This window comes from Panicum virgatum, chromosome 4N, assembly GCF_016808335.1.
Source record: "Panicum virgatum strain AP13 chromosome 4N, P.virgatum_v5, whole genome shotgun sequence".
NCBI classification, from domain to species: Eukaryota; Viridiplantae; Streptophyta; class Magnoliopsida; order Poales; family Poaceae; genus Panicum; species Panicum virgatum.
The window spans coordinates 42,460,733-42,529,771 of record NC_053148.1 but is presented as its reverse complement, the minus strand read 5'-3'; the positions used below and the strand labels follow the sequence as shown (position 1 = coordinate 42,529,771).

The following is a 69,039-nucleotide window of genomic DNA, read 5'->3' as shown; positions in this document are numbered from 1 at the left end:
ATCTCGATCGCTCGCTCGCTGTTTCCTTTCCTGCGAACACTGACCGACCCGGCAGCACCTGACCGATGGCGCAGGGCCAGGTCGGCAGCAGTGGAGGCGCGGCAGCGGCACACATGCGCTGGCCCAACGGCGGCAATAATTGGGCGCCGCCGTACGCCACCGCCCGGGCCGACGACGACGACGGCGACGCCGCCGCTGCAGCATCATCAGGATTCCCACCGGGGCAGCTGGGCCGCCGCTGCAGGAGGCAGCAGCCGCTCGCGGCGTCCAGGCCCAGCCGCTGAGCCTGCCCAGCACCAGCAACAGTGGCACTGAGCGCCACTGGCGGCCTGAAAGATTCTAGCGAGAGCCGCCGTAAGCCTCGGCCGCCGGGTCGTTCCCTTTTCCGGGTCGGCAAGGGTGGCAGCGAGGCGAGCAGCATCATCCCTGCGCCCGTGGCAGGCGCGGCGGCCCACCGCCCACCGCGCCCGGCCGGCCGGGAGGAACAATTCCGACGCCGGGATGTAGCTGTAGGGAGGAAATGGGGGTCACTGTGGCGACAAGAACGCTGACGGGTAGTCAGGCTGGAAAGTTTGGAGCAGTTTTGAGCAACGAGAGCTCGAAATTTTCTGACCTGAAATAGATCAGACTTGGGTGACCGCTACGGTTCGTTTTGTTGTTGTTGTTGGCACCAGTTATTCTACTAATCTAGTACTATTCTTAGAGTATGCGTGGTGCTGCTCTAGGGCTGTTGAATGGATGAAATGGAAGTGGAACCCTACGTGACTGTGGTCCACGTTCAAAATTATTACTACAATGCATTTAGACTAGGAGCTGGGGATGAAACTCTCTCACATTCTATAAAACTCTCTTCCTCCCTCGTAAGGTCAATCTCAATTAAAGTATCGTGGGAGTGCCATGAGTATTAAATTTGCTGATATGACATAATAGAGAGAAGGGAAAGTGTCATTAGATATAAGAGGAGTGTCATTGACATGATACTCCTCCAGCTCAATTACCTAGTTTACTATCTTGGTAAAAGTGTGATGACACTTCTTACTGAGACTAGCCTAATAATCCTACTATGCCACCAAATTTGCTGATGTGGCATAACATTTAGTGCCTATAAAACTCCTTGTGAAATCCCCCATCAAGACTGGTCTTAGTCAACTTAGCTTGTTAAATCATGCTTGGATGTCGAGCTAGTTCGTCTCGGCTTGTTAAGGGCGCGTTTATTTCTACTACAGATTGTGAAAAGGAAGTTTGTAGATGACACTCTCAACAAGCAATTTCATTTCACTATTTTCAAGATTGTCATACGCACTACAATTTAAGTTTTGTTTATTGCTTCCCAGACGATCATAGTTTTTAAACTCATGCAGGCATGAAAAGCCTTTTTTTTTTTGAGAAGCCATGCTGGCAAGCAGTGGCGGAGCTACACTTTGCCACCGACCCCGATGTTTTTTGAAAAAAATCAATGGAAAGTTACTGTATCTATCATTATGACCCCAATCCTTTTATGCACAAGACCCCGGTGATCCCGTGGTCTGGCTTCGCCCCTGCTGGCAAGCTTTATTCATCAGATAATATTGTTACATCGTTTGCTAATAGAGCTGTAATAAAAGTGGGTTGTGAATCAACCCAAAAACATGAAAATTTCTCTTCTAAAGCCTGCCTAGCTAGCTCATGTGCGACTTGATTCGCCTCTCTGTCACAATGCTCAATGATGGCTAATGGAAGATCCCTCCATAAATCATAACAAACCTCCAGAATTGGCGCTGCCGCTAATGTCGTGAAGCCTCCATCCTTCATAATATCAATCACTTCTTGGCAATCCGATTGCAGTATGAAATTGGTACATCCAATTTGATTTACCAGGCACAAGCCTTCTTTCAGTGCATACGCTTCTGCCATTGGAGCGTCCAGGACAGACTGTAAGAAGCTTGTCGAGGCAGCAACAAATCCTCCACCTGAATCCCTAATGACCACTCCCGTGCTTCCCATTCCATCAGCAAAACTAGCATCCACATTTACCATGAGCTTGCCTTCCGGAGGCTTGTTCCATCCTTTACGAATTCTCACATTTTTGGCCTGAGCTCTCATGTAGTTGCATGTCAGAGCAGCAATTGACATAGCTGAACGGGATGAATTCTGTACAGACTCACCATGGACACAGCTTCTTCGTTCCCACCAAATGCACCAGCACCCGGTTAGAATTAGCTCTGCTAGGCCAACATTATTGAGTGACGGTACCTTCCTCTTATCGTTGATCACTGCTGCAATTATCTGTTGCCCCGAACTATCCCCACCAATTAATTTTTGGATCCATCGCCAAACACCCATATGGTTCCAGATTGATTTTGCTCGGTCACACATAAATAACATATGTTTTAAGTCTTCCATCCTTGATGAGCACAGTGGACAGTCAGCATCATCTGCAATATGCCGATTGAATAAAATGCCCTTACATGGGACAAATCCTTTAAGTACCCTCCAGCCGAAGATCTTAATCTTCCCCGGTACTGCTAGTATCCACAGGCCCTTCCAAACATCGCTCGTATCAATATTGTCGTCAAATTGAGCTGACCATTGGCAATGGTATGCAGACTTCACTGAAAACATTCCCGGGCGATTATAGTGCCAGGCCACCACATCCTCCCTTCCCGGGGACAGCAGAATTTGGAGAATATTTTTTACATCCACCGGGCAGAAGACTGATCTCAACAGATCGATATCCCAGTTTCCATCTATCGGATTTATCAGCTCGTCCACTGTAGTAAGCAAGCATTGACCCCTAGGAGTTTGGACTCGTAGGTCTTGACTACCTGGTACCCAATTATCAGACCATATATTTATTTGTGATCCATCACCCACTCTCCAAATATAACCCTTCTTGAAGCATTCCAATCCAGCAAGAACACTCTGCCAAGTGAACGAGCTTCCTGCCTTGGCTTTGGCTCTGAGAAGCCGACCATCAGGGTAATATTTAGCTCTCAGGACCCTTGCACAAAGCGAATTGGGTTCTAATAACAGTCGCCACACCTGCTTTGCCAACATTGCAAGGTTGAAGCTATGCATATCTCGAAATCCCATCCCTCCTTTTCCTTTTGGTTTATAGAGCTTCCACCATTCCTGTCAGTGCATTCTCTTGCCGTCATTGTCATCACCCCACCAGAACTGCGAGATCGTGTCAGTGATTCCTTTACAAATCTTTTTAGGAATTTTGAACACCATCATCGCATAAACTGGTATAGCTTGAGCAATTGACTTAATCAATACCTCCTTCCCGCCCATACTCAAAAGTTTCTCCTGCCATCCTGAGATTCTTGCTCTCACCCGGTCAATAAGATGGCGAAAACATTCGCTCCTATCCGCACCAATTAGTGCCGGTAACCCCAAATATTTGTCTGTCAAGGATTCAGTTAATATGTTCAGAATCTCACAAACCTCGGCCTTCATCTCTACTGCTGTGTTCTCTGAGAAGAAAATACTGGACTTTGCTTCGCTCAGCATCTGCCCTGAGTTGGCACAATATTTTATCCAGGATTCCTTTGACATAGTTTGCATTTTTGTCAGCTTTCATCAGCAGGAGGGAATCATCCGCAAACAATAGATGGGATACTTGAGGACATGGTTTTTAAGGCGGTAAGGCGAGGCGAGGCGAGCGACCCCCTTCCGGACGCCTAGGCGAGTAAGGCGGACGCCTAGGCGACGCCATACAAATATGTTAATATATAATGCAACTAAAATTCAGAAGCAAATTAGTCCTTAATATTGCCAATTTTCAGCATACATACAGAGTTTTAGACCATAACAAGGATGATAAGTAGTGCTATTATAGCACTAGACTACTAGAGCACAATATGAAATAGCAAAGTAGCACATCTAAGATGTCTCGATAGCCAAATTAGTCTCTAATGACACCATTTAATTAGTAGTGCTGCTAGTGCACATTATATATGGAATAGCAAAAGAAATCTGAAATCTCTCATGTCTCATCTCTCAATAAGTCAATAGCCATCGTCAAACTCTCCAAGGATGTTGCTGGCTGCCTCATCTCCTCCACCACCATTGGCATCACAAGGATCATCCTCACAATCCATCACATCTGCATCGTCATAGGGATCTTGATTATCTTCATCCTCTTCATTTTCTGAACCCAGCTCTTCTTGAACCATGATAGGTGTAGAATTTCTTGCACGCTTGTAGTGGGCTCTTCTTGGTAAATTTCTGCCACGAAGTGACTCTGATGCTCCAAGTACTTCATCAACTTGGTCCCATGTAAGGTCACACTCACAGCCACGACCACCTTGAGGGTGTACATGCAGTGAGTCAGCCCACTCATTATCCCAATCAAACTCCTCAACAACCAATGGATCAAAGCATTTTCCTTTCTTTAGCCGCAATTTTTGGAACCTGGTTTTCATCTTCCGGTTGTAGGAAACAAAGACGGTAGAATTTAACCTCTTATGCAACAATCTGTTTCTTTTCTTTGTGTGGATCTACAAAAACAAGAAATACAATACAGCAAAAAGATGAATAAAATACTTGCTGAATTGATATATTGGTAAGGACAGCAAGGAGAGGAGATGAGGGAAAACTCACAAATTCAAAGGTGCTCCAGTTGCGCTCGCAACCAAATGAAGAAGCACAAAGACTGACAACACGCCTAGCAAACCTTTGTAGCTCAATAGCACGGCCACCATATGAACGCCACCATTCAACTAGAACAACAAATGCATCATATATTAGGACTGGCACTTGATGACACTAAAAGAGAAAAATGCAGCACTTACGAGGGCTCATTGAGTCAAGGTTTTGTTTGGCCATTTTGTTTGAAAACGCATCTCCTCGAAGACATTCATAATCCATGGCTTGAGCATTGATCTTGTCACTAGTTTCTTCATCCTCCACCATTCTTGCAAGAACATCTAGGAAGCAACCTCTTAGCTGTCCAATAGTTTCATCATCATTTTTCTCTATGAGAGGATGCAGCTTCCCTGGGTTCAAATACAATGCAGCCCCATAGAGTGGATGGTCCATTTGTTTTTCCCAACGTCGCTCAATTATCTCCATGATCTTGTCAAGCAACCTTTTCTTGGATGGTATGGCAAAGCTCAGCTTGATCTTCTCCTTTGCATGGTCCATTAATGCTTGAACCTCTGGCATTGCTGGCTTTTCATCTCCATCAACCACCCTAAGCACAATAAGAAGTGGGGCTGAAGCTCTAAGACAATCTTCAATTTTATTCCAAAACTCCGTAGAGAGGACAATGTCATGCACATCTTCACCAGCTTTAGTTTTTGCCAATTTGTTTCCAGTCCATTTTTCACTCACAAATAAAGCCTTCAAGGGATCTTTGTGCTTGTACAAACTCTTCAAAGTAAGGAAGTAAGTTGCAAAACGAGTTGCTGCAGGTCTAACAAGATCAGCCCCACCTGTCTTCTCCCTCATAGCATGAAGGATCCTCCCATGCCTATAGATGAAAGTTGTCACACGCCTTGCACGAGCAATGTGTTTCTTGAATGCTTCCAAGTTCCCAATTTCCTCCAGCATTAGATCCAAACAATGAGCAGCACATGGACTCCAAAATATTGTAGGAATTCTCTCCATTAAAAGCTTGCCTGCTGCCTTGAAGATTGCACCATTATCAGTAACAACTTGGACAACCTTGTCTTTTCCAATGTCATCAACTTTTTTCTCTAGAAGATTAGCAAGCATGTTTGCGTCATGCACTTCACTTGATGCATCGACTGACTCCAAGAAGTAAGTCCCCTCCGGGCTGTTCACTAGGAAGTTAATCAAGTGCCTTCCTCTCTTATCAGACCATCCATCTGACATTAGTGTGCAGCCATACTGTTTCCATGCTCTCTCATGATCCTTCCTCATGGTACTTGTTGACTTCACAGCCTCTTTAAGCAATGGCTCCCCAAGTTGATAAGGTGTTGGAGGCTTGTACCCAGAACCAAATTGTGCTGTGGCCTCTACTGCAATATGAAACTGTCTTGCGGCTGCTGCATTGAAAGGTACACCACACTCATAGAAGAACAAAGCCCACTGCATATCCACATAATGCTTCTCCTCTGGGCTTTTTGCTGCTGCATTAATTGTGGGCTAATAAGAACCTGACAGTCTCTCATCTACCACCTCTTCTAGTGTTTTTCGAAGCATCTCAACAATGGTCTTTTTCTTTTGCTGTGCAGTCTTGTTACCGACAGCCTTGAATTGTATGGTTGATTGCCTTTGCTTGGCTGCTGTCCCTGAACTAGGATGAATCCTGGCAGCTTGGGAAGATTCATTTCCCTGCTGTGCCTCAGCTTCAGGCGCCCCATCTGCTGCCACCTCCACCACTTCCACTTCTCCATTGTCATCCTCTAGGAAAAGTGGTCTTCTTCTCTTGTTTGACTCCAAGTAAGCTGTCATCTCCCTCCTAATTTCAGTGCTCACTTGGGGACAAATTTTTGCATCTCCATAGCCACCTGCTAAATGCTGCTTAAACCTTTTTATCCCTCCACGAACCTCCCCCCCCCCCACATAAAAGGCATGCTATCTTATCTTTGTTACTAAGCTCTGGCCAATAGGCATACTTCCACCCTGGATCTGTAGACCTTTTTGGCTTCCGAGCAGGATCAGTCTTGGGATCATACTAGCTAGCGATGGAAGGTGGACTTGCCATTGTGCTACAGCTGCAAAAAAAGCCAAAGAAGTGAAGCAAATTGCAGTATAATATGACTGAAAAGTATAGGAATCAGTAATCTTATTACCCTCAAGGCCTCAAGCACAAAGCACAAGAACATAGAATAGAAAAAAGCAATATCGCTACTGCACAGTTCTATAAAGCTAGTCACTTTGGCACATAAAACAGAGTGATTAGCCTAAATAATCAGAGTCCCTAATGTTCTAATCAGAGACTATACTACCAGGGGACCACTGGAATCTGCATCTACAAGACAAAACACAAGTATACAAGCCAGAAGTGGACAACCCCATGTGACTTGCTCTGTTTTATATGCAAAGCTACCACATGCACAGCCAATCAATGCTATAAAGCAACAGAGGGAGGGGACAGGGAGGGGAGATGAGAGGACGAGATGCATACCTTGCTTCCAGGTGCCTAGCGAGAAGTCAGGTTGGAGCTGGGGGCCGGCTGAAGACAAATCAGAGCTGGGGTCGGCGGGAAGGCAGGTGGAGATGGGTCCAAGTGCTTGGCGCAGAGCAGATGGGTCGATTTGATGGCCGGCAGGCTTCAATCGAGTTGCAGACGGCAGGCTCCAGTTGCTGCTGGAGGGGGGCGACGCCCAGAGATGGGCGGAGCTGCCGGCAGTGCTGCGCTCCGCGCGAAATTGATGCGCCGCCGGCGGGAATCGCCGCCCTAGGAAGGGGCGGAGCGACGGGGATCTGGTTCCACTGTCTAATTCCTCTCCCTCTCTCTCCTCTACCTCCCGCCCTCTAGTCTATCGCTATTGATTTTGTCCCGCACAGCAAGTAGAAGGTGGGAAGCACTAGCGCGGGCGCGATTTCTTCCCGCCCGCCGTTTCTTTCCGCGCGCTCGTGATTTTCACAAGCAAAGCGTCCGCCTCGAGCGCCTCGGTGATGCGCGGACGCCTACTCGAGAAAGGCGGACGCCTAGTAAGCCAAGGCGGACGCCTTACACGCGCCGATGCAGGCGACCCCGACGCCCAGAAGTTTTCCTCGCCTGGACGCCTAGGCGTCGCCTAGGCGACGCCTTTAAAACAGAGCTTGAGGAGCACTTCGGCACACAGAAACTCCCTCTAGATCTCCTCTCCCCTCAGCACCTTTCAGCATAGTGGATAAACCTTCAGCCACCAATAAGAATAAATATGGAGACAAGGGATCGCCTTGCCTCAACCCCCGACTAGGCACAAATTCATCAGTTTCTGACCCATTGAACCAGATCTTGTATGTCACCGACGAGACACACGCCATAACCATTTCCACCCATCTCGGGTCAAAACCCAATTTCAGCATGATTTGTTCAAGAAACGACCACTCCACCCTATCATATGCTTTGTGCATATCCAGTTTGATTGCACACAAGCCTGAATTTCCTTCTTTTTTATAGCATGGATGCATTCATATGCCAACAAGACATTATCTGTTATTAGGCGGCCTGGTACGAATGCACTTTGGTGCTCACTAATAATTTCCGGGAGGATACCTCTTAATCTATTAGCCAACATTTTCGATATCACTTTATAAACTACATTACAGAGACTTATTGGGCGGAATTGTGATACCTTTTCTGGAGTCTCCACCTTTGGTATAAGAACAATAGTTGTCCTATTCCACCGTTCCGGGATTACACGCGTGTTTACAGCGTGCAGCACCTCCTTGACAAGATCATCTCCCAGTATACTCCAAAATCTTTTATAAAATATAGCATGTAGCCCATCTGGTCCTGGAGCTTTGAGATCACCTATACTGAATAAAGCTTTCTTCACTTCCTCCTGCGAGAAAGGACAAAGAAGCTGCTGGTTCATGCTCCGAGAAATCTTCCTTTGTACATCTGCAAACACCTGCAGTAAACAAATTTTCAAAATATTCTTTGACCATAGCCTTCATAGCACATATATCATCATGTCGGCCTCCCTGATCGTCCACCAATGACTTGATAGTATTTCTTCTCTTGCGACTGGTGGCAAATTTTTGGAAGAAATTAGTATTGCGATCTCCGTGTTTAAGCCAGTTCAGTCTTGCATGTTGAACCCAAATTAATTCCTCCTGATCCAGTAGCATTTCAACTCCCAATAAAAGTTCTTTTTGTGCCGCCAAATTATCATCCAACAAAGGACCCCTTCTTCGCTTCTCCAATTCACGTTTCAGCTTCTTCAGCTTGTTAACCAGGCCCTTCAACACTTCCCGGTCCCAGACATGCAGCTCTTCGTGTACCGCTTTTGCTTTACTCATCAAGGAGGATTCTTCCCTCGTAGCACAAGCGCGCGCCCATGCCGCAGAGACCATCTCCTGGACGGTCTCCTCTTTCAGCCATCTCGCCTCAAACCTTCTCGGTCTAACCTCCGCTACATTGTTCAGGGGCCCCCTGCCTCCGTATAAACAATCAGGGGTCCGTGGTCTGATTTTAACATCTCACCATTTAGCAGTCCCGCTCCTGGGAACAACACATTCCACTGGTTGTTTGTGACACCATGGTCCAACCGCTCCCTCATCTTTCCCCTTTGCCAGGTGAACCTGTCCCCCGTATATCCCATATCGGATAGCTCACAATCTGCTAAAGCGTCATGGAAAGCCTGCATAAACCGCTGGGGACGTTCGCGCCCCCTCCTTCTCATGACTAAATAAAATCTCGTTGAAATCCCCCAAGGCTAACCACGGCTTCTCCATCATGCCCTTGAGTCCACTCATCGCCATCCACGTTTTATCTTTGTGCTCCCACCTTGGCTCTCCATAAACACCCGTCAACCGCCATTCGACATCACCTTGGACCAAGACGTCAATATAATTTTCGGAGACGCCTTGTTCCACAATTCGAACCTCCTTCTTCCACAACAGCATCAAGCCTCCACTACGACCATCACTCTCAAAGATGATGAGATGGTCGCAGCCCAACTTTCTTCTCAATTTTTCTGCCTTTGATTTTCCCAAATGCGTTTCAGACAGAAAAAACACATCCGGCTTTACACACCTCTGGACTTCCAGAAGTGCACGAACTTTCCGGGCACTATTCAGCCCGCGGCAGTTCCATGCTAAGATTTTCATTGCTTCCGGTCACCCTCCTTCTCAGAGGGTGCCGATCCTGAGGGTTTTTTCACATTGTCAAATTTAGTCTCACTTGTTCTAGGCCTTTTCTTGTCTTGCTCCTTTTGCAGGCTCACCGGTGAATGAGCAGGCCTGTTCTCCAAAAGCTTGACCTTCCCCGCCACCGTGCCCGAGTTACCTGACTCGCTCACATCCCGCTTCCTTCTGGGGAGCTCTCTGTTCGAGCCATCCTCTTCCTCCTTAAAAACCTCCATATCATCAGTGTCTGCATCCTTCCCATTACTCCGGCCACTGCCACGGCCCCTTCCGCGCCATGCCATACCACCTCTTGTTCTTGTATCTCTACCTTCCCCTCTACCCCCAGCATTTTGATTGAAATTAGCCAGCAACCAATCTCCCCATTGACAATCTTCCTTCTTATGCAAACCATCCCCACACTCCATCATGTCATGGCCAATAATACCGCAAAAGTGGCAGAAAATAGGCAGCTTCTCATATTACACTAGGAACTTCCTTTTCTCCTTCAATGTAATAGGTACTACACGGACCAAAGGCTTGCGAATGTCCACGAAGACCCTTGCACGCAGGTATGTAGAAGGGTTAATCATCCCATCTGTCACAGCCACCACAATGGGTGGCTCCCCAACCTTCTGGGCTACTTTCTCTGCCAAATCTTTCCTCTTCATCAAGCCATCAGGGACACCTTGAATCCGCGCCCAGACTGGTATCCTGTCAAGTTTGTAGTCCTTCACACTAGAGAACCCGTCATACTCCGAGATCACGATCGGCGCACCTCTGAACAGCCATGGTCCTCCTTCCATCATACGATTCCAATCTCACAAGCAGTGAAACTGCACCAAGAACAGATTCGGCTCCAGTACCTTGAAAGTGACATCCTTCGCCGCCGCCCATGCAAACCTCAACGCATTGAAGAGGGCCGCATGACTAAAGGGTTTAGTAGTATGAACCCTAAACAAACCAAGCCAACGCACCTCCTTAATCAGTTCATCCATTTCCTCCGAAAGATCAAGATCTTCCTCCTCCTCCCCCACCAGATTCAATCTTTCGAACTGATCTTCAATGGAGGGCTGCTCCTCCCTCGCTCCACCTTCCGAACCATCCACCGACGTCATGAGGACACCCCCTCGCTTTCCTGGACACGCACTCCTCCTTCCTGCGATCCTGCCGGACCTACGATCTCAACGATCGGAGGTAGATTAGTGGACTCCGACGTGCGCCGCCGGAGGAGAATGAAACCCTAACTTGCGCTAGGGGAAAGATTAGCTCTTGATGATTATCTATCTGTACGTTACTTAGGCATGAAAAGCCTTTATTTAGACACGAGAATTAGATGAATAAAACTCTAGCCGAAAGGGTCTGTAGTCTGACGGTTACAAGAGCCTCGGTAGTAATTTAAGTCCTAAGTTTGACTCCTCTATGGGAGCGAAATTTCTAAGATTTAATGATATTTGTGCTTTTAGTGATAGACGTCGTTTCCGTCGACAACGAGGCGTTTATGGTGACTGGGTTAATCTTGAGGATTTGCCACCTCAGTTTTCGAAGATGCTTATAAGATAGAGTATGCGTACATGTATTTAGAGGGTGAGTGTGCATGCGGCTTGAGTGTCTAAGTTGCACCGTGTAATAGAAAAGAAAAGGATGAATAAAACTCTAAACCTCGAGAGATGTGTAGAATAGCTTCATTGTACCACAAAACTGTGTGAGCCAAGTTTCATCTATATAAAACTCATTTTCTCTCATTTTTAAAATTCTAAAGCCATGCCACTATGTTTTTCCTACGTGATGCCTCATCGGAGCCATTAGAGTTGCTCTATTTGCTACGGAGTATTTCTAATTTTCTATGCTAGAGAGTGGGAACTTACAATGTACTTCGCTATTTCTAATTTTCTATGCTAGAGAGTGGGAACTTACAATGTACTTTGCTAGCCCATGTTGACCTATTGCGGCCCATCAAACTCAGAGGGTGAAAAGCGTCGTTGTACCTAGGCCCAAGCCCAATACGAAACGCTAGACAGATCGAACCCTCCGGAGAAGTCCGGATCTCTCCTCCGATCCGACCCACACCCACCATCCAGACCCGTTAAGCCGCCCACCACCGCCTCGTCACCAGCGCGTCATAACGAGGCTCCGAAAATCTCCACGTTTTTTTCCTCGCCTTTTCCCTGCAACCTCCCCCCACCGCCTTCGCCCCCTATCCGCGTCCCCCGCGCGATCGATCGCCCGCGGCCGACCCCGCCGCCGCCGCCCCCCCAGCGAGCCAGCCATGGCGGAGATCGCCGAGCGGGCGGCCGCGGGCGAGCTGCCGGAGGAGCCGAGGCCGCCGCCCGGGGAGGAGGAGGAGGAGGAGGAGGAGGAGGAGGAGGGGGACGTGTGCCGGATCTGCCGCAACCGCGGCGACGAGGACCACCCGCTCCGGTACCCGTGCGCCTGCAGCGGCAGCATCAAGTTCGTGCACCAGGACTGCCTCCTCCAGTGGCTCGACCATAGCAACTCGCGCCAGTGCGAGGTAAAAACCGTGCCCCCCGCCCGCCCCCGTGGTTGGTGGCGCCGCCGCGTTGTTGATTTAGGGATTTGATTGGTTCGATTGCGTGGTGGAATCGGTCGATTGAATGTTGAGCTGGTGCCCCCCCCCCCCCTCCCCTTTGGCATGTAGGTTGGGGTAGAACTTGGTTAATAAGCGTCGGTAGTGGATAGAGCTAGTAATTCATGTGGTTTTTTTATGGCTTTGAGCTGCTTTAGGGGATTAGGGATGAGAACCATGTTGACCGGACGGTTATGATGGATTGTCCAGATAACAAAAGGAATTTTGCACTGCTGCTTGCTGTTGTGATAATTGAGCTTTTTATGCCTTTGAGCTGCTAGAATCAGGGGGGTTAGGGTTCAGATTTATTTTGACTGGACAGTTTTGATGGATTATTCTGCTAGCAAAGGAGTTTCATACTACCACGTTGCTGTTGTGCTTTCTGTATTTTGGAAGGCATGATGGTTCTGATAACCTGCAACCGCATGAGCCGCTTAGCAGTGAAACTATCGACACGCTATCGACAATTGTTTCTTGACTAATTTCTTGGATCTTTAAAGCGTCCCACTTTCAGGCGTTGGTTTGGTTTAGGGTAAATGAGTGAACAGGTATTAGTTGGTGGTTGTTCCAACTTCCATGGGAAACTCTAGGGCTGGGTGGTAGTTGCTTGAATTGCAAGGGAGAAAAGAGAGAGGATGGTGTGTTTTGTTTGTCTTAACTCCAGTTTCTTTAGATAATTTCTGATCCATGCATCTGTGCACTGCAGGTTTGTAAACATGCATTCTCCTTCTCACCTGTGTACGCTGACAATGCTCCGACAAGACTTCCTTTCCAAGAACTGATAGTTGGTGTTGGATTGAAAGCATGCCATGTGTTTCAATTCATTCTCCGGCTTGCTTTTGTTCTCTCAGTTTGGCTCATGATTATCCCATTCATTACCTACTGGATATGGAGGTTAACATTTGTGAGAAGTCTTGGTGAAGCGCAAAGGCTGTTCCTGAGTCACATCAGTGCTCTGTTGATCCTTAGTGATTGCCTTCATGGATTCCTTCTCTCAGCCATCATTGTCCTTATATTTCTTGGAGCCACCTCATTACGGGACTACATAAGGCATTTGCGTGAGCTTGGTGGACATGATGCTGAGAGGGATGATGGAGGCCGTGAAAGGCATGGTGCTCGGGCTGTAAGGAGGTTAGCGGGTCCTAACAATAGGGTTCCTGCAGATGGAAATATTGATGAATTAGCAGAAGCCCAAGGAATTGGTGCTGGCGAACTTCTGAGGAGAAATGCTGAAAATGTTGCTGCTCGATTGGAACGACTTGAGGCTCAGGTTGAGCAGATGCTTGATGGTCTGGATGATGCAGATGGTGCAGAGGATGTTCCTTTTGACGAACTTGTTGGTATGCAAGGCCCTGTCTTCCACTTGGTTGAGAACGCAATAACAGTAAGTACTGAAGTACTATTCTTTCCTAAAACACTTTCTTGCGAGTAAATAACATGATTTTTTTTCTGGTCCTAGATTTTCAAAACACTGACAGGAATGTGTATTTTCTCCAGGTTTTGGCCAGCAATGCTATATTCCTCATTGTTGTGATCTTTGTTCCATTCTCATTGGGAAGGATTGTCCTGTACTATCTATCATGTTTTTTCTCTTCGGCCTCTACTCCTATGCTAGCAAAAATGATGCCCTTCACAGAAACAGCTATTTCTATAGCTAATGATACAATGAAGAGTGCACTTAATGTTGTGAAGAATTTTTCTTCCGATAGTAACAATGAAGGTGTTATTGGGCATGTGATTGAGGTTGTTACTCAATCCTTGAAGATAAATGCCACTGGTCTTAGTGTAATTCAAGGCACTGGGAAGAGCAGTTTGATAAAAGGAACAACCATCGGCTCATCTTATCTTTCCGATCTGACAACTCTTGCTGTTGGATACATGTTCATCTTCTGCCTTGTATTTTTGTACATCGGATCACTGGCTTTACTTCGATATGCTAGGGGAGAACGTTTTACCATTGGTAGACTCTATGGTATAGCTACTATATTGGAGGCCATTCCATCTCTTTGCAGGCAGTTCTTTGCTGGAATGAAGCATCTCATGACTATGGTCAAAGTCGCATTCCTTCTGGTGATTGAGCTTGGTGTCTTTCCTCTTATGTGTGGTTGGTGGCTTGATGTTTGTACTCTGAAGATGCTGGGCACAACAATAGCTCAGAGAGTTGAATTCTTTACGATGTCACCCTTGGCGAGCTCTTCTATCCATTGGCTAGTTGGGATTGTGTATATGCTCCAAATAAGCATATTTGTCAGTCTTCTTCGAGGGGTATTGCTCAGTCCACTTTATATCTCCAGCAACTGCACTCAGACATTTAAATTCTCATATATCCCATTTGTCTGACATTCTTTTTTGTGTTAGGTACTGCGCAATGGAGTTCTTTATTTTCTGAGGGACCCTGCTGATCCAAATTACAATCCGTTTAGGGACTTGATTGATGATCCTGTGCATAAACATGCTCGACGGGTTCTTTTGTCTGTTGCGGTGTATGGAAGCTTGATTGTGATGTTGGTCTTCTTACCTGTAAAACTGGCCATGCAAGTAGCACCTTCAATTTTTCCTCTGGACATCACGTGAGTTAGCTTACCCAACATATTTTCTGGATTTTTTTTTGTCACTTGGAATTTCAAGTCTAAGTCTTGTTTGCCTCTGGAATTGCAGGATATTTGACCCATTCACTGAGATTCCAGTTGATGTCCTCCTGTTCCAAATATGCATCCCCTTCGCGATTGAGCACTTCAGGCCTCGTGCAACTATTAAATCTCTTTTGCACCATTGGTTTGCTGCGGTTGGTTGGGCCCTTGGATTAACTGATTTCTTACTGCCAAAACCTGAAGAAAATGGTGGGCAAGAAAATTGGAATGGCAGGGCAGAAAGAAGAGATAGGGGCCATGGTGGGCGAGAAATGATTGCTCCACAGGTTGAACAACGCATGATACAACATGTTGCTGCAGAAGATAATGGCAGGGGAAATGCAAATGAAGCCAATGATGTCGCTGAAGAACCTGATGTAGATGATCAGGGAGACTCTGAGTAAGTATTTATATCATTATATGTAATCTCTAGATTTGTGTAAAGAATAAGTATGTAGAGTCTTTCCCCCATACGTTATGCAATCCTACACAGATTACACTATTAAAAGAACTAAAGCTTTGAACATACTCCCTCCATCCTCAAATTTAAGGCATTCTGGAGTTTTTAGGACAGATTATAACTGTGTAGAAAAGACTCTCCTACCCCTAATTATTAAGCATTGGGACTCTATTTGGGTAACTAAATATGTGCTAACTAAAGTAGCATGCCCTTTTCCCATGCACCTCCCCCTACATGGCTGCATGCATGTCTTTCTGTTGGGAAAGACCCGGAAACGATGCACAATTAAGATGGTTGGGTCCACTCTCAACCCAGGATGCTTTGTATTTGTGGATAAATTTTGAATCCCAGGATGCCTTATATTTGGGGACGGAGGGAGTAACGAGTCTGTAACTTTGTATAGAAAAAAAAAAACCGAATACAACTGTGGCTCAGTTATCTGCGCGTGTTTTCTGAATCATAATTTGACAGATACTCCCTCTGTCCCAAAATACAAGTCATTCAAGAAATTTTAGGACAGATTAACAAGAAGGTAAAATGACCATATTTGCCCCTATTTATCATATTTGGCAGTAATTCATTCTTACATCCACATGCACTTTCTAAATAGTGACAAATGACTTGTTTTCTGGGACAAATTTTGAATCCTAGAATGAACTTTTTTTTGGGATGGAGTAGATCATTAACATAATTGAGTTATTTATAGCAATCTATATAACAAATACTCGAGAAAGTTGACGAGTGTATGAGGTTCTGAACATATTTTTCTGAATGCATCAACATAAATTATGGTTTAGTTATCTGATTTTTCCCCATTTTTGAAGGTACGGCTTTGTGCTTCGGATTGTGCTCTTGCTTGTACTGGCATGGATGACACTACTAATATTCAATGCTGGAATGGTAGTTATTCCTATCTCGCTTGGCCGTCTCGTTTTTGAAGCTGTTCCCCGCCTGCCAATCACACATGGCATCAAGTGCAATGGTAATTTAATTGTGATTTTCCTGAATTGATGTTATGTAACTTCTCATGTTTATGAATAACGAGATCAATTGTGCAACACATGTGCTAATACCCTTGGGTACTCTTGTCTAGATCTGTTCTCCTTTAGCATTGGGTGCTATATTCTCTGGAGCGTAGCAGCTGGAACCAGATATGCAATTGATTATATCAGATCGCGGCAACTAGGAATCCTGGTACAACAGATCTGCAAGTGGTGCTCTATTGTTTTGAAGAGCTCTGTTCTCTTGTCAATATGGGTAATCTTCTGGAAATAACTGTGCTGTTTCAAGTTTATACTGTCCACCTTTTGAATTTGTAGCAGCTCTCTGGCCGAAGAGGAGTTTCCTGAGTACTTTTTGTGTTATAGATCTAACTAGTAGCATTTTTTTCTTTCTTCCAGATCTTTGTTATTCCTGTGTTGATTGGACTCCTTTTTGAGCTACTGGTCATTGTACCAATGAGGGTGCCTATCGATGAGAGCCCTGTCTTCCTACTATACCAGGATTGGGCCCTTGGGTTAATATTCTTGAAAATATGGACTAGGCTGGTAAGATTGTAGGTGACTCTGATTCTTGTGCCCCTGCCTTTTGTTCTCCAGTTGTTTATCAACCTTGTTTTGTACTATAAGAGGTTTTGAGTTAATTAACCTATTTTGAGACTATTTCCAGGTTATGTTGGATCAAATGGCACCTTTGGTTGATGAAAGTTGGAGGTCAAAGTTTGAGAGAGTTAGAGACGATGGCTTCTCCCGTTTAAGGGGTCTGTGGGTCCTCCATGAAATTATAATGCCGATTGTCACCAAGCTCCTTACTGCTCTCTGTGTCCCATACGTCCTTGCAAGGGGCATCTTCCCGGTGCTGGGCTACCCTCTCATCGTGAACTCAGCAGTGTACCGCTTTGCCTGGCTAGGCTGCCTGATCTTCAGCACCCTCTTCTTCTGTGGCAAGAGATTCCATGTCTGGTTCACCAACCTCCACAACTCCATCAGGGATGACCGCTATCTGATTGGCCGGAGGCTGCACAACTTTGGTGAGGACACACCTGAACCAAGCGAATCCGGAGCAACTATTGGGTCAGATGACCAGGACAGGGCACTAGTCCTACAAGATCAAGAAGAGGAAGTGGGACTGAGGCTGAGGCGCAATAATGTGCGCGCAAACCAACAGCCCAGGCTAGCATTTTAAGCAGGAAGGGGGCTTTCGATAAACAGAGCATAACCTTGGTTTAACCTTCACCCATTCATCCTGCAGCTTCTGCTTGTGGTTTGTCTTTGGGTTGTAAAGTGAGTTTGTGTGCTAGGACTGCTGTACAACAAAGACTGGCAGAAAGCTAAAATGATTGGCGACAGTAATACCGAAGGTAACACTTTCCTGTGGTAGTCTTGGCTGACTTGTAAATATCCTTTGACAGAGCACTACCAGTCCAAAGTCATTTTCATGCGATCCTGTTGTAATGGATATTGAATTAAGTTATACTATATCGGTCGGGTAGATACAAGCACTGCGTTCGGCAGCCAGCTCCAGTTCCAGCCCTATTTTCCTCTCACACAACTCCAGCCACCAGCTCCAGCCAACCCAACAGTATTTTTCTCTCACACCATTTCAGCCTCCAGCTCCAGCTTGCCGAACGCAGTGAAGATAGATTATAGCATCGCCTGTTTTTGGATTTGGACTGTGCCATCCATTTCTTTTGGCAACTGTAACATTGCATTCTGTGTAGTGGTCTCTGTAACAGTTCGTTTAGATTGTAGTGGCAACTCAATTCTTTTTTTTTTCTGAAACAGAACTTCGTTAAGATTATAAACTGTACGCTTGGGCAATCAAGGTGATCCCAGTTCACTGTAGTGAGTCTGTAATTGTCCACGCTCCCAGCTTGATTGCGTGCATCTTCAACCTTCCTGACGTTGGAAGCTCCTTGCAGCCTCGTGCTTGTGACATATTTTTTTTCTCTCGCAAGTTTTCATAGATCATTTTTTTTTGGTTTACTACGGTCACTGTGAAGCATGTGATGGTCCAAATGGTGTTTTATCTGGCCCACTTTCTTCTTGAGAGCGCCCAGGCCCCGCCGGCACGAAGGTGGAGGTCACGAGAAGTCGTTCATGCGCAGTTTTCGTGGGATCCTCAGGATTATTCTGTCACGGCGCGATGCTTTTTTTTAGCACCAATAACTGTATTAGGCATGCAAGACAAACGAGTACAAATAAAGATACAGCTGAGAAAGATACGGAAGGAATGATAGGAACCAAAGAACCAATGTTCCGGTACACAAATACCCTAAAAACCGGACTCAGCCGGTCAACCCGATAAAGTCCTCATGCTCAGGATCAGCTGACGTTGGGGCTACTGACATTGGGTCACTGCCAGCGGGCCCCAGCGCTAGTGGGCCCCACATGCAGTGACTCAAAGTCAGCCACCCCAACTGCAGCGAATCTCAATCCCTCATCTTCACCGCCTCCCGCCGCTTCGATCCACCGACGTTGCAACGCCGGTCGGATGCAACCTGAAACCAGGGCAACACCATCGCTGTCCTCGAACCAACCAATATCATCAGAGAAGACAAGCACCACCAGCCGCATAACCCATACCAGGCATAGAGCTCCCTCATCATTGCCGACGCAAGCATCCCAACGCCGACAATATGAACCAAAATCCCAGTCAAGGGGAACAAAATAATCCCTTCACAGTTAATCATATTTTTGGCGATAAAGTATGCAGCCAGCTTAAAAAGATAGGATCTCATTATAACAGTGCAGTTAGATTTTCTGTGATTCATAATTTTTGATTGCTTAGAAATCTGCGGTCTTTAAAAATACTCTGCAATAAGATAGTTCACTGCCTCGCTCGGACGTGGTTACGGGGAAATTGCCTACAACATTTCATAATACCTTCATATACTTTAAAGTAAGAATTCTGGATCATATAAACTGAAACTTTCACAATGTTTAAGTTTCAAGTTGTGCCCACAAAATAGGAAAGAAACCATATCAGAGTTACTAACCGAGCTCCTGACTTAATCTCACAAGCCATTTGTTCCCTAGTTTCAGCTAGCTCCTCCAACCTTAGCTGCTCAGTGGTATAATTAGCATAATTGAGCCAAGAAAACTTAACGAAACATATCAGTTATCCAACGGTAGTTCTAGCTGTGATTCTTGCAAATCCTTACTGCATTTACAAGTATTTTTTAGATGTTACAAGAGTTACTATGATCATGAGTTTAATGAACATGAGATAGAAGAAAATGAATCTTGTAGCACATGATTATGTAGGATGATGGGGAATCTAAAGATAGCATGCCAGCAAGTAGGTAAAACAATTTCCTCTGAAAACTAGCATATATTCAGACTGACAGAACATTCAGTTGCTTTATTTATCACAAGATAAGTAATGAGCATATGGATTTAGTAAGCACATGTATTGAATAGAACAGAAAAATTTCAAATTTTAGTACTCTACGAAATCTAAAGAAGTAGCATGCCATCAAATCTAAATAGATGCAGCACACTGCTTTGCTATCTTACTCGTGTAAATTGCAGGAATGGAATACCGCAACTCTATCGGAATTATACAACTGTAAGATGGGCATTCCGGGTAACGCCAAATTAACCGAGCAGATAACAATTCTCAGCATTCAGACGACATTACAAGCATAGTGTAACAATTGGCAAGTAGAAGTACATGTTGATTCATTAATCATTAGTATACATATGGACAGAAAATGCATCGGAAGAAAGATAAAAGAAATACCAACGCATGACCTATCCAAACTCGTGATAGAGAGCTCGCTAGAACAAGGCCCTTTTTAGGTCTCACCAATCGGCTTTGCGGGATAGCATCTAACTTTGCTATTTCTCTTTTCTTGTTTCTTGAACCTCCACAGCATTCTGAAACAATGTTAAACTGGAAATACAGAAATAGACTTCCTTGCCTCCTTGGTCATCAAGAGATCACAAAGTGACCACTGTATATGTATCACTCTGGATTCAGGGCAAGAAATGTGAACACTGGTGGCAATTCCAGTTAGCCTTAATAACATACTCTGTGGACCAATATTGGTCCAAATCAAAATAGCACAAAAGAGACATGCTCATATGCATAAAACAAAGAAAAACAGAACTTGGCTTTTCTGGCAGTCTACTCAAGTTACAGATTGCTAGAACAATTTTTTTTAGAGAAAAAATTTCTCCCGCTTTATTTCGCGAAACAAAGCGTAATCTAACAAAGCGAAACAGATTGCTAGAACAATTAGCAGCTAGAAGGAATGCCACATACTCCTTACTGCACCAATATGAATTCATCATTGCAGAAACAAACACATAGCTGCAGTAAATCTAACAGTTTCACGGCTCATCTGCTAATGCCTCCGAGAACAAGGGAACATAAGGAAGACAGGGTTCCCAGTAATCATGTTCGAGATTCCGGATGACATGAATTTCCTTGCGGTCCATTTCATATGCCATCAGTGTGTTGTCCCTCCCATAAACAAAGTAGATCAAATTGTTGCATTCTGGGTGAACTGTAATCACTTTGTAACCGAACGCAAATGGAAGATTCTTCTGCGGAAACAGCAGTGGAGTCCTGATGGAATGCTTCAGTGTCCATTCATTAGTACCATGGTCTTCAAGGATCCAGATTGATAGTTTGAAGGCATCAACATCATGAACATTAAGATAACATAGGCGACCCTGGGCTTGATCGATGCAGCCATACAGACGATCAGACGGCACAGGAATTATCCTCCATGTTATTCCCTCCATGTCCACCACCACTATCCCGTCACAGAGCATCATCATATGCATAAAGCCATTAAGAAACACACTTCTCACACTACCAGAGAAAATATGTAGATAGATATCGTCGCCCCATTCACTTTCCTTGAAGTTCCATGATGCAGTTTTGGATGAATAGATCTGCACCCCTGTGACGCAGTCATCCTCGTCCAGCACATACTCGACCACATGGAAGTGCGAGGAGACTGCCGGATCAAACCCCAAGCGGGCTGTGCGACCCTGGCCACTAGCCAAACTGCGATCCGGCAACATCACCCACTTCGAGGTCGCGGGATTGCACACAGCATAATGGAACGGTGTATCGACCTCGCGAGGACCAGGCTGAAAGCAACGGAAAAGGAGGAGGCCATTGCAGGAATCCAAGAGGCGTACATCGGCACTGGGGAAGGGCAAGATGAATGGTACGTCTTTCCCGGTAACATCGGTGAAGTGGTACGCCCACTTTGGGAAGCGCTCACCGCTGACGCTAGCGTAGTAGAAGCCGGTGAGGGTCTGGGGTAGCTTCTTGCGGTGGTCGGGGTCGGAGATGAGCTTGCGCCAGGACCGCGAGACGCACTTGAAGCGGCATATGGAGCGGATGGGCAGGCGGCGGAGGATCTCGATAAGGAGGTCGTCTGTAAGAATGGCCGCCGGATTCCTCTTAGCAGGGGACGCCTCCATCTTGTCGAGGGTTGGAGCGCCGCCAAGCCCTGCAGTTGGATCACAACTTAGTACTAGTAATACGATGACTTGTGAGGAGAATGAGACAGCTTTTTTGCTCCAGAAATTGGTGAATGGGGGAGCGATTAGCCTTAGAGCATATCTCCAACAAACTTTTTATATCTTCTCTAATTTATAGAAGATGAAAAATTAGCTTCCAACAGACTCTTTAAATGAATATCCAAAAATAGATATCCTCTATTCCGGATTTCATATGATCCAAAGATAGAGAGTACAGATGACTCTTTAGACTATAAATAAGATATAGAAGAGCTGTTGGAAAAGACAAAAATATGAAAAATGATTTTCACTCAAATAACTCTCCAAATGATAATTTAGAACGTAGATTTTGAAAAAGCTCTGACAGTCTCTTACCTCTTGATCCCTTGAAGTGCGGCCGGCGATGGAGGCGGGCGGATGCGGAGGCGGCGGCGGCAGGCGGCAGAGGGTTTTTTGGTTGGGTTGTGTGGTCGTGGGAGACGAACGTGGGCCGCCGCTGGGCCTTAGGTTAGATGGCATGCAGCCGTTTGGTTATTTTGCCGCGGTTTTTTCTTTTTTATATTTTTTAAAAATAAAAATTTCAAAAATATATGTCCGTTTTGAAATATTTCAAAAATACCCCCGGTCGCCCCCCATAGGGCGACAGGCCTTAAGTGTAATTTTTTTTTCAAATTCACAATGAGGTCCCTGGAAAAAAAAGACCCTGTCGCCCCCCCAACGGGCGACAGGGGCCTGTCGCCCAGCCCACGAGCGACCGCTGGGCCCAGCACACGGGCGCGGCAGGGGGGCCTGTCGCCCCCCGCGGGCGACAGGGGGGCCTGTCGCCCCCCCCCCTTGGGCGACCGGGGTATCCCCCCTATAAAAGCTCCAACCTTCCCCTTCCCTCCTCATTTGAGCCCGAAAATTCCACCCAAAATCCAGAAAAAAATAGAGGAGTGAGGAGAAGGAAAGCGGCGAAGCTCTGCCGGATTCAGCACTTGTGATCTGCAGGTTAGTACATTTAGTTTATATATTGTTATATTTAAGTACTACGTATTTAAATATGAGTAATTTAAGTAGGGGTGAATAATTTAATTTAATTAGTGCTATAGTAGAACTATTTTAGTAGGAGTTCAATGATACTTTAGTTTGTAGTTACGTAGTAGTAAATTAGTTTAGAAAATTAGTTCTACGCATTTGTTATTACAATTACAGTACTATTAGAGACGTGTTTATAAATTAATTATGATTTAGAATAGAATTTGGTATATGCAGTATAGAATTTGAGTGTCATCACATAGTTATGAATACTTATACGTTGTAGTTGAATTTCATACTTAGTTTTTACGTATTATTGAATAAGGTAGTGAAGTAAAGAGTATAACTCGATAAGTATTATGTGATATACAGATATGTCGAGCAAGATGCAGTTTCAAGTATTTTATGGTGAATACAATGTTATGTATGGGCCAAATGGAGTAGATCTTTCTGCCTTTAAGCGCACATCTAGCGGCATAGATAAACCTCTGGAAAGGAGTTTTGGTTCCATATGTAAGTGGCTGCAGCGTGGGTTCAATGTTGATCCGTTGACACATGTGATCACTGTCCAGTCTCTTGTTAATTGGGAGGTAGAAAGTGAATTATGGGAATTGATGATGATACACAGCACTGATGACTGGCAGAAGTACATGCAAGCAGCTCTAGAGCGTGGGTGGCCTCTGGCCATTCTTGTTCAAATCCGGGAGAAGACACAAAATAAAATCCAGCATTCGAAGAGAGACCAATTATGTTGAGCAAGTTTAGTCAGAAGAGTCAGAGAACCAAAACATGAGACCACAGGGCCTTGTTGATGAGGGAGAGAGGATACATAGCATTGTGGACGAGATGGAGGCAGAAGATCAAACCGCAATAGAGATGGAAGAATATGAGGGCTCATCTGAAAACGAGCAGTACTAATTGCCAAAAGAGTAGAAGGAGCATGGTTTTGGCAGTCATGTCGCAGAAGATGTACGAAATCAGGAGTGGGAGTACAGAGGGAATGATGTAGTGCAAGGTGCAACATATCCAAACATTGAAGCCGTAAAAGATGCTGTGAGACTATGGGCAATATCATTGAAGCGAGAATTCAGAGTCGTAAAGTCTGGCAGTAAAGAATATGAGGTGAAGTGTGTGAATGATGGATGTCCATGACGAGTACATGCATTCAAGGGAAAATGGAAGTCGAACTGGAAATGTTCCATTGTCACAGAGCACACTTGTTTGCTGTCAGAAGTTCTCCCCTCGCATCGCAATATATCATGCGACTTTGTTGCAAAGCAAATGTATGGGTTTATTATGGACAACCTTAATTATGAGCCAAAAATGATTGTTCGACACATTGAGCAGACTTACCAGTACACCATCAGTTATTTGAAGGCATGGAGGGCTAAACAAAGGGTGTTCGAGATGCGGTTCGGCACATACGAGGCATCATATGATAACCTACCTCGTATGTTATCCCAGATTGCTGCTAGAAATCCTGGAAGCTTTTATGACACATACCTCGTACCAGCCGTGATTAGGGGACAAAGAATTATGGAACGAGCCTTCTTTTGCATAGGTGCTTGTGTTAGAGCATTTCAGTTTTGTCTTCCGGTGATCTGCATTGATGTCACATTTTTGACTGGAAGGTATAAAGGTCAGATACTCACCGCAATCGGTGTAGATTGCAACAACCAAATAGTTCCGCTCGCATTTGCATTTGTTGAGAATGAGAACATAGACAGTTGGTATTGGTTCCTTGAACGAGTGAAGATTCATGTTGTTGCTGCACGCCCAGATGTGTGCCTTATTAGTGATAGGCATGCGGGCGCCGGATTTTCTTCTTCCTCCTTTCGACCAGATAACGAGACCTTCACCTTAGACGACTTCGACAGCTTGAGTCCAGAAGAGCCTGCCGCGCAAGTTGACCCCGATGTCTTGGGTATTCACAGCTAGGAGGAGCACCACTTAGGATCTCTCAGCAGCAGACACCGCAGCCCCTTGCGCGTCCTGAGCGACAGGTGAGGTCTCCGGATGTTCTCACCTACTCCGAGGGTCATGTCCGTGCCCAGCAGAGGGCTAAGAGGGTCCGACGCCCTAGGGGTGGTTAGATGTATCTGATGTTTGTATCTCTGATGTTTATTTGTAATGAGATAGCTGTGGACCGCTTATTTATATCCGATGTTTATGATTGTGATAGGTTACTTGTCATTTGTTTCTATAGATACTATTGATGTGAACTTATTATGTTTGTGGGTTCCATAATGCTCGTGAAATAAGGGAAGTTCTTGCGATTTTTTCCCGTGATTTAATGAAGGACAAGTTAGGTGCGGTAGGAGTTAGCGGCCGAGATCCTGCCGACGATGATGACGACTACACGCTCGAATAGCTCAAAATAGGTCCCTGAAAAAAAAAAGACCTGTCGCCCCCCCAACGGGCGACAGGCCCCCGTCGCCTTTGGGCTGGGCGACAGGCCCCTGTCGCCCGTTGGGGGGCGACAGGGCTTTTTTTTTCTTTTCCAGGGACTTCATTGCGAATTTGAAAAAAAAAATTACACTTAAGGCCTGTCGCCCTATGGGGGAGCGACCGGGGGTATTTTTGAAATATTTCAAAACGGACATATATTTTTGGAATTTTTATTTTTAAAAAATATAAAAAAGAAAAAACCGCTATTTTGCCCCGTCGTGTCGTTTCGTTTGGTTCTGACTGAAATTTGCCCGCTAGCTTCTCCAGCAAATTAACAAAGCATTGCCTCAGGAACTCTTAAGGAACTACAGCCGCATTGATCGATTTCTTCGCCTTGCAGCTGTCAGATTTGGAGGCAGGAAAAACGCCATGTGTTGTTTTTACAACTCTCGTGGTGTGGTGGGAATTACAATATTTTGTTCGTTTGACTTATCAACCGGAAGAGAACGGTGTGGATCGGAGGGTGAGAATGCAGCAACGGAAACGTTTTTTTAACAAGTTGGTTCCACGCTCGTGCTTTCTCTCTCAAAGGCAGAAGGTATTTCTAGCTGGGCCCAAGGCAAGGTTGTCCTCGCAAGGTCTTGTTTGGCATTCTACAAAAATAGCGTGCACATGTTTTCGGAAAATAGAATTTTGCATGCATGAAATAATAAATGAAATCTATTTGTAAAATTTTTTTAGGGATGGGTGTAACTTTTCGCGACGAATCTAATGACGATAATTAATCGATGATTGGCTACAGTGATGCTACAGTAAACATCCTCTAATCGAGCGTCAAGAGCCTTACTAGATTCTTCAAGATCACTAGCGCGGGGTTCTGGAATTGGTTTTGTAAACTGACTTTGTTTGACACCGTAATTAGCGGTCAAAATATCACTATTCATTAGCACGCTAAAATTCTAGCACGAACCAAACTAGGCCCCCTAGCCTAGCAAGACTAGAAATTTTCACACCGAACGCGGATTGTAACTGCAATCCCGTTCTCGGAACTTTCGTTCTGACTATACGGACCGTGGCTGGGACGCCGTTCTAGCGCTGCCGCCGGCCTTCGCCGCTCCAATTTGCCATGTTCGTTTGCCGCCGAACCAATCCACTAAGATCGCGGATTACACGCAGTTCCTTGGTAACCAGTTCATTAAACCCTAATGCCTATGAGCAATTAATAATACATGTATACTGTAGCATGCATCAAAGCCTTTGTAACCTTCTTCTTTTTTATTCTTACCATAGTACTGTTGGCCAAGGCCATCGGTGTTTTCTAAATGAAAACATACTAGGACGGTCGTCACGCAACGCCGTGCCCGTATGGCCCATACCTGCTCTTAGCTTTTTTTATTTCTTGGTACTCTTGCAGGTCACTTGCTATTGCTAACGTCAAAAGCGAACAGAGTGTATCCACTGATTTATTTACAGCAGTCATCAACGTGCTGTCAAGAAACAAATTGAACAGAGAAGTACGCCATCAAACCCTTGTTTAGATGCATAAAGTTTTGGTTGTAAAACACTCTAGCACTTTTGTTTGTATTTGGTAATTATTGTCCCATCATGGATTAACTAGACTCAAAAGATTCGTCTCGCAAATTATAGATAAATTATATAATTAGTTATTTTGTTTACTTACATTTAATACTTTATGCATGCGTTTAAAAATTCGATGTGACGAGGAATCTTATAAAATTTTGAAATTTTGAGTGCATCTAAACAAGGGGCAAGATACATAGTATATGCATATAAGGCCAACCTACTGGTAATGGAATGACAGAAATAATAATAATGCAATCGTGTCCTGTTTGCAGGATCCTTTTTGCTTAAGGTTTGATTTGTTGTAAAACAAATCAACTTTGGAAACAAGAATCCTAGAAGGAAAGGAAAAGACTAGTGGAAGTCCTATTCCTAGTCCGGTTTGTTTGTGGGCTATTACCGAAACTCTAGACTTTGATCGGAATATATATATATATATATATATATATATATATATATATATATATATATATATATATATATATATATGAGAGAGATGTTCATTGTAAAATAGACAATTTGAGGAATAAAAATTTGTCTCTCGTACTTGTGTTCTTGTGTCTCCGTGTGTCCGTGTGATTGTTAAGAGAGTCGATCGGACGTTGACGACGTGTTTCACAACACGTTATCAGCACGACGCTCTACATCGACATCGACGGAGTTGACGCATCAAGAAGCTGTACATCGACACCGATGTCCAGTTCATCTACGTCGACTTTGACGGCGCCGAGAACCTCGACGTCGTCTACGTTTGATCGGCATCAACTTGACATCGCGCCGGCATCACGCCGGCAGGTCCCCTCGGCTCAGCCGAACTGTCCTACGCGACAGCTTCGTTTTTCCTCTACGTGAGTGTCGGTACCCCAGGACTGGGGTACCCCCTCTTGCTGTGTCGAGGCAAGGGCCTTGTAGTTATCCTTGACTACGTCCAAACAGCCGGACCCCTGCGGTCCGGAGTCCTGTTCCCCCGACAACGGTCCCGGACCTGTCTCACAGCTGAGAAAGGTCCAGGAACACCGCGTGTCCCGGAAGAGGCAGGCGCTCAGCACGAACAGCCGGGGCTCCGGACCTCCCGTGGAGTCCGGACCCCCGCGGAAGTCCCGGACCCCTCATGGGGTCCCGGACCCCCTGTATAGTAACCGGACCCCTCACTAAGGGTAGAAATCGACACCCCTCCCCGGGGGGGGGGGGGGTCCGGAGCCGACACGTGTCTACAAGCACAGACATGTATACAAGGTCGCTTGGTCTCCATACTAAGCCTCACCCATCACTGCATTCATTGTGGTAGGTGGACGTCCGCATTGATGCAGCAGAAGCCGAGGCGATTCTTTGACCAGGGGGCACTATTGATCGCGTATTACCAAGATGCATAGTGGAGCTGCTGGCGCCGCCCACGCCGCACCTGTCAATCTGCCATAAAAGATGGATACGACGGCTCGGCTTCACCCATTATGACGCCTACATAATAGCCTCAACAGGTCACGCCGCAAGCTACGTTCCCCCAACGGGCACCTTGCTGACATGACAAGAGAAGACCTCCTTTCGTCAGAGAATCAACAGGGCATGGAAGCATATCGGAGGAAAGATTCGTAACCACTATAGTCATTTGAGTACTCTGCGCAGTATGCTGCACAGTACGTTGGGCCCACCTGTCGGGGCATCAACGTCCTATGTATCCGCTCCCCTTGGTCTATAAAAGGGGGGCGACCGCTAGAAGAAGGCTCAGGCTGGGTGAAAGCCAAGGCCTGGCAGAGGATAGGTTCATACACAACCAAGAACAATACATCTCCCAGTGGACGTAGGGTATTACGCTCCGACGGACCGAACCACTCTAAATCGTGTGTTCTTGTGAGCTTCCTCCCAAAGCTAGATCAGGCCAATCGCCAAAGTACTCCCCAGAGTCCTCCCTCACTGGGAATAGGCGGGTGCCTTCCGCCACCCGGCTGTGGGTACCCAAGAAATCCCACGACAGTGAGAAACCGAGGTACATACATGATTGATAGTAGATTAGATTGGTTCTAACCTGCTGCGTAGATATGTGTTTGTATCTGTTCTACGCACTTTAATCTACGCAAAGAACTCGCTCATAAGAATTTAGCCGTGATTGGAAAAGAAAAGGGGAAGAATAGATAGGATTCTCGCTGGTACTGCATGTCGACGATTCTTGATGTACGTAGTATACCACCGGCTTGAAGACCGTAGTCAGAGTCAGCTTGAACTGTGAAAGCGATCGGGTGTTCTAGCTTAAGAGGGGGAGGGGGTGAATTAGTCACTATTAAAACCTTAACCTATGGCTCCAACTAGTTTGCACAAAACTTAAACTAGATCAAGCTATCTAGATGTGCAACTACGGTTCACCTTAGTGTGAAACCCTCATCCCAAAAGATTTTTGCAGCCTATAGTCAATCCTAGTAAGATGCTATACTAAGAAAGTAAAGACACAAGTTGCAATATGAAATGCAGAAGCTTAAAGGGATGGATGAGAGAAAGCGAACTCTCGACACGAGTATTTATCCCGTGGTTTGGATTGCCACAAAGGCGCCTCTACATCCACGTTGTTGAAGCACTCACGAAGAGTATCGCTTCCCGGCAATCAAGTCTCTTCCGTGAACACAATCACGGTCACCTTGATCCCGATCTTCACTAAGGGAGATTGCCCACGAAGGAGGGGTCTCCGTCCCCCGCACAATGTCGTCGACGCCGCTCCACATCATGCCGGAGGGTCGTTGACTTGCCGGCGAGCCACCAATTGCTCCAAGGTGCCGGCGCACCGTAATACAAGTGTGGTTCACTCTAAAACCAGCCACAAGGATCTCAAACTTGCTTGTTCACTCACTCAAGAGATAATCTAGCACTCACACTTTACAAAGCTAGTGCTAAAACCTAAGGATATGATCAATGAGCTCTTGTATGGCTTGGAGGTGTTCTTGGGTGTGTGTGTGTGTATGACTTCTAGCAACTCCAGCAAACTTCAAATGGCCGGGGGAACACATATATATAGACCACCAACTTAAGAGAGTCGTTACTAGCCGTTGGCCAATTTTCTGCGTAAGCATCGGAACATCCGACCAAAGGGCCTCGGTTCTTCCGGTCACTCTGCGCTCTGAATTAGCCGTTGGCTTCTCTGACACGGCCGCAACACCTTCAGGGACCATCGGTTGAACCGATGCTTAGGCGTCGGTTCTTCCGGTGACACTTGATCTGCAGATAGCCGTTGCTCTTGCTGACGTCATTGCACCGACGCCTTGCTCCGACGCACCACCGGTTCAACCAGTGCTGAAAGTTTGGCTGCTGCACGCTTGACAATGTCTCTGGAACACAGTACGTTGAATGCACTGATGCCTCTCTTGACACCGTCGGTTCATCCGGTGCTTCGCTTCTTTCTTCACTTGATCTCCAGAGGTGCACAGGCTTGTGCCAAAGCCAGGCCGTCGGATCTTCCGACAACCATCGGATGCACCGATGCTATAGGCATCGGTTCTTCCGGTGCTACTGATTTCAGTAGAACTCGTCCAATTCAGCGTTTCTTTGAGTTCTTTCTTCGTGTTTGCTTTGCATGACCTTTTTACTTCATCCCTGGGATCTAGAAATGTTCACTTAATAAAACCATTAGTCCCATTGATTGCGTTGTCATATGATCACCAAAATCACTCGAAATGGCATAAATGGTGCCATGTTCGTTACAAACTGTTATACATCTAATCCTAAGTCTTGAAGATTGAGATTCAGATTACATGGAAGTAATCGTTAAGATTTAGATTACACGGAAGTAATCGTAGCACTAGGCTGCTAGTAGCAAGCACGAACACTAACAGTCCTGCAACACATGCTATGTATTTGGCCCGTCACCTGAAGTAAAGCCGCTTCATCGCACGCTGCCGGCGAATAGGGTAAGCCGCCTGAACGTGACGTTCTGCCACTGATATGTGTGCGCTAGCCGTGCGGCACCCCTCGGCTTAATTCGAAAACTTGAAGTTAACCATAGAACTAGCAGTTCAGATCATTAACATCTTGGGTTAATGAGTTTTTGCTGTAGATTATTATTTTACATGCCTGTTTACCAACTGGACATTAGATATTGGTTTTTGTTTATGTTGCAGGCATATGAGTTCTCTAAACCCCCCATGAGGCTCATATTTTAATTTTTCTAGCATGGTTTATTGTTTTTATTATTCTGCTAGAAAAATATAACTAAGATTATTTAAGCTTCCAAACCAATTTACTTTCTGTATACTACATGTTTACTAGCAGTAAACTTACTTGCATATTAATTTTTTTATCATGTAGAAAATGTCTAATCTTGTGAAAAGAGAGATCACAGAGCTCGCCCCAAATGGCAGCAACTACCTGTCTTGGTCCTTAGATGCTGAGATTGTCTTGGATGGGAAAAATCTCCTGCATGCGATTAAACCCACCAATGACAAAATTGCAACAAGTGCTGAAAGAGCGCAAGCTCTACACTTTCTCAGGCATCACATAAGCTCATCACTGAAGAATGAGTATATGACTGAACATGACCCTATAGTCTTGCGGAATGTATTGCATGAACGCTTTGAAAAGATGGAGACTGTACTTCTCCCTCGAGTAAAACGCGAATGACAGAATCTTCGCTATCAAGACTACAAGACTGTGGAGGAATACAATGCCAAACTCTATGCAATTGTTACACGCATGAAGTTGTGTGGACTTAAGCTGACTAAATTAGATCTCATAGAGAAAACTTTGTCCACTTTCCATCCTAAACAGACATATTTAAGCCGCCAGTATAAAAAAGAAAAATACAAGAAGTATATTGACCTTAGTAATGCTTTACAGCAAGACCAAGGTGAAGATGAAGAGTTGATGCAGAATCATCTAACTCGCCCTACTGGCAGCTTAAGTAAGCCTGAAGCAAATGTTGTTTCTTCATCACAGAAGAATGAAGGAAAAGGAAAGGAGCCACAGAAGGCACCTTGGAAAGGAAAAAACCAGAAGTTTAATAACTTCAAAAAGAAGGGACAATGGAAATCAAAGAAAATTCCACCAGGGGGAGAATATGGCAAACATGACCAAGAATGCTATAGGTGTGGAATGAAATGCCATTGGTCTAGAATATGTCGCACTCCTAAGCATATAGTGAAACTCTATCAAGAACTCAATGGTCAGCTCAAGAAAAGGAAGACTGAACATGAAGCTCACTTTGTTTCTAGCCGGAAGTTTGAACAAGGTAAATCTTCCAAGTCAAAGGAAATGGAGATTGACTCTTCAAAGCATGAAGAGAAGAATGAAGCTCCAGCTGCTGAAGAAAATCCTGAAGATATGTTAGTAGATATCAAACCTACTGACACTATGGATGAAATCATGAAGAATCTAGAGAATAAAATTCAGCAAGATGATGATGATGATCTTCTAGGAAGAGAGCTTGAAGATATGCATGGGGACTCTGTCTAAGTCTTCCAAATTGTTTCAACTATCTAGTAGTATAGTGGTCTTAGTATTACATTAAGTATTTTAAAATTCCTACATGAATTTTGTGGTTTGGAGTCAGCTCATGTAGAGCTTATTTATGTAATAAGTGTCTTGCAGATAATTTTTTGCTTAAATAAATTTTAGTATATGAGTAATATTTTCGTGTATTCTATTTTAAAGCATGTATCTATTATCTGCATAATCTGAATGAATTATATTGCTTTATTATAGAATTTGTGGAGTACAAATGGCTATGGAAGAGGAATTATGTCTCGTAGACAGTTGCACAACTGACACAATTCTTAGGGATACAAGATATTTTCAGACTCTTAGAAAGAATGATGAAAATATTACTACTATCACTGGCAGTGGTATGCATATAGTTGGCATGGGTAGGGCCACTATAATCCTCCCTAATGGAACTGAATTAGTAATCCAAGAAGCATTACTTTATCCTGAATCAACCAGAACGTTGCTTTCATTCAAGGATATACGTGCAAATGATTTACATGTGGAAACAAATGATGATAATGGTAAAGAATGCCTAATCATGACTAAGAAAATAGGAGACAACAAGAAGATTGTCGAAACCTTTCCTTCCATGCGCCAAGCATTGTACTACACTTACATTAAGCCTATTCACAAACATGTTACTATGCAAACAATAATTAGAAAAAAATGAGTCATACAGAATATGGCATGATCGTTTAGGACATCCTGGTCTAAGTATGATGAAAAGAATTACTAACAATTCCAATGGTCATAGTTTAAAGAAAAATGATTTTCCTGATCATGAAGATTTTGTGTGCATCGCATGCGCCAAAGGGAAACTAATAACTCGACCCTCGAAATTAAAAGTGAGAGATGAATCACCAGCATTCCTTAACCGAATTCAGGGTGACATTTGCGGTCCGATCAGTCCCCTGTCAGGGCCATTTCGGTACTTTATGGTGCTAATTGATGCTTCTACGAAGTGGAACCATGTATGTCTTCTCTCTACTAGAAATCATGCATTTGCACGATTAATTTCCCAAATAATTCAATTACGAGCCAACTTCCCATATTCAAGAATTCAATCCATCAGAATGGATAATGCTAGGGAATTTACCTCGAAGGTATTTAATGATTATTGCATGGCTTTGGGAATTAAAGTTGAGCACTCTGTGCCACACGTGCATACGCAAAATGTTCTAGCAGAATCATTAATTAAGAGGATCAAGTTAATAGCAAGGCCATTGATACAGAATTGTCAGCTACCTTCCACTTGTTGGGGGCATGCTGTACTGCACGCAGCAGCACTAATACAACTTAGACCATCTGCATATCATGAAGTATCACCGATCCAATTAGTGCGAAAAATTGAACCGAATATTTCCCATCTGCGTAAATTTGTATGTGTTGTATACATTCCAATACCATCACCTTAGCGAACCACGATGGGGCCTCAGCGTAAGCTGGGAATCTATGTCGGATTTGAAAGCCCATCAATAATTAAATATTTAGAGCCATTAACTGGAGATCTGCATACAGCTCAGTTCGCTGACAGTATTTTTAAAGAAGATCATTTCTCGGCATTAGGGGGAGGAAAGTATCTCGCTAGGGACGAAAGCCGAGAAATAACATGGGAAAGCACAGGGATCCTAGGAATGGATCCACGCACTAAAGAAACTGAACATGAAGTTCAGAGTATCATCGATTTGCAAAGAATTGCAAACGAGCTGCCTGAAGCCTTCACTAATAATAAAGGGATTATGAAATCCCACCTACCTGCAGTAAACGCACCAGAAAGAATAGAAATACCACATGAAGTGGATGAAATGGAATTCCAAGTAAAATCTACATTGACTCCTCATACCCTGAAGAGGGGGAGACAGAGTAGAAATACTAATAATGGTGCATCTACTCAGACTATAGCTTCAGGGAGACGTCCTAAGAAGCTTAAGACTGGGCAGAATGAAAATAATAATAAAAGTGAAGGTACACATGTAGTGACACCCAGTGAGAATGCGCGCACTGAAAATACTCACGTTGGGAGACCGGAAATTCCTGATTTAAATATAATAATTGATCAGGATGAATGTGAAAGAATATTGGAAAATTCAACAAATTATGTTGAAACAGAAGAAATATATGATAGAAAGACTACTAATGTCGACATATATTTTGCTGAGAAGATTGCAAAAATTGATCTAGATCCGGAGCCTAAGTCATTAATAGAATGCAAGAAGCGTTCTGACTGGCCCAAATGGAAAGAAGCGATCGCAGCTAAATTGTTCTCGCTTAATAAAAGAAAAGTATTCGGCCCAATAGATCGAATCCCTGAAGGGATATTCCCTGTAGGACATAAATGGGTTTTCGTTCGAAAGAGAAACGAAAATAACCAGGTGGTAAGATATAAAGCGAGACTAGTAGCACAAGGGTTTACGCAGAGACCCGGCATCGATTTCGATGAAACTTATTCTCCTGTGATGGATGGAATCACATTCCGGTACTTAATATCTATGGCAGCAAGTATGAACTTGCAGATGAAATTAATGGATGTCGTGACAGCATATTTATATGGGTCACTTAATGCAAATATTTATATGAAAGTCCCTGAAGGAATTACTGTCCCTAACCCAAAAAAACGTAACATGTATTGTGTGAAATTACAAAGATCACTTTATGGCTTAAAACAATCTAGAAGAATGTGGTATAATCGTCTTAGCGATTTTCTCGAAGAAAAGGGATTCCTGAAGAATGATGATTGTCCTTGTGTGTTCATACAAAAATCTAACAAAGGTTTTTGTATAATATCAGTTTATGTTGATGACCTGAATGTCATAGGAACCACAGAGGATATTGAAGAAGCTAGTTCATACCTAAAATCTGAATTTGAAATGAAGGATTTAGGTAAAACTACATTTTGTTTAGGCCTGCAGCTAGAACATACCCAAGAAGGGATTTTAGTGCACCAGTCTGCTTATACCAAGAAGGTATTAGAGAAATTTCATCATGAAAATGCACACCCAGAACGTACACCCATGATGGGGCGATCTCTCGACATAGAGAAAGACACCCAGACGCCACGGAGCAGCCAGGTCGTCATCATCGTGCTCGCACCGCATCGCATCGCCCCCCAGCGTCTATCTCTCAACCGGCCGGTCTCCTGACTCTCCTCCCGACCTCCCGCCCCCTCCTTGTTGGCTTTGGTTCGGCTCGTTCCTCCCTCCTCCTCCTCCGCCTCGCCCAGCCCGGCCGGCGGCCGCGCTCCGCATGTCAATCCATGGGCTGATCCTGGAAGTCAGAGGTAAGCCGCTCCACCTCCACGACCACCCCCCTCAACCTTCCTCCCCCTCCGACAGTGGAGCAGCCGGATCCCTCGGCCTCGGGTAGGGCGCCGAAACCTAGGCTCAAATCCCCCCTTGCGCTTGCCTGCAGTCACCGGGTGCCGGAAGCTGCGGGACACGGAGTTCTTCACCCGCCAGGACCCCTACGTCGTGCTCGAGTACGCCACCACCAAGCTCCGCACCCGCACCTGCACCGGTCGGTACCCACCTCTCTCTGTTCGTTGCCTATTCCTCTTTTTTTTTTTAATTTCTCCCTCTCAATGTCAAGGAGGGACCTGCTCGTGGTTGCGGGCAACAGAGCCTGAGAGATTCGAATCCAAACTGGGACGTGCTACACGGATTCAGACTGCGGGCGCCGGAATTCGGCGGTCCATTCAGCTCAGCCTTTTGGGCATACTCGTTCAATTCAATTCGTCTGATTCAGAGGCATTGGCTGAACGTGGTGGACTGTCGTTATTAACAAGGCCGTAGTAGGTGAGCAGGTGAACGGGTCAGCTGCTGCTGCCGCTTCCCGTTAATCTCGATGTGGCTGCTGCCCGCTGCCTCCTTGGTCACCTTACATTACATGACTCAGTAAGAAAAAAAAATATTAGGGGATAAGGGCATTTTATAAGAAACCCAGCTAGAAAATTACAGCCAAATTAAAACAAACGGCCAAAGGAAGGTGAAACAATGAACAGGGAAAGGCGGCAAAGCAAAGCAACACTAACTAATGGGGTAATTCACAGCTCAGGGATCATAGGGAACAAATACCACAATCATGGTCTAAAAACTAATTGCATTTGAACAACACCTAAAATAATGAGGATACTAGAGAGTGATGATTATATGCAAATCATGCCCACAATTTGCGTTGAAAGTTGAAACAGATCGGATCACCATTTTTTTGTCTGGCCATCGCCAATTCATCTTGGGTTGTACGCATTATGACCAATTCGCACAATCTTTTTTTTTTTGTTTTTACTTCTTTGCCACAAATACAGTACCTAAAGTTCTAGGTCAACAAAATCTTAATGCTGGAATAGGAGGTTCGATTGGAATGGACCCAGAACTATTTCCTCTAAGTGCAGTCTAGGATATTGAATTTAGTACTATGGAAGGGAAGTTTTCTGAACACTGATATATACTCTCCTTGGTTCCAACACCCAATGAAGTTCTTAGCTGCATGCTCTTGTAATAAATGAGACTAATCTCCAAGCGATGAAGTTATCAAACATCACCAACAATGATACAAGTATAAAACATTCATCTTGCCGATCATTTGCCTCCAAAATCTTCCAATCTTTTCGTACTAACAGGCCTCTACAGAACCATGCTTATTGTATGATATCTGTTAGTCTATTTCTCTTTTTTCAACCTAAAATGTGATAATGATGCCAGATGGGGGAAGAAACCCAACTTTCGATGAGAAGTTCCATATACCCCTCATTGAAGGGCTCCGCGAGTTGAATGTTGTCGTTTGGAACAGCAACACATTAACCCATGATGACTTCATCGGCAGTGGCAGGTTTGTGCTCTTATCATCAATCAGTATGGTAAATAGCAGTTACTGTTTAGTGAGTAACCATTGGCTTCGACTGTGCTTTCTTGTAGAGTATATCTGCACAAGGTGCTTGCAAATGGATATGATGATTCCTCATGGCCACTTCAGACACGCCACATGAGGTACTCCTGTCTCATATACATTGACTGCACTGGCCTTATGAACTTTCTGAAAGCGGAAAGTTTGCAGATCTGCTGGGGAAGTGAAGCTCATTATGCATGTTGATGTCTCAGCAATGGTGAGATAAGATATTGATTTATTATTCCTTTTGCCTTTTTAGCACTGGCTTGTGCCTGATTGTCTTAATTATGTCTGACAGAAGAACAAAATGGGTAAAAGTATCGGTGCAGCAAGTACACATTCTGTTCCTCTACCTTCAGTGCCAGCCCCAGTCCCAGCCGCAGCCGCAGCACCAGCACTAGCATCAGCAGTTCCATACACTGGGGTTCCACCTTCATATCCACCTGCTCCTGCATATCCTGTGGCATCTGCATACCCTGCTTACCCAACTCCTAGCCAATCACCATATACCACTACAGAATATCCACCACCTCCGCAGCAAGCGTACCCACCCCCTTCGGCAGGATATCCTCCATCATATCCACCGCAGCCATATGGGCAATCATATCCGCCACAACCATATGGTCAACCATACCCACCCCCGCCAGAAGCACAGTCCCCATATCCACCTGGTAAGATTCAACTGAGCAGAGATGAATTCACCTTCTTCAAGATATTTAAGGTAGTGCTCTAACCAGATGATCCCTCTTTGCCTCAATTGGTCTTATGCAGCGCCTTACCCTGGTACCTATCCACCAAGACCTTATTGATATATCAGCTTCAGTAACCACAGGCAGGGGCATCAAAAGCAGCATACAACAATGGTGTTACATGATCTTTGCCTGTGTGTGGGTTCTTTGTTTCTAGTTATTTGGTTATTCTTCCTAACTGAATTCTACATACGCCGAACTGTTACAGCGATCTCAAGTCAGCTAAAGGTCTGGATGGTAATTGTTACATGGGAAATCAAAAAGGAATGTCGTGAATTCACTTGTCAGAAGCTGAAGCTTGGCTAAGTGCAACAGATGGAAATTGCTTCCTTTTTGTGAATCATGTGAACAGCCCAGCGACCATCACTCCGTCAGTTATATTTACCTTCTCCATTATGTACCATAGGCAGCTTGTAGAATGTCTCGATGAAATCATTCATCCATCCTATATTGCTCGCTGTGTGTTTGCCAAAATTGAGATCAGACCCAGCTTGCTTCGGTCTTGGAGTCATGTCTGACTGTTCTGTGTGAACAAACAATTGTGCATAGTAGGGTATTGCTAGTAACTGCAGACGCGTTAGCTGCGAAGATTGCAGCACCTCGTCGGCAAGATTGCAGCACCTCGTCGGCTTGACACTTGAAATGTATCTGTAACGGTCAATAAAATTTGCTTCAGTGATGAAAGCTCTTAACACGTGGTGATTTGAGAAATACTATTTCCATGTTTTTTCCTTAACACGCGTTATCTGGCAAATGGATTATCGTATTTTTTAGACCTTTTAGATTTTTAGTTACTTAATCTGGCCAGTGGATTTGATTTCTATGAAGTTTTATGCAATTTCAGTTATGTTCTCATTTTGTGCAATTTAGTTGTAGTGTTTGCATCTTTTGTTGGTTTTAGCTGTTTGGATGTTGTGAATACTATATAGGTCTATACATGCGCATTTTTTTGGTAACTATGAAACCATCGTTTCTCAAAGTATTGCTAGATAAAAGGGTTAATCCCACAGAAAAAAAAATGAATAAAAAATAATATAAGCTTTGCAAGCATGTAAAGATTACTCCATACTTCCCGTGATACCATCCAGCAAAGTCCATACTCCATAGCCTTCTCGCCGGGACAGCCATAGCCTGTCCCAGATTTCCATTGATCTGTTCCTTCATCTTTTTTTCGTTGATGATGATGCATTGGGCTTATGGAGCTTTGTGGTATCTTATCATTGTGTTCTATTTAGTTCAGCTTTGTTGTATCCTATCATTGTGTTCAATTGTAGTGTGGGGAGAATGCTTGTGAATTTCCAATTTGAGTTATCAACTTATCAATGGTACTAGTTGTTATTAGGTTAACATCAATCATCAGGTTGTGATTCCTAATCGTCGCACACAGGTCCCACACTGCTGTTTTTTTCCTTATATCTAACATTTCTGGTTTATCATCCCAGAGGCACTAATAAACAGGTACTAGGTGATGCCTTTAGAGTTCAAGAAGGTTTTCTGTGGAATGATCCGATGGATTATTAGGCACATGTTGCACTGCTGTTGACCAGGGCAACCCTTTGGGTGTTCAGTAATGACAATTCCCCATCACAGAGGCCAGAGGGATTTGCCTGACAGGCTGCGAGTCCACTCTGTATCTTTCATTTCCATCCAGCAGAAGGCTTTCGTGTTTGCTCTCCTGGATATTGGTGTAGCGGTGTTCAGTTTCTTTGCTAAATCTCATGATTGGTTTAGACTGACAATGATCATGTAACCGAATATGATGAGTAGCTGATGAAATGTAAATATCACAGGAGTTCGGCACGTTCTTTTCAGGACTCTGAAAGCAATTCATAAATGCAGAATTTAAGTTCCATATAATGTTCTGTTGCTTTTGAATCTAAGCTGATATTGTAACAGGAGAGTTATCCGAAATTCATATCAGTGGATTTTCGAACGATGGTGAGAAACGGTTAGTTTATTGTGATGATACTAATCTCGTTGGTAAGTAATCTCAGGGGGATATTAATATTTCTCAGAACTTGTACTTTTGGGCAGATCAGATAATACATATAATCCAACTCTTATAATCTGAACTTGCTCCTCCGGGTTGCTCATTGTAGATAAGACTACCAAAAAAACAAAATGCTTAGTGTTGTTTGTTAATGAAAATGTACTCAAATTCAAGTGATCTTAAATGACAATGGAAACCAGTAGCTAACTCATTGAATTGTTCATTGGTCAATTCAAGTTAAAGATGCTTGTCTTTGTTTTTTGTGATAATTATAAACATATCTTTGTTAGTGCAAGATCTGATGATGTTGATAAGCAGCTTCATGAACAAATCATGTGATGCTAACTTTGCCAAGCTTCTCTGTACTTTAGCCCTAACTTTTTGCAATGCGGACTTTTATCTAGAGGTTGTGGTTCCTGGGAAACGTTACATTATTATGTGGGTTATAATGAACTTAAATCTTACTTTTCAAGAGATAAAAATTGTGCTAGCTGAATTGACTATTTTCTTTCTTTAAGGAAATGATCGTAGCCAAATATCTGAATGAAGCTAGATGGTATTCAGTCAGGCATATGCATGTTGTGTTGCCTCGTTTAAGGCCATCTAACCTCAAGGCCCAGCGGCGGCCCACGTTCATTTCCCACGACCACACCACACAACCAAGCGAGCAAACCCTCCGCCGGAGTGCTCAGTCGCGACTCACGCCGCCGCCGCCGCCGCCGCCTCTATCGCCGGCCGCGCTTCAAGGGATCCAGAGGCAAGGCTAATCGCTCCCCATTCACCAATTTCTGGAACAAAAAAACTGTCTCATTCTCCTCACAAGTCATCGTATTACTAGTACAAAGCTGTGATCGAACTGCAGGGCTTGGCGGCGCGGGGATCTGCCTCCAGCCCTCCACAAGATGGAGGAGGCCCCTGCTACGAGGAATCCAGCGGCCATTCTTACAGACGACCTCCTTATCGAGATCCTCCGCCGCCTGCCCATCCGCTCCGTATGCCGCTTCAAGTGCGTCTCGCGGTCCTGGCGCAAGCTCATCTCCGACCCCGCCCACCGCAAGAAGCTACCCCAGACCCTCACCGGCTTCTACTACGCTAGCGTCAGCGGTGAGCGCTTCCCAAAGTGGGCGTACCACTTCACCGATGTTACCGGGAAAGACGTTCCATTCATCTTGCCCTTCCCCAGTGCCGATGTACGCCTCTTGGATTCCTGCAATGGCCTCCTCCTTTTCCGTTGCTTTCAGCCTGGTCCTCGTAAGGTCGATGCACCGTTCCATTATGTTGTGTGCAATCCCGCGACCCCGAAGTGGGTGATGTTGCCGGGTCGCACTTTGGCTAGTGGCGACGCTAAAACAGCCCGCTTGGGGTTTGATCCGGCAGTCTCCTCGCACTTCCATGTGGTTGAGTATGTGCTGGACGAGGGTGACTCCGTCACAGGGGTGCAGATCTATTCATCCAAAACTGCATCATGGAACTTCAAGGAAAGTGAATGGGACGACGACGTCTGTCTACATATTTTCTCTCATAGTGTGAGAAGTGTGTTTCTTAATGGCTTTATGCATATGATGACGCTCTGTCACGGGATAGTGGTGGTGGACATGGAGGGAACAGCATGGAGGACAATTCCTGTGCCATCTGTTGGTCCATTTGGCTGCATCGATCAAGCCCAGGGTCGCCTGTGTTTTCTTAATGTTCATGATGCTGATGCCTTCAAACTGTCAATCTGGATCCTTGAAGACCATGGTACTAATGAATGGACACTGAAGCATTCCGTCAGGACTCCACTGCTGTTTCCGCAGAAGAATCCTCGATTTGTGTTGGGTTACAAAGTGATTACAGTTCACCCCGAATGCAACAATTTGATCTACTTTGTTTATGGGAGGGACGACACACTGATGGCATATGAAATGGACCGCAAGGAAATTCATGTTATCCGGAATCTCGGACATGATTACTGGGAGCCCTGTCTTCCTTATGTTCCCTTGTTCTCGGAGGCATTAGCAGATGAGCCGTGAAACTGTTAGATTTACTGCAGCTATGTGTTTATTACTGCAATGATGAATTCATATTGGTGCAGTAAGGAGTATGTGGCATTCCTTCTAGCTGCTAATTGTTCTAGCAATCTGTATGTTGAGTAGACTGTCAGAAAAGTCAAGTTCTGTTTTCCTTTGTTTTACTCATATGAGTATGTCTCTCTTGTGCTATTTTTGATTTGGACCAATGTTGTTTAATTGTTGAGATCTCATGAACTGCCTTTAGGAAGGGTAACTGTGTATTCTTTCAGTTAAACAGCTATGTTATTAAGGATAACTGGAATTGCCACCAATGTTCACATTTCTTGTCCTGAATCCAAGGTGATACATATTTCGAACCCATCCCCGCTCAGGCCCCAGCACCCGCTCTCCACTCCTGACACTCCTCTACTCCTGAAGCTAAGGACCCAAAGCTAGTGCGCGATTCGCATTTCACAGGGCACTTGAGACAAATTGTCAAGATTTGGAAGGATATCGAATCCCTAGGAGATTGATTTCGCCAAAGTCCGTTGGAATCCAATTTTTTGTTAATTTTCAGACGATGGTACAAAACTGCTATTTGGTAGCGCTAATGCAATCTCAGCGCAGATCATCTTTCGTAATTGGTTTGTGCAAGTGTTTCTGTTCAGTTTATTTATAAGTTTGATTCATTTGCACAATTTATATTTGCTAATCGTGTTGGGATGGACTAGCTAGCGGTTTCTTCATTTGATTAATTGATACCTGACATGTGGTCATTTTTTTAAAAAAACAATGCAGTATAGAAGACTTCTCTTTCTGTTCGAAAAGTTCAAATCCAGGCATCGGTCTTATTGACCTTTTCGACACTGTAAAATCCTCTTATTTTCTCACATTGTATAGTCAATTGCCTATACTGCAGAAAAGTTCAGTATCAAGCATTGCTTGTTGAATTACTTTGAACATGTTGCCTCTAAAAGAACGCTTCGGAGTCAGTTGTTTGTCTTTCTAATTTTTTATTTGCTAAGCTATGGTTACTTGGTTAGTTTGTCAACATTTCCCTGACATTTTAAGCTATTAGGTGAACTGCCAATCATACAAATCAACATACCATAGGTGATAACAAAAAGATGTCTACCTAGCCAAAGACTTGCTCCAATCAACAGGTCAGACATGGGTTTTAGGCTTTTAGTCTTTAGATTTCAATATTGATTAAGATTTGTGGCATCAAGCAATTTTGAGAGTCCTACAGGGGTGAACGAGGGAGCTTTCCGGATTTGTCAATTTATATTTGATAAAATAAGTATGCAGATTCAAGTATTTTTTTCTCACTTATAGCAGATTAATTAATTGTTCTTGTGATTCCACTACTGGCAGGTCATTTGGTATTTTCCCAGCAGTTTGGCAGTACTTATTCACTCTCCTTTCAAGTAGTGGTTCCTTATTTGCCACTACCTTTTCAAACTTTCTAACATCTTTGCTTTTTTACTGTTCTTAATGAAAGAATGGATCTCTTGCTACATTGACCAGGAGAAATTATAGGAAAGTAATGCAATCGTTAAAGTTATTGAGATCAAACTTTTCTTTGTTATTGTTGTCACAGCTTTGATCAAGTCTAAGGTTGGTTGAACCTAGATGTAACTTTTGAGGGGAAGATTTTTTTTTTCTCGAACGCGCAGGAGAGCTGCGCATCAATATATTAAGAAGGAAAAAACGGGGGTAAAGAGCCCCTAGAACAAAAGATGTTACAACATTGGAGGGTTTGTAACACACCCTGAAAACACTCTTAAACTGATTCTCTCAAAGAACCCTAGGACCAGACCAGACTGACAACAAGAGAGACTAGGAGGGAGCCAAGGCGAGGAGGTGAGACACTCCTCGAGCCCCTGCTACAGACCAGCACTGAGCCTCCTCTTTAAACTCTGAAATAACCCAGGGTAAGGCAGGTGTTCCTCCATAAAAAATGCAGTGGTTGCGATGTTTCCAAACTGACCACGCTCCAAGGATAATAATGGAATTGAATCCCTTTTTTACTTGACCCGAAAGCCTACTGCTTGCTCCATTCCACCATTCTACAAAAAACTGATCATTCATCTGTGGAGCAACAGTCTGTAGACCAAAACTCTGTAGAATGATGAACCAAAATTGCCGGGTGAACACACAAGAAACCAATAGGTGGTCAATTGTTTCACCCTCCTGGTCACATAGAGGACATTTTGGTGGGTGATCAAGACCATGCCGTGCAAGCCTATCAGCAGTCCAGCACCTTTTGTGGGCCACTGTCCACATGAAAAATTTGCATTTCCCCGGGGCCCAACTCTTCCAAATTATTTCCCAGGGACTGAACTGAGTTGCTCCAATAAACAATGCCTCATATGCTGATTTGGACGAGTATTTTCCAGAAGTTGTGAACTTCCAAATGTGTGCATCTTCCACTTCCGGCTGCAAGACGACATTGGAAAGAATGTCCCACAAATGAAGATATTCAACCAGCACCGGCACACTCAAAGCACCTTTAATATCTGAGATCCATTTTCCATCATTGAGTGCATCATAAACCGTCCTTTTCCTTGCTCTGACTGCTATAGCACTGAATAAATGAGGCAGGGCCTGTTTTAAACTCTGGCCGAGCAGCCAGCAGTCTGTCCAAAAGCGAGTATTTTTGCCATTGCCCACTACTGTTTCAACTGCCATTTCAAAGAAGGATTGGACTTTAGATGAAGCTTTGATGGGGATGATGGCCCATGCCTTTTCAGGGTCCGTTTTCTGCAGCCATAAGCACCTAAGTTGCAGGGCATATCCCATGTTCTGAAGGTCAGAAATGCCAAGACCCCCCAAATAAATTGGTCTTGTGACCTTTGGCCAGGCTAGCAAGCAATGCCCTCCCCTTGCATCTTTTCTGCCTTTCCAAAGAAATCCTTTCCTTATCTTGTCAATTGCCTTCAAGGCACAAGGGGGCAACTCCAGTGCCATGATGATGTAAACAAGCATTGAGGTGAGAACGTACTGCACCAAAATTGTCCTGCCAGCTTTAGTAAGCAAATCAGCCTTCCAGCTTGGGAGTCGATCTGCAATTTTTTCAATGATGGGTTGTGCCTGTGCTTTGGTTAACTTGTATGGGGAGAGGGGTACCCCTAGGTACTTGCAAGGAAATTCAGACACTTGGCATGGCAAGGAGTCCTGCAGAACAATCTTGTCCTCTTCATTGCACTGTATGGGGAGAACACTACTTTTCTGAAGATTTGTTGTGAGGCCGGATGCATTACCAAAGAGCTGCAGGATATCCAAGGTGATTTCAATGTCGCTTGCTGACGGTCGCAAGAATAAAACCACATCATCAGCATACAGAGAGATCCTATGCTGCAAGGCTCTTCTTGCCAAAGGTTGCAATAGCTGTTCATCTGCGGCTTTCTTTACCAAATGACATAGCACATCCACGACTTTTGAGGGGAAGATTGACATGATGTGGCAAAATCATCCATCTTTCTTCACACACCTTAAACTGTTATGATCCTGACATGATGGTCTGTGCTACCAATTCCATGCTTTGTAACTAACCAGTTGATGAATGGTGTTTATTAAGATTTAAGAAGTTATTTCTACTATTTGAGTTCCAAGGTTTCACACTGGCTGCTGTAGAATACGACTCTTGGTATCAATGAAAAGGTACTCAAAATCATGGACAAAGCAAATCAGTACTTACTCCAATGCTTATTGGTTGGTGATTTTGTATTTAAGACAAATGTCTATGTTTTTTTGGGAATAGGAAACATGGCTTTTGTTAGTGCGAGATACACGTTGAGCTGTTACACTAGAAAGATTATACTGATAATGTTGTTGACAAGCTTAACGATAATGATTTTGTACTTTAGTTTGTATCTAACTTTATCTTGTGGATCTAAGAAAGAACGATATGCTCTTTTTGTTGGTGATATATATTTTAGGTGTATGCTACTTTCCAAGATGCTGAAACATACTTTATTTGCTGGTTGATTTGGCTATTTTCCTTTTTCAGAAAATTATTGTCGCCAAAGCTCTGAAATTTGATGATGTTGAGCCAGGAAGATATACGCTGGATTGTTTACCTTTGAGGTTGGTTTGGAGCTGAGGGCTCTCATGCCAGATGCATTGTTATCAAATGACAGCCTTTTCCCCCTCTAAGGTGACTACTAAGCCAGGAGCAGACAGCTACATGTTCATATGGTACACTGTATAGATATGTTGGTAAGTTTTTACCTTGAAAGAATATGTTGTATCGCCAGTATGTCTGTTTGCATTATATATCGGTTCCCTGAAACTTTTGATGCACGGAGAGCTCTGCAATGTAAAGTACTTTCAGTAATGTACTCCTCTCAAATTCTGAACCCCCTATGGAGGTGTACCAAGTCGATTAAATGTTAATTTTATACAGTTGGAAATATGGTCTGTCACTCTATATTAGTTTATATTTTTCTGCATCAAGTGACTGCATTCTGCACCTATTTTCACCTGTTTTTGAAATATGCAGTGCCTACTCAAGTGACTTGCGGCATCTTATAGTTTGGCTGCATCCATGCCTTTTAGAAATGGGAGACACAAAGTAGTAGTCCACTAGTCCCTGGTCCCAGCATCTCAGGCTCCTCCAGTTGCATACAGAGATAGAAGGAAGACTCTCAACAGTTGAGATCTCACAAATGTAATTGTTCATACTGACTGGTCTGTCAATCATTACAAGTCAACCTTTCTCAAAGGATGCCTCGCACCTTTCTCTGCAGGTTTTCCAGGGCTGCTTTTTCTGGTCTCTGGGTGAGTGCAGCCATTGCACGCGTGCTCAGACAGACCGGAGCACAAGAAGAAAGACTCTGCGCTCCAGGGCTGCACATAACAAAGCTGTGGTGGTTAAAATGCCAACGCAGACTTGGCACTGATTCTTTTCAGCCTTGTTCTGTCTATAAGTTTTCCCCTGGTGGTGATTGCTGAAGAACGAAGTTGGTAGACTGACCTAACCTCGGAGCAGGTGGGGAAAAAAATCATTTCAGCATGTAACATCATTGGGTCCGTGTGTTAAATTATTGACGCCTATATTGGTTAATGATGACTGATGAGTCCATGCAATTGCATGTGTGTTTACACACCATTCCTTGTGTCCTGGTGTCAAAGTCGTAGGTGGCGCCTTATAGGGGCTAGCAAATCTGGGTAGGCTCTTGGGTGGATCTGAGTTGTTATATATGACAAAATCTGTCTAACCTGATTGTCTCAACCTGCCCCTGTTCTGTACTTTGTCCTTCCTTTCTTTTATTTTTCCGGTGGGAAATAGCTGAAAAATAGTACTAGGGAGGTGTGCTACTGTATGGCTCCTTTTATTTTAGGTAACAAATAGTAGCTTCTCAAGTCATACTTGAACCAGTTTTAGTTGGTCTTGCACTCTTACTTCCGTATTACTTGAACCAGCAGGACATGCCCAGATTAGAGCAGTATTGCCTCTGTTCAAAACAGAAAGAACAGGGGTACCAGTGTACATGCCTTGTATCAGAACTTGCACCCCTTTTAAAGATAATTCTTGAAACATTTCACCAGCTGGTCCAGTTTAACTGTTTTACCGAACCCCAAATCCATGACCTTCAATTATTTTCTAACCAACACACATGCCATGGAATGTAGATCATTAGATCAGGAACCAGGTCCTAGGAATTCAGCAACATGTCTGAACCAGACTTACCTGTAGCACTCTAAATCTATTCACCAAGTCGGGGCATCTCTTGCCAAGTTGAGTTGCCGTCCACTTGGCGAGAGGAACAGAGGACATCAACTGGGAATTTGATAGTGTCAGTTGACCTTAACCATGCCGCCAGCTTTGCATGCAGGGTTTCAGCAGCACGACACACGACACCGAACGCGGTTGGAAGCAAAAGGCGCTGCCTTTTCCCCTGCTCTCTTGTCTATTGCACTTTGATGCTCGCCCCTGCCTTTTGCAAGGCCTCAGATGCTGCTAAGCAAAGGAAGAAAGTTTCTTTCAAAAAAAAAAAGGAAGAAAGGCCATCGTGCTGGATGCGATCAGCATTATCCGCGGTTCATGCTAGGCCGTTTGTTCCTGATCACCTTTTAGCTTTCTGACACTCGCCTTTAACCTTTGATGGTTGCTGCTCCTGGTGTGAAGCTTCGTCAGGCCCATGGCGGACGGTTCTTTGCACTGCATGCATCTCACTGGTTGGTTAGAGATGAGAGAAATTGTAGGAAAGTAGGATACGTATAATGCATGGGATGTATTGCATTGGGTCTCTAGGGCGAATATATAGGAGTACATGGCTTGGAGGGCAAATAGCCTCTCCTAGAGATAAGGAAGGTTATCCCGAGATTACAATCAATCCTAAACTAACCATATCCGGAGTTGCCTAATATACTCTAACACCCCCCACAGTCGTAGCGGTAGCAACATGAACGGTCAGACTGGAGAACGATGGAGACGTATCCCCCCTACAGTCGGAACGCCAGTGCGAAAGCTGTGACTGGAGACTCATGCAGATGATAGCCCTTTAGTGCCGTAGTAGCCGAAGTCGAGGTGGACGTGGTCGAAGCCGTGGAGGGGGCGCAGGTCGAAGCGTCGTCGAGGTACTCGAGTACACAAACTCAGCAGCTTCTTGCCGAAGACAGTAGGAGGACGGTGCGGCGGCTGACGATGGTAGACGGCGCGGTTTGCGACTTAGGTCACGCTCAGGACAGGGGTGGCGACAGCGCAGGTTGCAGGAAGTGTCACGCTCAGATCAGGGGTGGCGACGACGTCTTCCTTCAGGAACATCAGCGACAATGTCCGTGCGAGAACGGCTCAAGGTGCGGAGGCGGATCGAGCGCCTTCTTGACGAAGACCGGCGGCGAGTAGCGCCACCACCTGAAAAGGCGACGACACCGGTAGGGTGGCTTGATCATGAACGTCGTCGCTGCAGCCTGGAAGGGCGCATCAACAACCTCGTTCTTCGGGGGTGTCGACGAAGACCGGTGGGGCGATGCAAACCCAATCTTTGATTGGGAAAAAGAAAACAGCAGTAGCAAATCTGGTACGACTCCGGGTGCACCTAAGAATTAGCCCCTCCCTGACCCTCGTCCTTATCTCCCCCAGCGAGAGAGAAAGACAGAGCAGGGCAGGGCAATCAAGCGGCGCGGAAGGGGCGGCCCCCATGGCAGCGCCCGACGACACCTCCGCGGAGGAAGAGATCGCCCGTGGCGGCGCCGATGGCCGCACGCGGAGCGGCCCTGGACGCGGGCGACGCCTGCCCGTGCGGAAGGGGCGGCCCCCATCTGCGCCCTCGGCGGCAGCCACCCATGAGGAGGCAGGGCCCCACGGCGGCGCCCGCCGGCTTCCAACGGAGACATGGCAGGCCCAGATTTTTTTTATTTTTAACCTTTTTTAATAATATTTTAAGTTTAACCCGGTTGTCGTTTTATTTTTGCTTCATAGCCTGTTTGGTCGCGCCACTACAATTGGCGCGACAGTTGGCTGCTGCCGCGCCACAGGTGCGCTGACGGGGGCGATGACATGGCACCTCTGTCGCGCCACATGCACTGGCGCGACAAGAGGCTTGTCGCGCCAGGCGGGTTGACGCGACAAAGGCAAATACCTGGGCCAGCGCAGGCCCCCTTCCTCCCCCACCCTCCCACTCTTCCTCCACCCTCCCGACCAGAGCGCCGCCAGCGCATCGCCACCACCGCCGCCGCCAAGATCCCCCCCTCAAATCTGGCGATTTGGGGGGGGGGGGGGCAAGTGGGGGAAATCGATCCCCACCCTCTCCCGAAGGTATTCCTCCCATTTGCTCTTCGTTTTACCTTGTACATTAGTAGTTGTTAGTGTTTTTTTTTGTTGATTAGGGTTAGGTTCTTGATGTGAGAAATAGTGTTGTAATTGTTAGTGTAGTCATGTTTGGAGGTTTAGGTGGTACTCAGATGGTACTCTACTCGCGATTTTGACGTGAGAAAGTAGTTGCATGGATCGTTTAACATTTGTTCTAGCATTGAGTAGTGGAAAATATAATGAGGGTTTGTTTCAACCATACACATGCAGTAGAGGGTTGAAGTTTGTATGATTCTAAAGGAATAAGATTATCTATAGCATAGAATAGCTTGTGTGGTATTTGATAGCCATATAATATGGTTATTTGAGCTTATTTGTACCCCAAATTTTTTTGTATCACCTGACAATATTTTGTTTAGTACTCTGCTCGCGATTTTGACGTGAGGAAGTAGTTGCATGGATCGTTTAACATTTGTTATAGGATTGAGTACTGGAAAATATAATGAGGGTTTGATTTATGAATAATAGGCAATGTGGAATTATTTGTGTAGGTGATTTCTTTGTATACGTGATCAAGGTATAGACAATGGACGAATTAGTTCGGTTCTTTCATGGGGGTATGGTTAAGAAAAATGGAGAGTTTGATAATATGATAGAGGATGTACAACTTTTTGATAGTTCTCCATCGTTTAAGGATTTGGTAGACCGAGTTGTTGCAAAGCATTCTTGTGGCATAGATGAAATATCTCTAAGGGGCAGATTTGATTGTGGTAAAGTTAGAGCACATTATGTTATGTTGACATTAGAATCGGAGTTGCATTAGAGGAAGTACAAGGATATAGTAGCGCGTGCAAATGTAGTTTGTTGGGAGGTGGTTGTTGAAATAACCCGTAGATCTAGATCAAAAGAACCAGTTGGGAGAGTAGATGAAGTTCCATTTCGTATTGAGAATATAACTCAAGAGTCAACCATTGTAGAAGATGTCCCAAATCTCACTTGTGCTAGTGATTTTGTTGCAGATTATGATATGGCCGTCGCTTCCGATCATTTCGACTACGGTACCTTCGAGGAGGAGGATGACAGGGGTGTTGGAGAGGATGATGATATTTCTTTAGGTTCAGAGGACAATGAATACGATAGTACTGATGAAGACGACGATGATGAAGGCACTGGGGAAGAAGAACCAGAGGGTAATGCTAGTGTGCCCCAAGTAGAGCAGGAAAATGATGACGGCGATGGATCGAGCGCTAGTGATGAGGAAATAAGTGGTGATGAGGAGTGTAGGAATGGCTCAATAGGTCGGGCTGTTAATAATGGTGATGCACGATTTAGTTATACCGCTGAAGAGTTGCGCATGTTGAAGCTAGCCCACGTTGAAGTCCCAGCGGTTTCAAATTCTAAGGATCTTAGCAGGATCCATAGAGCCATTTGTGACTCATATATTTTTGAAAACGAGTCTGTAATTGATAGTGACAGTCCAGAGATTCGCAAGGGTATGAAGTTCAATTTACTTCCAGAGTTGCAATTTTTCTTGGCTGATTATGCAGTGCGTCGTCATCATCCATTTAATGTGGTTCATTCGGACAAGAGAGTACGGTACGATGTGCTATGCAAGCAGGGGTGCCTATGGGGTGTATGGGCACAAATTGTTAGGGGCACTGGTCAGTGGAAAATCACCAGAGTAAGACAGCCTCACACATGTGCATACTCGAGACCGAAGCAAGTTCACGCACAGTGCACGACACGTTACCTAGCACATCGCATTCTTGGTATTGTTCGGAAGGACAGTGACACATCAGTTCCTTCGCTTATGGAGTCAATTTTCGGCATGTGTTCTTACCGGGTGAAGTACTCAAAAGCATGGCGTGTAAAACAGCATGCTATAGCTCTGTTGTGGGGAGATTGGCTAGAGTCATATGCAAGGGTGACCAGAGTCTTGACGGGCATGTGCCTTTACAATCCAGGGATTAGGTGGTTCATACACACGGGAAACATGATGCTTCCTCACAACAGAGTGTACAAGCATGTTTTGCAAAGAGTGTTCTGGTGCTTTTCTCAGTGTGCTGAATCATTCCAGCATTGCCGACCTGTGATCCTCGTGGATGCCACATTCTTGACGGGTAAATATAAGGGGACACTAATGATGACAGTTGCTGTGGATCCTGAGAGGCAACTAGTTCCGTTAGCATTTGCTTTGACCGAAGGAGAAAACAACGACAGCTAGTCCTGGTACATGAAGCTAGTGCGGCGGTATGTATTGGGCCCCTCCAGACAAATTTGTATGATATCTGACCGGCACCATGGTCTCCTAAACTACGCTAAAGAGCACATGGATGGATTTCCCCCTCTTGTGCACAGATGGTACATGCGACACTTTGTAGCAAACATGTGGAGGCGTCAGAAAAAAAGGAACTAATTGGGAAACTAAAGTTGCTTTGTTCAGTGCGCACGGAGAAAGCTTTTTAAAAAAAACTTACAGATTTGGAGAAGGAAATAAATGAGACGGCCAAGGAGTGACTGAAAGGCGAGATGGTGGACAACGATAAATGGGCTCTTGTTTATGATGAAGGGGGGAAGCGGTACGGTATCATGACCACAAACAACGCTGAGTCATTAAACAATATATTCAGGGGTATTCGGTCAAGACCTGTTGCAGGCATTGTAGAGTACTCCTTCGTGAAGTTGAACGAGTACTTTGTCGATAGATGGGGTAAAGCCCGGATTTTGTTGGATAAGGGTGCACAATGGGGACTAATAGCGGAGGAACACCTTAAGGCTGCTGAGGATAGATCGGTGATCCAACTTGCAGCGCCATACCACTGGACACATTACAAAATTAGTTTTTTTACCCATAACTATAAGTCCATCTCAGGGATTGTTCCACAAACAATAATCCATAGTAAATATGTATATATTTTAGCTGATGTCAAAGCAAACAGTTTTTCTAGTTCATTCAGTCTTTGTACAGGTCTACGAGATTTTTGGTGATGCGGGACGACGGTTCTTCCGTTGCCCTTACTACGAGGTTAGATATATTTCACATCTATGTTCTAGTTCATGTTAGCCAATTTCTATAAAGAGATACGAATCTAACTCACATTGATTGATCATAGACTTCTGATTGTGGGTTCACTTACTGGATTGATGGTCCTATGGAAGATCATGTTCAAGAATACATATGTCACCTGCAAGTAATGAACCAGCAAAAGGATATAGAGATCAATATGAAGCATGATCAAATCAATCAACTTCTAATTGAGAATCAGGAGAAGTCGACGATGGCTGAGCGCATAACACAATTGGAAAAAGAGCTGTGCCAGGAGCGTGTCAAGAACTTGACGAGATGCTTCATGCCACCCACAATTCCCAAACGGCGGATCTATTATGGTTAGTGGACATGGACTTCTGTGACCACATTACTGGCCAACAACCTTATGACATCTTGTACTCTGTATCAACTTATGCATCTCTACTTGCGAATGTAATCTCAAATTATCCATCTTGTATTTCTATATCCATGTTTTAGGTGTCTACTACTTTTCATTGCAATGCGGAATTATCCGTTCATGTAACATGTGTATATTCTGTCACTTGATATGTACAAATCCATGTAACATCTCATGTTGTTGGACCCTAAAATTATTGTGCAAACAATGGGTACGACCCTTCATTACGTAGCACACGATACAAACTAAAAAGATTCCAAATTCCATAACCATACATGGTTCGAAACTAGATATAAAGTCTCATACACATTAGTCAACCACATAAATAGGTAAATCACATAAATAGTCCAATAATAAAAATAGTCCATGAGACATATAGTCCAACCTTACATAGAGTACATACATCTACAAATCAAACAACCTAATCAGAGTCGCCTTCAATCAAAAGCTCATCATCTCCTCAATCATCATCATCTCCATCATCTTTGACTACAGTTTTTCCCTTCCTTGCCTCAAATTGAGAAACTATGACCTCTACTTCCGCTGCATTTATTGCCCACCACTCGTCATCATCTACATCATCAAGAACGTAGTCTTGGTCAAAAGCACTCTTCCCTTTATTTTGCACTGCACTATTCCCTTGGTTATCGACTAGATGTGTGTCGATGGGCAAGTCTTGAACCACTGCCTTCATTGCCCCAATCTGAGAAGCCCTCACACGTACTTCCACTCCGGCCAAGTCAGCCACAAGTGCTTTCATTGCCTCCAATTGTGCCTCTTTCGCAATTTTGGCTTCCTTTGCTTTCAACCTTACCGCATCAACGTCAACACCCCTTCTTAGGGTCTCTTTCCACTGAAAGTGGTGTTCCCACGTTCCATTAGAAAAAACCTTCGTAAAATCACATGCTCGACGTACCGCCGCACTTATCTTTTCTTCCGAGTACCTGCTTCTGTTCTTCCTCCAAAAAGTGATAAGTTCCTCTCGACACTCAAGACCAATCTTGCCCGAATTTCCATGTTTGGCTACTAAATCAAGGGCAACTGGACCAAAAAGTATTCTTTCGTCTGAAATAAGAACTTTGTACTCACGCCTTATCTTGTCTTTTATTTCAAGGGCCCTTCTCGTCCTCAGGGGTTCGGCTCGACGACCCAACTCACACATAAGATCCTCACTTCCAGAAAAGGTCTCCCAGTAACAGGTTCTTCCCTCCTACACAACATCAAATGTATTGGCCAACTGGATGACAAACAAAAAATTTAAACAAGCATGGAAGGGAAAATAGTCATTTACCCAAAAGAGTCCGAAAGAGTTGCCACAATACCAACCGTAGCCCAACTCTGTTGGAACGACACCCCTTCGAGCCAAAATGCCACATTTTCAATGCGGTCTTGGAGCCCGCTCACATGGCCATTTCTCCTTACCACTCTCAAAATCTTTAACTTGCTCTTCAGTGTAGTACCAGTGACTCTTGGGGCCGTAAATGTACTCCTGGAAGTCACATAAAGGCCATCCATCCTGCATGACAAAAGGAATATGCAATACTAAGATATTTGGTTAAATAATAGGTGATGCTAAACCAATTCAAAACCTTAGTTACCGAATCTTACATGAGTGGTTAGCCTGCAACGGAAGAATGGAGTGAATTTGTTTAGGGAGCTCAAGGTTGGGATGCTGCGGCTTGCAAGGATGTCCACATTAGCAAAGGGGAGGGTTCTCCACGCATATGCATGCTGCCGCCTGCTTTTCTTCTTTGGTCATTGGAGGAGGATTAGGTGGAGGAGGCACCCACCTTTTGAACTCATTGAGTGGCTTTGTCTCATCCTTATCATGTGGGAAAAGTCGGATCCTAGAATCAAACTTGTCTGGTCCATCAATCCATTGAAAGAACATACACGGCTTTGTGAAGTAATATGTATCTCTTCCGGCACTCACAGTGTTCACTTCCCACTTAACTGAACACATGTAGGCTCTAGCAGCTGTAGTCGGCCACCTAGATTGCTTCACCTCTGCTGGAATACCGCATTCACAATTTGGGACATGTAGTGCAGGAGGGACTGGGGCATCCTCGCATGATACTGTAGGATAAACAACCTCAACCTTACGTTTGCGTTCCGCCATCAACCTGTTGACGGTGTCATTATTGGACAAAAAAACAAATTTCACTAACTCATATATGTATCATCTAAACCTCTAATCAGGAGTACACTATCAACTACAAGACCATTTCTCAAATCAATACTCGGTCTACCAAATCCTTCAACGATGGAGAACTATGGAAAATTTCAACATCCTCTATCATATTCTCAAACTCTAAATTTTTCTTAAACATACGCCGTGAAAGAAACAAACTAATTAATCCACCTACAAAGAAAGCAACTACACAAAAAAAATCCATGGTGCCTATTATCCATGAATTTGTTTCATAATATCCTTCCCGCTACTCAACACTAGAATTCCACATTGATCGATGCATGCACGTACTATCTCACGTCCAAATCGCGAGTAGAGTACCATCTACGTGTCATCTAAATCTCTAATCATGAGTACACTACCAACTATATGACCATTTCTCAAATCAAAACACAAACCCTAATAACGAAGAACTACCCATAACTAATATTGTATATGGTAAAATGAAGAGAAAATAGGGGCAATACCTTCGGGTAAGCTTGGGGAACGTCCCCCCCCCCCACTTTTCCCCACTTAACAGCAGATTTGGAGGGGATCTAAGGGGGGCAGCGGCCGGCGGCGGCCTGTTGGAGGTCGGGGGAGTAGTGAGAGGAAGGATAGGAAGGGTGGGGGAGAAGGGCTCGCGCGGGCCAGGACATTGGCCTTGTCGCGCCACATGCAGTGGCGCGACAGGCTTGCTCACGTCAGCGCCGCGCTGGCGCAACGCCGGGGCGGGCAGCCAGCGTGGCAGCCCTGTCGCGCCAAGCGCAATGGCGCGACCAAACGGGCTATGTAGCAAAAATATAACGTCAACTGGGTTAAACTTAAAATATTATTAAAAAAAGTTAAAAATAAAAAAAATTCCAGGCCCGGCGACGGCCCCATCGCGATGTGGTGCCTGACGAGGACGTCGAGCAGCGCGGCCATGGATTGGCCACGGGTAGAGGAACATTCCTCTGCTGCTGCGAAACCACGACGGCGCGGCGGATCAGAGCGATCCGCGCACATCCTACGAGGGCGCTGCTCCCGGCGGCGATCGATCTCCCCGGGGGCGGCGCGGCGGCGGCTGCGGAAGCGGAAGTCTAGGTCGAAACCCTAACTCGTGATACCATGTAGGAAAGTAGGATGCGTATAATGCGTGGGATGTATTGCATTGAGCCTCTAGGGCGAATATATAGGAGTACATGGCTTGGAGGGTAAGTAGCCTCTCCTAGAGATAAGAAAAGTTATCTCGAAATTACAATCAATTCTAAACTAACCATATCCGGAGTTGTCTAATATACTCTAACAGAAATGCGTAGTAGGTGAAACAGGGACAATGAATTTAATTTACCAGTAACCTGCAATTAACCACTTAGGACCCATCTCACGGATCAATTTTTTTTAATTTCTTTTCAACAGGGAAATTCTGGTGGCGTGCGTCCACGGACACGTACGGTGCGGCACATTTACGACGGGTGACAATTGGTAACTATTAGGTGCCCTTCCAATTCTCTCTAGTTCAAAATTTTATACTAATTTTCTAAAATCATTTGAAAAATTAGTACAAAATTTTGAACTAAAAGAATTGGAGGTGCTTAAGGTGCTTTTAAAGGTCACCCATTTACATCCTAGCGCGCTGGCACCATACGGCCCTGTTCCCAGGACAGACGGTGGTGCCCGGAAGGACGGGCACGCCAATACGCCATGGCCGCCATCACCGAGGCCAGGGAGCACAGCTGCACAGGAGCAGCGCCATTCATGGCCAGGGTTATTGTTCTTGGAAGGGGTGGTTGCTGGCTGCTGCTGTGCCCTCCCAGGGTTATTGTTCTTGGAAGGGGTGGTTGCTGGCTGCTGCTGTGCCCTCCCTGTGCAAAGCTAGCTGGGGTGTGTTTAGGCCCCGTTTGGTTGCAGTCTGTAAAAATTTTGAAAAGACATATTTTTATATTTGAAGTACTAAATATAGACTAATCACAAAAATAATTACAGAACTCGTCTGTAAATCGCGAGACGAATCTAATGAGTCTAATTAATATATCATTAGAGATTATTTACTGTAGCATTACTGTAGCAATTTAGCATCTAATTACAGTCTAATTAGGTTCATTAGATTCGTCTCGCCATTTACAGACAGCAGTCGCAATGCATTTTTTTATTTCGTCTAGATTTAAGTCTCCATGCGGGTGCCGGAAAAAAAATTTGGAATTTGGAAGTTTGGAACTGAACACGGGCTTAGTTCCCACCAAATTTCCAAACTTTCCATCACATCCATCACATCTTCTATCACATCGAAACATTAAATATAGCAAATAACTCATGCATGGAGTACTAAATGTAGTTAAATAAAAAAACTAATTGCATAGTTTTGATGTACGTTGCGAGACGAATCTTTTGAGCCTAGTTAGGTCATGGTAGGACAATATTTACCACAAACAAACAAAAAGTGCTACAGTGTACTACAGTGACTGATGTGACTTTTTCTTCCTCTTTTCATCTCATCTACACACAGCCCTGGAGGCCCACTGCTGCTACCACCATGGCAGCGATGCCAGTGATGACGCAGATGGAGAAGGTGAGACGCTGGCGCCGACGGCAGCGGTAACCCTCGCCAGACGACGACGAGGAGGAGCCGGGGGACATGCTCCATGCGCGTGGGTGCGCTAGCCTCGAGGAACCCGGAATGCTGAGGTGGCGTGTCCTCGTCCGATCCGGATCCTCCATGGGGAAAGGAGACCCGAATTGAAGCAGGCGAGACAAGAGGAGGCAGCAGGCAGGGATGAGGCATCGATCGACCGATCCATCGGAGCCCAGCCAGTCCGGGACCACCAAGCAGGAACGGCAGGGGGATTTAAGTTTTTTTTTTGAAGTAAAAGGATTCAGCAGACCACCGTTCGGAAGATTAGATTAGGGCCTTGATGCATAAAGTATTGGCCGTAAAATACTGCAGTACTTTCGTTTGTATTTGATAATTATTATCCTACTCTGGATTAATTAGACTCAAAAAATTCGTCTTACAAATTATAGACAAACTGTGTAATTAGTTAATTTATTTAGCTACATTTAATACTTCGTGCATGCGTTCAAAGATTTGATGTGACGAGGAATCTTGTAAAATTTTGGAATTTTAAAGGCATCTAAACAAGAGCTGGATGCAGATCGAGGCAAGGTCAGTTACTGTTGTTGAGGTCAGTTCTAGGTGACGTTTTCAGACAGGGATTTTGACTTGTGTGTAGCCCTATTTGCTTGTCTGTTTTCTGTAACCTCGAACAAAACCGACCGCAGCAGAGGTTACACTACATCCACTGGGCGCCGGAGGTTTCAGACTTCCGAGACGGCGAGGCCCGGGCCGCTTGGCCGGAATCCGCATCTCTGCAGGCCGGGGAGGATCGTCGGCGGTGGCGGCCAAGCGCAACGGGCACCACCGGCGCGGTGGCCTTGTCGCTTCCCCTGGCGCGGCACTGCCCAGTCGGGGACTCGGGGCCGCGTCCAAGCGAGGGCGATACCGGAGCTCGCCGCGCGATGCGCGCATGTGACCAGACCGCCGGCGTGCGGCCGGCAGGCCACGGACGTCAGCATAGCGTGCGGCCAAAGTTAAATTAAATTAATTGCAATTAATTAAGGTAGTCTAGGAATGTGTACGGCCGGGTCACGCATGTGAACTGGCTTTTAACCGTAGGGATCTGTCGTAACCTCGCATCACACTGTTCACGCGCTTGTCCGGAGGCTCCGTCTCCAGGCTCGATCTGCAGCAGCTGGCGCCTGTCTGAATTCGCTCTGAATGTGCCGGTACGAATGCTGGAGATGGGTGAACTTTTGTACGGTGTGGCCTTTGATGTACTGCGAGAGCATTGTTATCCAGACTTGAGGGTGCGGCTAGGTACAGTAACTTTTTCCATTTGACCATGGTAGCTAGACGTGCAGTGACTAGTGTACTATGACTGGCCATTAAAACTACAGGATGCCTTCCAACTCAAGGATGCAATGTGCTGGGTTAAAGATCCTTTTAACCCTGCAGGTACGTACGGTCCAGCAAAGAAGGTGGTCTTTTGGATAAAGCTAGCAAAACAGGAGTAAACTACCAAAAGATGAATCTTTTTACCCTAATAATGTTTGTTTAGGGCAGCCCTCAGTCTTAGCATGAGCCCACCCAATAACCCAAGATTCCACAGGCAGTAATTACTAATTAATCAACCAACCAACATCCCCACAGAGAGCCAATGATGAAACCCTACCTAGATCGATGCACCCTGCAAGAGTCTCTGAAAGTTTTTGAAAAAGGAAAGAAAAATGCATATCAGCATATGCACTCGAACACAGAAGGACAGCATCAGCAGTACAGTGCATCATAGGAATCCCAGATGAGATGAGCCACTTTTTTTACTCGCCTTTGCCGTCAGATCCTCCTCCTCCGATCCTCCTCCAGGCCAAAATCGATCTCACGCTCGCATCATGGTGACATGATGGTGGATGATCCGATCCCTCATGTGGCCCGTCCTGCACTGCACCTCATCACATGCAACGCAACGCCCCATCAACAAAGCTAGCTATCGCGGTTGAAGAGAGAGGAGCAGGTAGAGAAAGCCTAGCTTGGTCTGAACTCTGAAGCAGGGTGGGTCGTGCAAGGCCGGAGGGACCCCGATTCGACCCAGCCATTTTCACACTCGCGTGCCTCACATAATTTGGTTGTAGTGTTGATTTGTTATGAGGGAAAATTACTGCTGGTTGGCTGGTGGATGGTGGCTGATACTGATTTGGTGTGAGTGAATGTCACCTGAATCTGTTTCACATGTTATGTCGACAAACTCACTGCGTGGCGGAGAGACTTGCTGCCTCATTGCCACGTCAGTTTTTTTCAGTTAGATGTGCCACTGACACGTAGGATCGACTGTATGTTCCTGCATGCTTACAGGTGATGAAAAAAACACCCTGAAAAATACTTTTCCATTATTTATTGACAAACTAGCTGAATGTACTAATGACTTGTTTCCAGGACAAAGATCAGATGGACAAGAGAGCACGTCTTGGTCGTGTACCGTCTCAATCTGTAGGTACTTGCTTTGCCTGTACACGTAGGCATATATCACTCGACCACCATGCATGCATTTATTTGACTCTCCGATCCGTCCTTCTGATCGAAAGGCCAGGCCACTGCACTACAGTGCCAATGATGTTGACAAAGTAGTTATTACAGGCAGCTAGCTCCAGTCCATTGCAGCATGATTTTCAAAATTATGACACTCTAACTACTGTCTCGATCGAGTAGCATCATCATCTCGCATATGCATGTATTCCGTCCAATAACGAAAAGTACTCCTATATGCTTTGTCCGTACCACAGCAACCAGCTGTCCGTCCATGACGTTAAACAAGCAACAAACTAAACTTCAGCTGGGTCACTCACTGGATATATTTCCTCGACATCAGTGTGAAAGCGACTGCACTAATAATACACATAGCTAAACTAATCCTGTTGCCAACTTAAACGTGATGGCAAAAAAAAAAATGCATGTCGATCGTTGGATGGACGACCGAATCAGAACCGATGGATGGATGGAGAGCACTGCACGCACGAGCCCGACCACCCAACAAGCGTACACGCCATGTGACGAGCAAAGGAAGATCGTGTGCCGCGCGTACGTACGTGGGCACTGCCAGTGGCGGATCTAAAGGGGGGCTCTAGCCCCCCTACCGCCTGGGACACCATGGAGCCCCCTGGATCTCAGGACTTCAGGAGCTCGAGGAAGAAGAAGCTTCAGCCCCCTGTACTTTATTCCTGGATCCGCCCCTATGGCCACCGCCCACTGCACGCATATGCAGACGCCACTGCACGCATAGGTAGCTGACTTAGTCACTTCATTGTCGTCGTCTCCCAAAAGGGACACGGGAACAGCAGGAGGCTATGCTAGCACTAGCAACTTGGCATGCATGGAGCCTATGCAACAAGGACGGCGAAGATGCATGCATCGTCAGGTCGGATTCGGATCGGATCGGATCCTCCAGTGCCTTTTCACATTGGAGAGGGAGCTAGGCCACTGCAGCTGTTTGCATGCACAGTAATGTGACAAGACAACCGGCCGGAACTCCTCTTCGGCTCTTCCTCCCCCGGTGCTGCTGCCCCCTGCACATCTCACTCAATCATATGGAGCAGTATCAAGGTTATGATGAAGGAAGGATCATTGTTTGCCATTGATTGCGTGGATGAATTTGGGTCGCCCGTCAGGCCGGCCGTGCGTTTATCCCCAAGGACCAGTTCGTGGTGGCAGTTGGCAAGGTTCTGTTCTGTTCTGTTCAGATCATTTGCCGGCCGAGGTACCTGTTCAAGTGTCAGTAGTAGTGTGTACAATGTTCACATTTCTCTGCCGTGTGTAGAATTCTTGAATAATTGACAATTAAGCTATAGTTGTGCTTAAGTGTAGCACCGTCTCTTGGAAAATATAGCATCGACGAAGAGGTTTGATGACAACACTTGGTGTACGTGTTGTTGGCCCGTTTAAGAGGGAGGTGAAGTGCGTAGGGTCATAGAAGAACATTGTATATATGTGTGTGGCTGGGGAAGCAGCTGGCTCTCCATCCGTCAACGCCTTGCTTCTTGGCGCCACGTGGGCAATGCAAGCGCAACTGACGTATGAAAGCGCCATCCAGCCGCCGGCGATCTTTCGAGTATGAACCAAGCGTCCGTTTCCCGTCCGAGACCAGAAAAGCTTGGGAGGCGCCCGACCAGCAGTCCGGTACAGTACCAAACTCCAAGCCCTGCCGGCGATGGCGACCCGACCGGCCGGTGCCCTGGCCCGGGCACGGCGGCAGGCCGGAGCTCAGCGTCAGCGCCAGCCGACGGGCCCAACCACCTTCCTCCTCCTGCTTCTGCTGCAATACGTATCCATCATCCATGGCATCGATACGGGTACAGGGGAAACGAAGAAAGCGAGGTCGTCAGAACACAGAGCTAGACAGCGACGCGTGCCCTTCGTGCCGTGCCGGCGGCCGGGAGGGCCCCGACTCCGTTCGAATTTTTTTTTTTGAAAAGTTGACTCCGTTCGAAAATTATTTATAGCGGTAGAGGAGCGTGGAATCTGAACCCCCGGCGTTTTCCCGGGCGAGCACGCGGCCGTTTGGGGAATCTGTCGCGGAGCCGCGACCTCGCCGGCTTCCTCTCTCCGTTCGGTTCCCGCACCAGCCACCACACCCACCCGGCGCGTCGCTTCTTTATTCCGCTCCCACCCAGCCAGCCCGCCCGGCGGCCTCACATGCTGCTCATTGCTGTCGTTGCCAACCCCTCGCGGCCTCACTCCCTGCTCTAAAATCGAGTCCTGATCCAGGCAGCGATCGTGACCCCAGGCCGAGAAAATCGACAGCCTGGGTTTGCTGCCTGGCTCAGGCAGCTGATCGGAGGCAAGAACCAAACAAGCCCTACCTGCACCGGCTCCCCCATCCCATCCACCACCTCCTCCTCCTCGTCCTCCTGCTGCTCGGCCCTGAGCTGACCGCGACGGGAGGGCGCTGAGCTACCGAGACAGCTCCCCGGTCGGCTCGGCTCGGGTCAACGCGTGCCGCGTGCTCGGCGAAGGGCGGAGGAGGAGAGGGAGGGCTCCCCCGCGGTGATGCCGGCGCTGCTGGGTACCTAGGTAGCTCGCCGGGGCGGCGATGGAGGGGACGAAGCGCGGCGCGGGGGGAGGCGGCGGGCCGGTGGCTGCGGTGGCGCTGTGGCTGCTGGTCGGCGTCTCGCTGAGCCGCGGCGCGGCGGGGCTCAATGCCGACGGGGCGCTGCTCATGTCCTTCAGGGCCGCGGTCACCGCGGACCCGCTGGGCGCGCTGGCCGGGTGGGGCTACGACGCCGCGGAGCCCTGCGCCTGGAACGGCGTCGTCTGCAAGGGCTACCCGCAGCCCGACGCCGCGTCGGCCGCCGCGAACGTGACCTCGGCCTCCGCTACCGACGGCGGCGGCAACTCGACGGCGGCCGCGTGGAACGGCACCGCGGCGGCGGGCGGCCTCAACGCGTCGCTGGCGGCGGCCACGGTGTCGCGGGTCATCAGCCTGGTGCTCCCCAACGCGCAGCTCTCGGGGGCGCTGCCGCCGGACCTCGGCCGCGTCGAGCACCTGCAGCACCTCGACCTCTCCGGGAACGCCCTCAACGGGAGCCTCCCGCCCACGCTGCTCAACGCGACCGAGCTCCGCGTGCTCTCACTCGCCGGGAACGGCATCTCGGGGGAGCTCCCGGACGCCGCCGCGGCGTACGCGCGCGGCCTCCAGGAGCTCAACCTCTCGGGGAACGCGCTCGCGGGGCGCCTCCCCGCCGCGCTGTGCAGGCTGCCGAGCCTCGCCGTGCTGGGGCTCGCCGGCAACCGCCTCGCCGGGGAGCTCCCCATCGGCGGGCTCGGCGCGCTGGAGCTCGTTGACCTGAGCGGCAACGACCTCAACGGCTCGCTCCCGTCGGACTTCGGGGGGAGCCGGCTCCGGCTGCTGAACGTGTCGTCGAACAAGCTCGCCGGCGCGGTGCCGACCGAGCTGGCCGCCGTCGTGCCGGCGAACGCGACGGTGGACCTGTCGCGGAACAACTTCACCGGAGCGATCCCGCAGGCCGGGCCGTTCGCCGCGCTGCCGGCGGCGGCGTACGAGGGCAACCCGGACCTGTGCGGGCCGCCGCTGAAGCAGGCGTGCTCCATCCCGTCCTCGCTGTCGAACCCGCCCAACGCCACCGACTCGCCGCCGGCGTTCGCCGCCATCCCTAAGAACCCCGCCCGCGCCCCGCCGGGAGCCGCCGGGCAGCCGCAGGCGCCGCGCGAGCAGGAGAAGCTTCGCCCTGCGGCCATTGTCGCCATAGTCGTCGGGGACATCGCCGGGGTCGGGCTCCTCTTCATGCTGTTCCTGTACGCGTACCACGTCCGGAAGAAGAGGCGGCAGCGGCGGGAGCAGGACCCGGCGCCGCCGATGCAGCACAAGAGCACGCTAGGAATCGACGGCGTGGTCAAGACGCTTGACATCGCCGGAGGCAAAGAAGACAAGGCGTCGACATCGATGGGGTGCTGCATTGGCCGACGGAACGACGGCTCGGACAGCTCCGAGTGCTCGGTGTCGTCGGATGGCGAGGCCGACGACGGCGAGGACCTCAAGAAGCGAGGAAGCCTCATCGGCCGGAGCACCCCGCAGGACCACGGCAGCAAGAAGCACAACCCGCCCCAGCAGCAGGCGCCCCCCGCGCCGGCGACGCTCGTCACGGTCGACGGCGACGGCGAGCTCGAGATGGAGACGCTGCTCAAGGCGTCGGCCTACATCCTCGGCGCCACTGGCTCGAGCATCGTGTACAAGGCCGTGCTCGCCGACGGCACCGCGCTGGCCGTCCGGCGCATCGGCGAGAGCGGCGGCGCCGACAAGCTCAAGGACTTCGAGGCGCAGGTGCGCGCCGTGGCCCGGTTCCGCCATCCCAACATCATCCGGCTGCGCGGCTTCTACTGGGGCGCCGACGAGAAGCTCCTCATCCACGACTACGCCCCCAATGGCAGCCTCGCCAACATCGCGTTCAGCAGTAAGTCCTTCGTCTACCTCCCACCATTTCTTCATTATTACCACATTCAGCACTAAATTTTGCTCAAGCACTGCAAAGTTTCTTAATTTGATGCCGACATCTTAAGCAGAACTAGTGATTCACTTGCAGTACAGTTCATAATCTCGACCTTCAATCATGTGCAAAGTTTGGCTGCAACTGCAACGGCTTAAATGCGCATTAGTAGTACTAATCCATCTATTGTTCAGATCTTAATCGTGCTGGTCAGAGGTACTGATTGTACAAAATTTTGTCATTGATCACATAAATCACTGCAATTCTTGATGGCTCCTTGGTACTGTCAGTCCTGTTGACCTACAAATCAAGCAAAAGTCTGAAAGAACTGTGTTTGGTTGCTCGAGTAGCTGCAAATTTACTCTGATGAATGCATAACTTTTTTTTCTCTGAAAAGGAGAATGCATAACTCATTGGCATTGTATTATTGTTGCAACGTTGGCTTGATCTGGTGATGACCGGGGGTGAGTGTGCAGGGCGGTTCGGGGCGTCGTCGCCGCTGCACCTGAGCCTGGAGGCGCGGCTGCGGATCGCGCGCGGCGTGGCGCGCGGGCTGGCGTACATCCACGAGAAGAAGGGCGTGCACGGCAACCTGAAGCCGAGCAACATCCTGCTGGGCGAGGACATGGAGCCCTGGATCGGCGACCTGGGCCTGGACCGGCTGCTGTCCGGCGAGGCGGCCGGCCACCGCGCGGGCGCGTCGGCGCGGCTGTTCGGGAGCAAGCGGTCGATGCACTCGACGAGCAGCCTGCCGGACCTGTCTCAGATGCCCGGGCCGGGCGCGAGCCCCTGCGGGTCGGCGTCGGCGGCGGCGGCGGCGTCGTCGTCGTCGGGCGCCCCGTCGCCGTACCAGGCGCCCGAGTGCCTCAAGAACCTCCGGCCCACGGCCAAGTGGGACGTGTACGCCTTCGGCATGGTGCTCCTGGAGCTCCTCTCCGGGCGCGTCTACTCGGAGGTGGAGCTCTGCCAGTGGCACGCGGGGCTCGTCGCCGAGGAGCACGGCCGCGTGCTCCGGATGGCCGACCCCACGCTCCGCGGCGAGGCCGACGGCAGGGAGGACGCGCTGCTGGCGTGCTTCAGGCTCGCCTTCAGCTGCTGCGCCATGGCGCCGGGGAAGCGGCCCGCCATGAGGGACGCCGTGGTGGTGCTCGAGAGGGCGGCGGCGGCGTCGCCCGGCGCGTCGGCCGGCTCCAGCGCCGCCATTCCTTGAGAGATAAACTGACCTCGGGTCGCAATAATTTTTACTGCAAGGATGGTGGTGGTGGCTGTAATCACTGGTGGCAAGTTGAGGTTTCTTTCTTTGCTAGAGCGTGTAGATCTGTCACTAATTTTTGGAGGTGCCGCGAGATTAACCTGCTGATCCTTCGTTTGTGATTGTGAAATTTCAAAGCCGTGCGTTCTACCCTGCGATCTCGCCCTCGCGCATGCCCAGATCACTGCCTGGTCGCCAGGCGCTAGCGGCCAGTGGCATCGGCATGTGTCCCGGCCCCGCCGCCCCGGCCGGGGTCCTGTGCGCACGGCGGACGGCAAGCGACGGAAATGGTGGTGCCCGCCACGCATGTCTGGTGTCTGCTCCGCTCCTGCTTCTCTTCAGTGCTCTTTCTCGTATTCCTTCGCAGCACGATCCATGGTGGTGCCGTCGCCACCACCATTGCCGGGCCTCTTCCTCGTCCTCGAGATGGACATGGACCACAGGGCAAACCATTCTTGGGGAGGTTGGGGATGGTGCAAGCGTTTAGTGCTTCGAGCAGCGTGTAGCAGGCGGCCGTGTCGCCCGGGGGTGGCAGGGGTTTTTCTGCCGGCCCGGCCTGCCGTCCTTGCGCTGGCTGCCCTGCTAGTGCTAGTACTCTCACCCCATGGGCCATGGCACGTGGTATCGGCAGAGGTTAAGCCAGTTGCCACGGGTTTTCTTCCTAAACTCAGCTGGTAACAGGTTAAAATCCAGGTCGTGACCTCATATGCCCCGGGTAATGAGGTCAAACAAATGTGGTAAAAGACTAAAGGCGCGTTTGGGAAAACTCCGGCTCCGGCTCCGCACATCGCTTTCGGACTGGAGAAGCCGGAGCCGCACCAAATAGTTGCAGCAGTGGAGCCGCTCCTAACCATCTGCAGGAGGAGCTGGAGCCATTTTTGTACTATATTGGTGGAGCCACAAATTGCAGCTCCGTGGCTCCGGCTCCGGCTCCACACACGGAGCCCTCGGCGAGGAGCCCAAACAAACGGGCCCTAAAAGGTTCATGGCGGGCATGCGCCCCAATGGCAGCATGTTTGCTGACACAGTTCACATGCGGCATTGCTTAGAAAAATGGGGGTGGTATGCAGACAAGGCTTGTGAAACAAGCTAGGCTCGTAAAGCAGGTCAGCGTGAACTCTTAATGGTCAAGAGGATCGTCTCCGGCCGGCCTCAACTTTTTGGAGTGGTGGCTCCTCTTGCGGCAAGGGCTGTCGAAAGAACATAAGAAGGGGCTAGACACTGCTGTAATGCTAGTGTCTTGGATGATTTGGAAAGAGCGCAACGCCAGGGTCTTCAATGGCACCCAGCAGGGCTTGAGTCAGCTTGTTCAAGGAATTCTCGAAGAGGGAAGCAATTGGATTCGAGCTGGTGCAAGCAAGCTTGCGGGGGTAGGTTGGCCTCACCAGTTGAGAACGAGTAGTTTTGTTCCTGGCTAGGCTGCTTTTTCATGTGCCTCTCGGTTGTTTTGTAGTGCCGTATAGTCTTATTCTTGCTTGTTGAGGTGTGCGTGCGCCCCTTATGGCCCGCGTTGTAAAAAAAACTCATTTCCTTTCTTCTTAATGCAATGATACGCAGCTCTCCTGCGTATTCTCGAAAAAAAAAATGGTCAAGAGGATCTGAATGAACTCTGAAGGCGCGTGTGACAGTAAGAGTAGTGTGTGCATATTTAAGCATATGCTTCGGCCACACTGCTAATGCACATGCATAGCATTTGCTCCTGTGCGAGATGCATGTATTTTGTACTCGAGCAGCAGCCTTGACTAGCATTTCCCTCCAGTCCGTGGCATAAATAGAACCAGTCAAAACAACCAGATAAATTCCACTTATATGATTGTATACTCTGATATTTGTTTGCAATTAGATCCAACAGTAAAATAGTAGTGTTAAATTACGAGTGAAACAGATGAAGATGGGGGGATATACTGGACGATAAGATAATGGATTATCATAAGAGTACGTCACAGCAAATCCAGCCTGCAGATCTCTACTATCGCATCAGCATTATCTTTCATTAGTTTACAAGAACTAGTACAAAAATATGAGGGAGGAAGCTTAATCAGATCTCACACCATGTGTGAGTTAGCCACCCAGGGTGAGCAAACTTAGAGAAACAGAATAAAAAAATCTGCATAAAAAATATACAGGGCAGAACTCCAAGTTGAGGTTTACCTATTACCTTGATGCAGACATTCTCTAAAACTCATCAGATAGCTGTCTGGTTCAGAGAGCAGAAAATAAGCAGCTTTTGTCTATGCTAGCAGGTGGTCAAACATGACGTTGCCTCGTCAGTTGATCAGGAACTTCTTTTGGCATCATACTGGGAGTACTTGATCACATGATGCCGCGGACACATACACGACCATGTGAATGGTTCCTCTGCAGTATTGCAGAGGAGGTTGTCCATGAAATGCATCATATCCGATGGGAGGCCACTCGAAGTGCTTCCGGAATCTGGACCTACAATTTCAGGCGAGTTCTTACTACAGTGCTATGTTAAATTTGATGGCTCCTCTTCATTTTTCTTCTTCTTCTGAGGCTCCTTATTACAGTGCTATATTGAAACTCCAGAACAACAAAATGCTCTCTAGTCGAGAGGACAGCTACGAACAGATAGAATCACAACCAATGAACATAGTTGCTCTAGTGACTGACAGTCGGGATGCTGGTATGCTACTGATTTGCCAGGGACTACATATGTCACTCTGTTACTCAAGATAAGCATACATTAACCAGCGACTTGTATAACATGATGAACTCTTCCTGTGATAGATAAAGACTTCAAAGTACTCTTAAGCAGTATACACCGTTCCCTTTCAGTATGACTGTAAACCAGCTTAAGTCGTATTATTAGAATGAATACTTTCAACGAATTTGGCATACCTTAGCTGTACATCAGGGTTGGTTAAAGTCTCCACTCTCCAACTCGGAGCGGCTCTTGAGATCGACAT

The 69,039-nt window shown here is 46.5% G+C and overlaps 7 protein-coding genes and 1 long non-coding RNA gene across 16 annotated transcripts in view; 6 read left to right on the top strand and 2 right to left on the bottom strand.

Annotated features, from left to right (window-relative positions):
• Window positions 1-787, top strand: part of LOC120671276 (APETALA2-like protein 4) — a 3,105-nt gene extending 2,318 nt beyond the window's left edge. For 2 of the 3 annotated variants that reach the window (XM_039951565.1, XM_039951564.1), the window contains one exon: window positions 75-787. In XM_039951565.1, the coding sequence (XP_039807499.1) occupies window positions 75-284 (210 nt within the window). In that variant the 3' untranslated portion in view covers window positions 285-787. Of the gene's footprint in view, window positions 1-55 lie in introns of all 3 variants that reach the window. The other variant, XM_039951566.1, reaches the window with a different exon arrangement.
• Window positions 788-3,728: 2,941 nt separating this feature from the next.
• On the bottom strand, window positions 3,729-7,712 carry LOC120671255. The gene is made up of 4 exons (XM_039951544.1): window positions 7,079-7,712; window positions 4,776-6,665; window positions 4,585-4,703; window positions 3,729-4,481 (listed from the first exon to the last, which is right to left on the bottom strand). The coding sequence occupies exons 2-4, from the start codon at window positions 6,040-6,042 to the stop codon at window positions 3,990-3,992; spliced, it is 1,878 nt and encodes a 625-aa protein (XP_039807478.1). The 5' UTR covers window positions 6,043-6,665; window positions 7,079-7,712; the 3' UTR covers window positions 3,729-3,989.
• A 4,183-nt stretch (window positions 7,713-11,895) lies between these two features.
• On the top strand, window positions 11,896-18,247 carry LOC120671254 (probable E3 ubiquitin ligase SUD1). Its single transcript, XM_039951543.1, has 9 exons — window positions 11,896-12,244; window positions 13,026-13,703; window positions 13,817-14,584; window positions 14,678-14,889; window positions 14,978-15,349; window positions 16,234-16,391; window positions 16,503-16,666; window positions 16,810-16,956; window positions 17,078-18,247. Exons 1-9 carry the CDS (start codon window positions 12,002-12,004, stop codon window positions 17,591-17,593), a joined length of 3,258 nt encoding a protein of 1,085 aa, XP_039807477.1. The 5' UTR covers window positions 11,896-12,001; the 3' UTR covers window positions 17,594-18,247.
• A 2,151-nt stretch (window positions 18,248-20,398) lies between these two features.
• LOC120669414 (F-box protein At5g07610-like) lies at window positions 20,399-30,952 on the bottom strand. The gene is made up of 3 exons (XM_039949172.1): window positions 30,942-30,952; window positions 26,371-26,394; window positions 20,399-21,997 (listed from the first exon to the last, which is right to left on the bottom strand). Exons 1-3 carry the CDS (start codon window positions 30,950-30,952, stop codon window positions 20,746-20,748), a joined length of 1,287 nt encoding a protein of 428 aa, XP_039805106.1. The 3' UTR covers window positions 20,399-20,745.
• Window positions 30,953-35,399: 4,447 nt separating this feature from the next.
• Window positions 35,400-38,706, top strand: LOC120671251 (leucine-rich repeat extensin-like protein 5). 7 transcript variants are annotated; one of them, XR_005673565.1, is made up of 8 exons: window positions 35,401-35,617; window positions 35,749-35,853; window positions 37,038-37,164; window positions 37,251-37,322; window positions 37,390-37,438; window positions 37,520-37,892; window positions 37,993-38,084; window positions 38,179-38,706. XR_005673565.1 is itself a non-coding variant. In XM_039951538.1 (7 exons), exons 1-7 carry the CDS (start codon window positions 35,584-35,586, stop codon window positions 38,028-38,030), a joined length of 795 nt encoding a protein of 264 aa, XP_039807472.1. In that variant the 5' UTR covers window positions 35,400-35,583; the 3' UTR covers window positions 38,031-38,706. The 7 variants fall into 7 exon arrangements, 4 of the variants coding, with proteins under 4 accessions (XP_039807472.1, XP_039807471.1, XP_039807473.1 ...); XR_005673566.1 differs by having other exon boundaries at window positions 35,926-37,164; XM_039951538.1 differs by having other exon boundaries at window positions 35,400-35,617; window positions 37,523-37,892; window positions 37,993-38,706.
• Window positions 38,707-40,587: 1,881 nt separating this feature from the next.
• LOC120671248 (F-box protein At5g49610-like) lies at window positions 40,588-42,289 on the top strand. The gene is made up of 2 exons (XM_039951536.1): window positions 40,588-40,717; window positions 40,823-42,289. The coding sequence occupies exon 2, from the start codon at window positions 40,863-40,865 to the stop codon at window positions 41,970-41,972; it is 1,110 nt and encodes a 369-aa protein (XP_039807470.1). The 5' UTR covers window positions 40,588-40,717; window positions 40,823-40,862; the 3' UTR covers window positions 41,973-42,289.
• Window positions 42,290-45,393: 3,104 nt separating this feature from the next.
• LOC120671249 lies at window positions 45,394-47,204 on the top strand. Its single transcript, XR_005673564.1, has 3 exons — window positions 45,394-46,172; window positions 46,456-46,623; window positions 46,703-47,204. It is a non-coding gene; the product is annotated as an uncharacterized LOC120671249 (long non-coding RNA).
• A 15,189-nt stretch (window positions 47,205-62,393) lies between these two features.
• On the top strand, window positions 62,394-66,239 carry LOC120671246 (probable LRR receptor-like serine/threonine-protein kinase At4g37250). The gene is made up of 2 exons (XM_039951529.1): window positions 62,394-64,824; window positions 65,334-66,239. Exons 1-2 carry the CDS (start codon window positions 62,946-62,948, stop codon window positions 66,065-66,067), a joined length of 2,613 nt encoding a protein of 870 aa, XP_039807463.1. The 5' UTR covers window positions 62,394-62,945; the 3' UTR covers window positions 66,068-66,239.
• Window positions 66,240-69,039: the final 2,800 nt, after the last annotated feature.

Bases quoted from the DNA above. Each gene is read 5' to 3' on its own strand.
- LOC120671255 (XM_039951544.1), bottom strand. From the start codon at position 6,042: ATGCAGTGGGCTTTGTTCTTCTATGAGTGTGGTGTACCTTTCAATGCA. The intron at 4,704-4,775 runs GTAAGTGCTGCA...TTGTTGTTCTAG, and splicing joins CCTTGACTCAATGAGCCCTC to TTGAATGGTGGCGTTCATAT. The intron at 4,482-4,584 runs GTGAGTTTTCCC...TTGTTTTTGTAG, and splicing joins ACTGGAGCACCTTTGAATTT to ATCCACACAAAGAAAAGAAA.
- LOC120671254 (XM_039951543.1), top strand. From the start codon at position 12,002: ATGGCGGAGATCGCCGAGCGGGCGGCCGCGGGCGAGCTGCCGGAGGAG. The intron at 12,245-13,025 runs GTAAAAACCGTG...TGTGCACTGCAG, and splicing joins GCAACTCGCGCCAGTGCGAG to GTTTGTAAACATGCATTCTC. The intron at 14,585-14,677 runs GTATTGCTCAGT...TTTTTGTGTTAG, and splicing joins TTGTCAGTCTTCTTCGAGGG to GTACTGCGCAATGGAGTTCT.
- LOC120669414 (XM_039949172.1), bottom strand. The intron at 21,998-26,370 runs GTCCGTATAGTC...AGTTTGTTGGAG, and splicing joins AGAACGGCGTCCCAGCCACG to ATATGCTCTAAGGCTAATCG.
- LOC120671251 (XM_039951537.1), top strand. From the start codon at position 35,584: ATGTCAATCCATGGGCTGATCCTGGAAGTCAGAG. The intron at 35,618-35,748 runs GTAAGCCGCTCC...GCTTGCCTGCAG, and splicing joins GCTGATCCTGGAAGTCAGAG to TCACCGGGTGCCGGAAGCTG. The intron at 35,854-37,037 runs GTCGGTACCCAC...TAATGATGCCAG, and splicing joins CCGCACCCGCACCTGCACCG to ATGGGGGAAGAAACCCAACT.
- LOC120671248 (XM_039951536.1), top strand. From the start codon at position 40,863: ATGGAGGAGGCCCCTGCTACGAGGAATCCAGCGGCCATTCTTACAGAC.
- LOC120671246 (XM_039951529.1), top strand. From the start codon at position 62,946: ATGGAGGGGACGAAGCGCGGCGCGGGGGGAGGCGGCGGGCCGGTGGCT. The intron at 64,825-65,333 runs GTAAGTCCTTCG...GTGAGTGTGCAG, and splicing joins CGCCAACATCGCGTTCAGCA to GGCGGTTCGGGGCGTCGTCG.